We start from the raw sequence: 72,089 nt of genomic DNA, 5'->3' as shown, positions 1-72,089 counted from the left end.
CTCCTTTTCTTCTCACTTATGAAATTTTCAATAAAAACGTGCACAATTGCTTGGTTGATTCTGGTGCTTCAACGAATATTTTACCCAGATCAATATGTGCCAAATTGAATGTTCAGCCTCAGAAATCCGCAGTGCGCATAGTTCAACTTGATCGATCTCAAGTCGAAGTGATTGGTGAACTTAACCAGGTGACCATAAGACTGTCGTCTAACTCGAAAGTATGTCAGGTTATCGACATTCTAGTAGCTGATATCCCTGAATTCTATGGTTTAATTCTTAGCAGGGATTGGTCCGAAAAACTCCACGGATATTTCTCAACCGACTGGTCGCACATGTGGTTACCCTACAACGGTAAACCCAATCAAATAAAGGTTGAACGAGAGTTGCACCAAAAGTACATAGTGACAGAATTGGAAGGAGAGAACGAAGCAATAGCATACAACAGCAGTATCATAGGCAATTACTCGGTAGATTCTTTCCTCAGCAATTTCAATGCTCAAACTTCACCTTACTTAGAAAATTCAGTTGTGTCCCAAGTTGAAAATTTTTCCCAAACTGATGATTCAAAGTGTTTTAAATTTTTAGATAACTCTGTAAATACATCTTTGTTTTGGAAATTATATTTTGATGGCTCTAAATCTAACGAGGGAGTAGGAGCAGGATGCGTTCTGAATAGCCCAGACGGAAACAAGACCATGCTCACATGCAGACTTGAGTTCGATTGCACAAACAATACAGCGGAGTACGAAGCCTTGGTGCAAGGCCTATACAAAGCAATCAGGATGAATGTTAAGTATCTTCAAGTCTTTGGAGATTCTGAAATTGTCGTCAAACAGGTACGTAACACCATACATTTCCTGCCAAGTCATTTAAAGCACTATCAATCTTTAGTACAAGATCTGACTTCACATTTCATAGCATTCAATATTTCGTCAATCCCAAGACTCCAAAATGCGAGCGCAGACCTGTTAGCTAACGTAGCCTCTAGACTCATTCCCTCCGAAGATTTTAGTCCCGATAGGTTCTCACTAGAATTAATTTTTAGACCATCCATCCCTGACAACATCACCAACTGGAGAGTATTCAACGAAGACCCTGACATTGTAAATTTCCTCACTTCTGAAGGATCCTACTCAAATCAAATAATTGACGAAGACCATCATGATCACCAAATTCAACAAAATAGCACTGATAATGCTATACCTAAATCGATGGTTAAGTTAGAATATCTATATGATTTGAAAAGTCGTTTGAAAAGGTCTGCCAATTCTAAACTCTACAGTTCAACTCTGAATTATGAATTAGTGAACCTAGGAACCGATCAGAAGCCGCAAAACGTTAATCTAGGCCACAGCCTAGCCCCTGAAGAAAAATCAGCATATATCCGTCTTCTGAGACAATACAAAAATGTTTTTGCATGGAATTACGATGAGCTGAAAACATACAACACTTCTATCATTCAACACACTATCCCTATGACTGACAATGAAAAACCTGTCCAGCAGAAGCTCAGAAAAATCCACCCCAACTTAGAAAATCAGATAAAGACTGAGCTAAATAAATTGTTGAGAGCCAGAATAATTTTCCCCGTCAGACACTCCAAATGGGTATCCAAAATGGTGCCCGTTAGAAAGAAAAACGGAGATATTCGAATCTGTATTGATTTCCGGAATCTCAACAAAGCCTGTCAGAAAGACAATTTTCCCCTCCCACCTATGGAGCAAATACTACAGGCAGTAGCGGGCTCAGAATTAATGTCTTTCCTGGATGGATTTTCAGGATACAATCAAGTGCTGGTACATCCCGATGATCAGTTAAAAACCACATTCCGAACCAAATGGGGCACATACGCATATCGGAAGATGCCATTTGGTCTGATCAATGCCGGCGCTACCTTTCAGAGAGCCATGGACATCGCGTTTAAAGGTTTAGTCAATAAATCTGTAGTGATTTACCTGGATGATATAACAGTGTACTCCAAGAAGCGAAGCGACCATCTCAAAGATTTGAAACAAATCTTTCAAAGATGCTTAAGGTATGGAATTTCACTTAACCCAAAGAAATCTTTTTTCGCATTAAGTGAAGGGAAATTACTCGGATTCATAGTGTCGAAATCTGGTATTCACATTGAACCTGGCAGAATCAAAGAAATTTCTGAAATATCCATACCCCATAACAAAAAGGCCATGCAATCTTTCCTTGGACAGATCAATTTTGTAAAAAGGTTTGTCCCGGATTTTTCACGTATTATTTCTCCTTTACAAAATATGATAAAAAAGAATTCAAATTTTAAATGGGGTCAAGATGAGCACGAAGCATTCAACTTGATCAAACAAGCTATCATCAATGCTCCATCTTTAGCTACCCCAAATTTTTCAGAATCTTTCATCTTATACACTTTTGCCTCAGAGAAATCTTATGCCGCGATTTTAACTCAAGTAAATCAAGAGAAGGCGGAAGCTCCAATCGCATTCTTTAGCTCAAACTTACAAGGTGTTGAACTCAATTATTCAGACGTGGAGAAACAGGCATACGCCATTTTCAAAGCGATCAAATATTTCAGACCTTTCTTACTTAAAGCCCATACCAAAGTCGTAGTACCGTTTCTAGCGGTAAGAAACCTTTTGGTACAGAAGGATGTGGGCGAAAAGAGAGCAAATTGGATTACCGCTTTACAAGAATACGATCTTGAGATCAAACCGGCAAACATCATAAGAGGTCAAGGCTTCTGCAAGATGTTAGCTGGAGCATCGCAAATTCCTGAGAACTCATCTGAAGAGGTACATACATATGAGGTAAGCCTAAACAACGCAGAATCATTATATGCAGACACCATTTATTATCTTAAGAACGGGTTTGCTCCATCACACCTGGATCACACCAAGAAAAGAGCTCTGAGATTGAAAGCTAAACAATACCAGCTCATAAATGATGTTCTGTTTAAAAGGAATTACGATTCTATACTTCTTAGGTGTCTTGAGAAAACTGAAGCCGAAAAGGTTTTGCAGGAACTCCACGATGGACCAGCAGGTGGACACTATGCTGGAGAGACTACTACGCATAAGATCTTACGTGCAGGATATTATTGGCCCACGCTGTTCAAAGACTCATACAATTACGTAAGGAAATGCCAAATCTGCCAGACTGCTGCAGGGAAACAAAAGAAATCGTCCATGCCACTACAGCCGGTTAACATCGAGCAACCATTCAGCCAATGGGGCTTGGACATAATAGGTGAGATCGTTCCTCACTCTTCTAAGCAGCATAGGTATATCCTCACGGCAACAGATTATTTTACTAAATGGGTAGAAGCAGTTCCTCTCAAGACAGTTAATTCTGAAAACATTATTAAGTTCATAGATCAATTTATCATCACTAGGTTTGGATTGCCAACGGCCTTAATGTTTGATAATGCATCATACTTTTCTGGAAATGCAATGACTGAGTTTTCACTTAAAAGAGGGTTCAAACTGAAGTATTCTGCCAACTACTATCCGCAAGGTAACGGGTTGGCTGAATCAACAAACAAAAACCTAATCAGGATTATTAAAAGAACAGTTGACCAAAACCAAAAGAATTGGCACAAAGTGCTGGTTAATGCTCTATGGGCAGACATAATTACGAAGAAAGCTTCGATCGGCACTTCTCCCTTTAATTTAGTTTATGGGAAAGAAGTGGTTCTTCCTACTCACTTAGTCATCCCCTCTTTGTCTTTAGTACAACACATCGATGAAGTATCTACTTCCTCTTTGCAATTGAGACAAATGGAGATAATCAAACTAGAAGAAAAACGAGAACAAGCTAAGAAAACCCATGCTCACCACCAAGCGCTAATAAAATCCTCTTTTGACTCAAGCATCATAACCAGAAAGAACTTTCAGATGGGAGATTTAGTTTTGAAATGGGATAAGGCTCATGAAGAAAAGGGCAAGCATACGAAATTTCAGAAGCTGTGGCTTGGTCCTTTTCAGATTGTAGAAGTCATAGGCCCATCGACGTTTGTGTTGCAGGATTTGGCAGGTAGAAGAGATTCTTTGCCTGTGAATGGACAGATTCTTAAAAAATATTTTCCATAGAAGATCATTCTTCTATTTTTGTAGGATAGTTTTAGTTTCTTTTATTTTAGTTTTTTTTCTTTCTTATAAATAAAACCGGTTGTAAATGATCATTGAAAAGGATTCATGAAAGAGCCATCCAACTCTCTATCAGATTTTGATTTCACTTGTACAAATAGCAAAACTTTTCGAAAAATCTGATTTTTATTATTGACAAATAGAGTTAACTTTAACCTGAATATGATATTAGTTTCAACCTCTCAAAAAACTTTGATGAAAGCAACCTTTGGTAAAAAATTGTTTTATGCCAGCACAATGAAAGGTATCATCAATAATAAAATAAATATTCTCTGTAAAGCTATTGTTTTCAAACTCTATTATTGTCGTCCAGAGCTTTCTTAAGGAAAAACAATGACTTCCTCCCTGCTAAAGGAAACCGCAACATTCAGAGAAACAATCAAAGAAAACACTATATCTCAAAGAATAAGAGGTCTCATCACGAGCCGGCTTATCATGATCACAGATATTATAACTTGCTGACTTTGCCAATACTGTCTATCAAAACAGGGCAACGATTCAAGATTGTTGCAATCAAAAGACAAGGGGTCTCATCATGAGCTAGCTTGTTCAGCAAAAGTGTAAATCAAGTGAATGACTGTGTCATAATTTGGCCACCAAACCAAGACATTGTTCTTTAGAGAGTAAAAAAGGAAAAAGTGTCAAAAAGGATTTTTCTCTGAAATGTTGTAAATAACCTCAAGCAGGAAAAAGGATCATTGTTGGATAACATGGTAACCCTGTCGAGGCTATGGACGCTTGCGGGCAGCAGAGGCTCTACCTACGACAAATGAGCATATTTTAAAGCCAGTACACGGAGAAGACCTTATTTTATCTTTAAAAAGGACCGAGTAATGTCTGGTATGAATGCAAGAACTAAGCCTAAGGAAGCAGACAATTGGAATAAAAGGAAGGTTGAGACAAAGTATCATTGACAGGATAAGGGGTAATCTACTCTATCTGTCCATAACAAAATTTAGACATATGAAAATTTTTCTGTTTCGGAAGTGGAAATGTCAATAGAAAAGCAGAGATAACTGGTTCTTCACAGTGAATCGCCATTGTTGTGGTCACCAACAACCCCCCTCTTTGTTTGGTATTAGCAATAACATCAAGCAAAGGGGGACCCTTAACAAAAATCCCAAAAATATTTTTATTAAGATTTTTGTATTTAAACTCCCTAAAAGCTACATCGCATCGCAAAGAGAGAGTGAAGCGTTTTCCTATGCGCGTAAGTAAGCTGCGATGAAGCGATGCGATATTCATCGCATCGCATATTTTGAAAGCGCCCTTAAAAGAAAAACCTAAGGAATCGCCGATGGCCGATATGCGATGTCGCATATCGCAACGTCGCATAAGCAGCACACAATGAGCAAATGAAAATTGCGATATTGCGATTTGTGATCTGCGATCTCACAAACTGCGATTTTGCGATTTGCGATCTGCGACGAATGAAACTATTAATTGCTGCGATACGAATCGCAGAAACCACTCATCGCAAAGTTTCTTCGGCATGATCTGTAAACCCAAAATCGAGCGCTCACCTTAAGGGAAATTAATGATTGCACGCCTGAGTATCCAAAGATGATCGTATTGTGTTTTTCGAAGAGTCAAGTCATTATGAGTGTCATTGATTATGCATTCATTAGAACTTAAAGCTTCCATGTCAATCTTTTCGTCATGTCTCTTTTCCTTTGCGTAAACTGCAAGGCAGCAACTAATATAAATCTATATGCAGGAAACATCTAAGGAAAAGGGAAAAGCGCCAATACTCCAAGGACAGAGAGGAGATGCCTTCGCAAGTGGTTGTCGCATGCAGCAGGGCCGCGGATTCCAGAGTATCACTCAACAGACACTGATGAAAATATACTATCCAAGACTCAGAGTCAAAGGCGCACAAAAGCAGCATGTTTGCAAAAGATCCTGAAGCTCAGATTGGATAAAGCAAAAAGAAAAACGCTGAAGAGGGAGGACGCTCCAGAAAAGCCTGGAACAAAGAACGGAAGCAATTTTCAAAATGGAAGATTGTCCAGGCAACGAAATCCCTAACTCATTGAGTCATTCGCACGACCGGAAACCGAAATAGCAACAGCACAATCAGTTTGAAAGAAATCTAGGTTATACTAAGTATACACACAGCAAATACACCCAGCCAGAGGAAGATTTTCAAAAATATCTTCTAGTTTGTCAGAAAAAGGTGCCAGCTTTTGTTATTTCTACTTTCATCGCTCGAGCAAAGGAAAAAGACAACCAGCCGACTCTTTCCAAGCAAACCTTGCATTGCTTATAGCACTAAGGAGCAGATACAGAAACGGTTAGAAATTAGATTCAATTTTTAGAAATAAATTTGTTTTAGTAAAAGAGCGGTCATTTGAAGCTGTTTCCTAAATTTGTGTAATTAAGATTAGTTAGTTAGTAGTATTTAACCCTTCTCATGGCATTTGGAGAAGGGTCCGGAAATTTGTCAAAAAACTTGTCCTCAGAACATGCACTTTTGCACCCTCAGAGGGGGTTTTTGATGAATGGATGGATCGAGATTTATTTATGTTTGCATTTTAATGTCTGCTACTGATGTTGCACTTCTGTACTCTTAGTAGATGTTAGAAGTAAGTAGAGATAAATCGTTATTGCTTGAAGTTTGTGAGTGAAATCAGTCATAAATGGTACTTTTATCTCTTGATTAATTTCTGCTCATATTCTTAGAGTGATATACAGCTGAGTTGTTTATGTGTTAATGTATGAATATGTGGGTTACCATTTGGCACTTTTGTATGGTGGAGTCATTTGTTTGTGCTTGACATATGAATAACTGATTATGCGATATGCTGTTCACAACTGTTTTGCCTAACTTCTTATGCAGAATGGTTTATCTTAATTGATTTATATTCTTATGATAGCTAAATGATCTTTATTACCGGTTGTTGTATGAAATCTTTTTAGATTGCATAATGAAAGAATTTTACCCCGGGTTAGTATAGATTAGATGTGCTGTTTTTTTTGTTAGATTACAGTAGCATAGAGTCAGTTTAGAGTCTAGAATTAAATTAGCTTAAAATTACCTTTAGATTAGCATCGTCAAAATCTACACACACACACACATCTTTTAGATTGGGAAGTTGGTCCCATTATCCCCAGTCGGACCCGCTACACCAAACGGGCAAGGAGCCGCCAACCAGGTTCCCGACCGGGTGGGTATCCCCCTTGTTGTTGACCCGATTTCGGGGCCCTCAACAGGATCTTCGTGGTGGCAACGATGGCATTGGGCTCTGCATCGATAATCTGCTTCCTTTTGTCATTCCCCTTCTCAGGTTCTGACTCAGAGTCGGAACATGGATATGATTCTGAAACCTTTAGCTCAACCACCAGTGACCGCTTTGCCCGACACTCGGTTGTGTTGTGAGTGGAGCTCTTATAGAACTCACACCACTTTCATATGTCCTTTTTTGGCTTCGCGGTACTATTCTTTGCTTGCAGCTTTGGAGAGTTGTCTTGGGCCACCCTGCCTTGCCTTTGTCCTTTGTTTTGCGGTTTTAGATTCGCATATCCAAAGTATCGCTTCTTCTATTTAAACTTTTGTTTGACCTTAATTGAATATCGGTATGATGTTCCGAGCGAGGAGATGTTCAGGAATTCTATTTCTTCCTGGATGTACTTGTGTAAGCAGCCATGGTATTTGAGTATCAAATGCTGCTCTGAATCTTTGATACCCAGCTTTGTGCGAAGGGTATGGAAAATATTGGTAAACTCCAGCATGTCTTGGTCCCTTCCCTACCGTAACGTGGTCCACTTTATGTATTGATCCTCATAGCTTCTGATAGGGTAGTACTGCTCCTTGATGGCATCTCGAAATGAATTCCAAGTGGGTGTGGCTGAAAACAGTGACCATGTACTTTTATCCTTCCGCTCATAGTAGGTTTCCCACTAGTCCTTGACGTGGGGGGCCGCTTTGAGAAGAGCGAAAATAATCCTTTCCTGACTGGAAAAATCATGAACAGAAAAATAACCCTCCAGCATATTTAACCATTTATCGACGGCATCTGTGTCTATCTGACCTTCGAATATGGGGATTTCAAAATTAACTTGTACCTTAAATGGTGTGGTGTTTCCAGAGTAGTTGTTGGAAGCTGATGAGTCACCCCTCAGTAGCCGTTGAAGAATTTGGGCAAAGTTGTCCATCATCGTGTTCCTTTGTCACTCAAGGGCTTCTTCGAGAAAGATTTTTATAGGATCTCCTACCCCCTCGTCTTTCTTTTCATCCGCCATAAGAGGCCATTAGGATTTGTGAGGGTGGTCTTACAAACGTTCGACCAGTTCGAGCCCTAACTCCTTATATACCGACCTCGTTAAGGACATGCAAAGAAAACAGAGAAAAAGCAGATTGCTCTGATACCACTGATCCAGATTTAAACACGAACGCAACCGATTACTAAGATAATCATAAACACAAAGATCCAGTGGAAATAATACTTTATTTCATTAATGTAAAACACTGAAATATGCTTACAAACAAAAAAGGAAATAAACCAGCTAGGGCAATGGCAGCGTATCTCTGAGAAGAGATGTGGCAACTACATGCCTCTGAATTGTGTTACAATGAGGCTCGAAGGCCTATTTATTGTTGAGAAACAATGGAAAGCCATAAACATCCAAAAACCTAACCCTAGAAGATGAAACGCCAAACTATGGGCCTTATTTGGGTAAATTGGTACATCAACTTCCTGGGATCGTAACTTTGGCATACGATCTCTGTTTGACACGCACAATATCTTGTTAGAAAGATCTATCCAAGAACTAAAACTTTGGGAAGAGAAACATCTGTCCATGGACCCATGTTTCTCCCAGTTTTTCCAAAAAAACGTCGTTTAGGGCCTCAAAACGGCTCCGGAAGCTTAGGACCCGAACAAATGCTAAAAATAGTAAATTGTGCTACAAGTAAGGAAAATGAAAAGATGAAAGAAACAATGGTGGGGGTCCAAGTGGACTTGGCAGGTGGCCACAAATATCCACCTAGATCATAGTCAGATTTGCAAATGTTTTTAAACTTTAAGATAATTTTCCATCCTTAAAATGTTCCCTGATTTTCAAGAACAAGTAGTAAGGACAACTTGCTCTCTTATAAACCAATCTCCTACTAGAGCCTGCGATGGTGACATATATAAAGACATTTAGAATGGTAATGATCTGAACTTAAACAAGAACACAACAAATTACATATATAACCATAAATACAGAGATGCAATAGAAATAATACTTCATTTAATTAATATCAGAATACTGAAATATGCTTACAAACATAATGGAAATAAACTCAATTAAGCAATGATAGATTATCTCTGAGAAGATATGTGGAGGCTACATGACTCTAAACTATCTTACAATGAGGCTCAAGGGCCTATTTATTATTGAAAAATAAGAGAAAACTCTAAACAACCAAAACCCTAACCCGAGCAGATGTAACGCCAAGAGTTTGTGGGCCCCGTTGGGGTTACTTGGTCACCCAAATTCATGAGGCCGTAACTTGGTCATATGATCTCCATTTGACACGTACGATACCTTTTTGGAAAGGTCTCCCTGAGTAATACAAGATTTGAGGTGCAACAGACCTTGAAAAGTGTTGTTTAGGGTGTCAAAACTACTCTGAAAGTTCAAGCCAGAAAAACAGCTAAAAATAGGAAATGATGAAATAAACAAGGAAATAGATGAAATTGATAGGAGGTCTACATGGAATTGTGTAGAGATGTTCACAAAAGAAGTCTTGTTGGAGAAGCTAAAATGGTGCCTAGCTTCTCTTGGCTTACAAGGAAGGTGACGAATATTTTGGGCATGATTTATCAAGTAAATTTTTATCAAGGTGGAGACTGTTAAAGTTTACAACTATTTCCATATATTCTTGGCATAATAGCTAAAATCGGTTCCTTTTTTTGGGTTGTTTTTTCTAATCTAAGCTTTTGGAAAAACATATAAAAGGAACATTTTTGTTTTATGTGAACAGTTTCTTATGTAATTGCTTTACAAGCTATGGACGGATTTAGGAAAGATCTAACAAGTTTCTCTTTTTCCATGTAAGCCTATAGAGGCAATAAGAAAACATAAAACGAGTGGAGAATGGGTTGAATGGTTGGATATGTATGCCTTTGATTTGGATGATGTAAATATCCTTTGAACAATAAGAATACCAGATATCATTGCCCCGTAGATGTTGGTTTTACCACGTCAAATTGTGTCAATTTATGTGTTTGATTGTTTTTCTATTTTTTTTATTTGTCGTTATTTTCTGCAATTTCAAATTATTTGCAAGTTATGCTTTCACTGCTCAACTCAACAGTACCTCTTCGATCGAGTAAATAGAAGACCAAATGATCAGACCAATGCAAACATTCCATTTCTAAAGAACACCATGATCTTGCACTATGACTCTTTAGTCCACCAAATAGAAGGCCAAATGATAGGACCAATGCAAACATTTCATTTCTAAAGAGCGAAAGACTGACTAATTTTTCAAGAGTTGCATTGTTCTTATTTGAAGCCCAAAATTCATCCACAACACTGTGTGTTGGCTCAACGAGCTTATGATAATTAGGTTAAAGTTCCAAGTACACAATTACAATGGTGAGGAACTAGCTCCAATAGAGTAACGTTAATTCATTACTTGCTCCTCCAAGGAATGATTTTCTCTCTTATGTCAAGCTAAGGCTAGATCTAAAAAGGAGCCAACACTTCATCCACAGCAGGTAGCTTTCTAATTTAACAAAAAATTATAATGTTCCACAAGAATAGTTGCTCTTCCACGACCGAACCAAAAATATTTACAAACTAAGCATAGAACAATGAAGACACACATGGTTGAAGTCTAGTTTGGATAAGAGAAATCATACAACCATTATCTGCATCATTTTGTGTTCGTAATCTCGACGGCCTTTGCCCCACTACTTGTTGATTTTTTATATGATAGGCAGTTGCAAATACCAACACGTATTCAACCAGTCCTCTCCAAAAAACCAATCTCGCGAGGAAGAGGCTCACAACTTGTGATCAATAGCCTTTATGGAGCTATGGTTTATCGTTGTACCTAATAATAAATGACAATATCGGTCTACAATCTGATGGGAGAAGTTTTTTCAATTGCCTAACACAAAAATTAATGTCCCATGACAACACAGGTGGCATGAGAGGGATTTATTCTCACAGGGAATGCCTTAAGGAATAAATATATATTATACTTCAAAAAAAGCCCCAAGGGTTAGCTCAGTTGGTCAAAATCAATGCCTCACCATCAGGAAGTCACAGGGTCCATTCTCCCCGAAGCCCTTGGGGTTAGGCCTAGCTAGTGGGCTGCAGGGCTAGATTCCCTTTGGGGGCGATCACCCCAGATTTTTCCGTGGACGTAGCGCCACCCGTTGACCAGGGTGTTCATAAGCCACAGGCCATATATATATATATATATATATATATATATATATATATATATATATATATTATACTTCAAAAAAGAAAAGATATGAATAATAACAATATGTTCTCTACAATTCTAGAAATTCATGTAATGAAACTAATAGAAACATATGTATTATATTTTGAATGAAAAATAACATACGAGTGTTAGGAAAAATCACCTTACAAAATCCCTAATGGAAAATGGCTACTCAATTTTGCAAATCAACAAATCTTATCGTGGGGCTATGCTTTGTAAAACTAAATCCCCATATCCTCTTCTAAACAAGTTGTCATTTAGCTTCCTTCCATTCAAGGCACCATTGACCTTATTTCCATAATCAATAGAAATATTAAGTATCTATTTAAACCTTATAAAAACTTCAAATAATTATTCCATGGATTAAGAATTTCTCAAATTCCTTACATAATGGCATAGCCAAATTGGTGAGTCTTTTGGGATTCAAAGAAACATAGTGGACATGAACTATAATAACATTTCCATATCTTCTATTTATGGACACTTATTTAAATCTCAATATCTATTTTTATTCCACCAAACTAGAATCCTTCACAATACCCATTTACTCTACAAGCCTCATTCAAGTTCTTCAAATGGAATATGACTATATACATTGGAAGTTGGTCTTTCATCACCTTCATCACCATATTAGACATTCCTAATATTTGTCTCTTTGCCTCTTTTTCTCTCTATTACATTCCTAATCCTTGTCTCTTTGCCTAAGAGACTTCTTCTCTTCATTTATTTCCTTTAGTGTTCTCCACAATTCCCTTCCCCCTCTACCTTTTCTCTTCCTCTTGTTCCTCTTCATTTATTTCCTTCAGTGTTCTCTACATTTCCCTTCCCCCCTCTTCCCTTTCTCTTCCTCTTGTTCTCAGACACGCCTTACCCTATTGGTTTGGGTGGGAAAGGTTCCATTAGTTCCTTCTAACCTCCCTCTATAAGCTAATTGACACAATCATATATATATATATATGGAAAATATCATTATATTCTAAATAAGGAAAATATGCGTTCTCTCCTTAACAAAGTATTCATTTCAACAAGAATATAACCATTACATCAAAATTCATCCTACCACTTATATGAATTGAATGGATGAGGAAAATCACAATCATTTCTCCCAACCACTACAAATATACTCAATTAACAAACACAATATAATGATATTATTATTTATTTTCATTATATTATACCATTATTAATTTATTTTAAAATTTTGTTTCTTCTAATTTAAATCAGGTTACCTTTTCTGTTCTTATTTAAATCGTCTTACTTTTTCTGGGTAATAATTTTTCCTGGGTAATAATTTTTTCTTTGGGTCTATTTCTTTCGGAAATAGTGAACTTTTTATAAATAAAAACCAATTCATTTCTCTGCATTTCACTTTGTTATTGGTGATATAAATTTATTATAACCACCCTTGAGATCACAACGGAAACGATTGCATTTCAGGCACACTGAGATAATTTTTTATAAATAAAAACCAATTCATTTCTCTGCGTTTCATTTTGTTACTGGTGGTATAAATTTATTATAACCACACTTGAAATCAACCAGCGTGATTCCATTTCACTCATACTAAGATAATTTTTTATAAATAAAAACCAACTCATTTATGAGCATTTCATTTTGTTACTGGTGAGACAAATTTATTATAACCACACTTGAAATCAACCAGCGTAATTCCATTTCACACACTGACATAATTTTTTATAAATAAAAATTTCATTTTGTTACTGGTGTATAAATTTATTATAACCACACTTGAAATCACAACTGAAACGAGCCTCATTCCATTTCACGCATACTGAGATAATTTTTATAAATAAAAAGCAATTCATTTCTCTGCATTTCATTTTGTAACGGGTGGTATAAATTTATTATAACCACCCTTGAAATCACAACTAGCCTGATTCCATTTCACGCATATTGAGATAATTTTCATAAATAAAAACCAATTCATTTCTCTGCATTTCATTTTGTTATTGGTGGTATAAATTTATTGTAACCACACTTGAAAACACAACTGAAACCAGCGTGATTCCATTTCACGAATACTGAAATAATTTTTTATAGATAAAAATCAATTCATTTCTTTGCATTTCATTTTGTTACTCGTGATATAAATTTATTATAACCACACTTGAAATCAAAACTGAATCCAAGGTGATTCCATTTCACGTATATTTAGACCGGCCCACCAATCACAATTACCTATTACTGGCAAATTTATTAGTTATTATTAAATTGAACCAACCACTGTCAAGTCATCGTGACGAAGGACGGATGGCTCGCCGACACACGCACACATTTTACATACATTACCACCACTATTAATGTGTGCAAAATGGCAAAGGCACTCCTCGGTCATCGATTGTCATTTTAATTATGCTCGCAGTTTCAGTGGGCTAGTCAGAATTCGGCACAGAAAGAAAGCAACCATTAGTTGAATCTTTGCGAGTCTAGAAATGGAAGGACAACGACAAGAAAGAGAAGGAGGGGACATAGTAAGGCAATATATATAGAATTAAGAGCTCAAATAGTGGAGATTATAAGAGAAATGGCGGAGCTTGAGGAACGATGGCAGCCGCAGGGTCTTAATCTTCAACCTGAAGACAAAAGAGCACAAAGTGAGGCAGTAAATGTGAGAATATTTCGATTTAGGGCACGACTAGTTAATTTTTACAGTTTTCCCTCAGAGGAAATGCAGAAATGCAGGTGGAGTTAGAGCGAAGAATACCCTCCGAGGAAATGCAGGTGGAGTTAGAGCGAAGAATAACAGAATTGGGCGAACGATGTGAACGTTTTCCTGAGCAACTTCCATCATTCACGTGGTTACAGGAGATGGTCGTCCCTCTGTTCCAGCTACCTCGCATAACCTTTACATAGGAGAATACCAATAATGATTTTTGCCCAATTTGTAATGGAAATTTTCTGTTTGGAGATGTAACACGTGACCTTCTATGAGAGCTTTAGAACCTACAAGAACCCTAAATTTTGATGATGCCATCAGCATTTTAATGAATGAGGAGTTTTAACGCAGGTTAATTGCAGAAAACCAAGGAGGAGAAGCTCTAATTCTAGCTTATCATGGTAGGGGAATTGATCAAGGCCAACAAGGGAATTCAAGATCGAAAGGTTAATTAAAAGCAAGGAGGGGCAAGCTCATTTGCTTTCATTATATTAAATCTGGCCACATGAAGAAGCAATGTCGAGTCTGGAAGAAAGGACAAAGGGTTCAAAAACCGACCTATAATAAATAACTACTAAAAAAAATTGAAAACAACTTGCAATTTACTGCAACATTGCTATGAAAGAACTTATAAATTGAAGAATGGTTAAAGAAGGGCAACAAAGAAACTCTTCCACTTTAGTAGTTGCCTTTGTAGGTATCCAAAAGCATTGGTTAGCCATATCTCTTCTCCGCAAACACCAATAAAAATTGGTTGGGAAAATAGATAGAGTAAAAATGAAGAAACTAATATCAATCACAAATGGGTAAAACTGGAGAATTGTAATTTTTAAAGAACACTATGCACCCATTTAAATATGCTCATGAGAGAATAATACCATGGGAAAAACCATGGGTTATGAATATTTTGGGAAAACCATGGATTGTCAAAATAATAATAATTATTATCCTTAGGATTTGGTCCTAATGATGTGGTTATTCAAAGAAGTTCTCATTTACAAAATGGATCACAAAAGCCTAAGATCAAATAACATAACATCATATAACATAACATAACAACATCTCTTCCATATTGGGCTAGAGTGCCCCTCTCTCGCATAATTATGTATTCAAACATTCAACAGTAGAAACCAAACATAGAAAAGGACAAAGGGACATACATCCATGCAAATGCCAAGTGCAAACATGGATTCAATGCATTGTTTTCTACGGTTAATTCTCTATCTAAATATAACATCAAACAAAGATGGATATAGATTAGTTTAATTTCCCCTTGAAATATGCTATATTCCAAATGAGTACCATGAATCATTTGTATTTTTTTGTTATTAATTTTTATATGGTTATTTCTAATATATTTTCACCAAGTTTAAATCCATTTGTTCCTTTTATCTTATATAGATATGTGTTATGTTAATGAGCTCTGTAATCTTCAACAGACACAAATATTCTCTAAGATTGAAACTAACAAGATATTTTGTTCCAATTTAACAAAAAAGTATAATGTTCAACAACATTGTGTTCATTGCAATTAGCCTAGATGATACATGAATGGAAGTGTGTTGGCTCAACGTGGTTATGATAATTAGGTGAAAGTTCATGTTAGCTCTGCCATACAGTGCTGACTTTCTATTGTCAGAGGAAAGCTTGGTCTGTGTGATATTTTGTCACGTGCAGCATCTCGTCTTCATTTTCAGCTAATTCAAGCTTCTTTTGCTATTAATTGCTCACTGTCCATTTTCTTCTTATTCTAAGCTTGTGCCTAATATGTTGTATTCTTGAGCTCATGGTCTTTAGTGCTAGATAACTATCATCTTATCTCTGTGTTAAAGCCTTGATTGCATCATTGAATAGGTTTCCCAGTCTTCTTCTATTAAATGCAAGAGAGTTGTCATCCTATCTTTGCATTAATAGATTAGATTTACAGGTTTCTTTACTGGTTGCAGCTGGCCATCACATGGTCTTGTGCATCTATTGGTGTGGTCAGTATTCTCCATATTCACCTAACATCTAAAACTGTGAGCTTTGGTAGTCTAAAGCCTTGTAGCCTGAGGGTGTTCACGCATGTCTAGAGTGAAACAAAGTAGAAGTGGTAATCTGCCTTGAACTCAAACATCATTCCTTCCACTAAACCTCCAAGGAATGATTTTCTCTCTTATGTCAAGCTAGAGGAGCCAAGGCTAGCTTTAAAAAGTCCAAGCCCCAAAAATACATTTTCTTGAGTCATAAGGGTGTATTTATAATAATAGAAATGACCGTTCACTTCATTAATATAAGAATATTGAAATATGCTTACAAATAGAATGGATATAGACTAGCTTGGGTGAGATAGCAACAAAAACTAAAATGGTGCTAGTAAAATGTAGTATGCATGTAAAAGACAAAAAGCATTCAAAGAAATCAAGCAAACAACACCCACACAAGAGAAAACACAAAAAGTGAGAGAAATGTTGAAAAAGACAAGTTGAGGTCCCTCTTACCCATGAATAGCTGAGCCGGATGTGTCGAAGAGTCCTGGATGTGCTGTGGAATGTCAGAGCTCCAAGATATATATGAAAGAATGAGCTTTGATGTGTTGAATAAATAAGTTTGAGCTCATGAAGTGCATGCCACAAATCTAGGAAAAAGTGACACTTGGAGGAAAGGTTCTAAAACAATTTTGCATGTAACCTCCAGCTACTAAAAACTTCATGAGCTCAAGGATTTTGAGTGGAATTTGGTACTCGAGTACCACGACTATCTACACAAGTATACAAAGGATGATATGGAGTTTCTGGAAATGTCCTCACTCAGCATAACATACCGATATGTTGTCAAGATCGAGAAAAATTTTAAACAAAGAATGGAGACTTTGGATCTATGAATCCAAAGAAAGAAATAAGTGCCCGCAAACCATAGAGAAAATTCCAAATCTAAGGCGAGGTGACCAAGGACAACCCACTAAACTTGAAAGTAAAGAAAAACACCACGAAGCCAAAGAAGGAGATGGTAAAATGGTGTGAGTTCCATAAGAGCTCCACTCACAACATAAGTCAGTGTCGGGCCAAGCAGTCATTGGTATTAGAGCTAAAGGCTTTTGAATCAGACATAGGTTCTAACTCTTAGTCTTAACTTGAGAAGGAGGATGAAAAATGGAATCAAATCATAGACACGGATCTCAATGCTACCGTGGCCACCACTGAGATCTAGAAGAATGAGCCTGAATATCTAAAGGAGGGTGAATGCATCTTCCACTCATAGATGTGGGTGAAGGGTTCTTCGATGAAGTTCATTATCGACAACGGGAGCCAAAAGAACCTCATTCTAGTAGAGGTCATGAAGTGGGTGGGCATATTGTCAATAGCACATCTACAGTTGTACACCATCAAGTGGCTTTACCAAGGATGAGATCTCCACATCAACTAGCAGTGTCACCTTCCCTATAACATCAATCCCTTCATGGATGAGGTACTGCGTGATGTTTCTCCTCTTGAAGTTTGTGATGTATTATTAGGAAACCATACTTATGGAAGCGACATGTTGTATATGAGTCTAGATCTCGCTCTGTGATTAGTACTTTGGAAGGTAATTTGTATAGGATACCAATGTTATCCCCACCTACCAACATCTCTTTGATCACTACAAAGAAATGATGTAACATCATTTCCCAGACCAGGAAATTTGTTTTCCTTATATTACGCCCTCAGGAAAAGAAGAAGGTTGTGGCCACAACTTCCAAACAAGGCTCCACCCAATAGAAGAAATAGATGGACAAGGTTGTGGAGGCGTATAGGGACATTTTCACCTCACCTACAGGGGTACCTCTACATTGTCAGGGTAAACACTCCATCGATTTCACCCCAGGTGTGCCACTATGTAATGGACTAATCTATGATGTTATGTTTTGGACAATGATGACATTAAGAGGTGGATTGAGGAGATGTTTCATAAAGGGAACATTAGTAAAAGCTCATCACCTTATGGGAGCCTGATTGTATTGCTACAAAAGAATGATTGGACCCAGAGACTCTGTACTGACTATCAGGCATTGAACAAGATCATTGTTGAGAATAAATACCCAATTCCATTGATTGATGACCTTTCATAATAGCTCAAGGGGGCCAAATATTTCACCAAGATTGAATTGAAGTGCGGATATCACTCGGTGCCTATCGATCCCTCTGATGTTTGGAAGAATACCTTCAACTCTAAGAAGGGCATTTTCAAATGGTTGGTAATGCCTTTCGATTTGACGAATGCCCCTTCAACCTTCATCAAATTGATGGGTGACAAATTGTGATCCTTCGACATTCATTTTAATGTATTTATATGATATCTTTATCTTCAGCCAGAGTTTGGAAGAGCACCTCCATCATATTTAACATGTCCTTCAAAACCTGCGACAATACAAGTTGTGTGCGAATTTGGAGAAATACACTTTTGGCATGACCGAGGTTCAATAACTAGGGTACATCATTGATGAGCATGGTGTGCATGCGGACCCATCCAAGATACAAGTCATTCAGGACTTGCCAATTACAGCCACTATAATAGAGCTCTGCAACATTTTGGGTCTTGCCAATTTCTACTACAGGTTCATGTTTGTGTTCTCTCATATCACTTGGCCTCTAAGTCAAGTAACCAAGGGCAGAGCGAAAGAAAAGTTTTTTTGGTCTCAAACCCAACAAAAGGTGTTTACTGAGTTGAAGCATCACGTCTAATCTACACTAGGTCTCACATTACTAGACCTACAACAACCATTTGAGATTGATACAGATGCCTCTGACTATTCTATTAGTGCAATTCTTACTCAGCAGGGGCATCCAATGTCTTACCACAGTGAGACACATTCAGACACAGTCCGAAAGTATCTCAATTATGACAAAGAAATGTATTCTATTGTGCAAGCCTCCCATCAATGGAAGAATTACATTATGGGCATGGAAATGGTCATCCACACAGACCAACGACCCTTATAGTTCATACAGATACAAGGGAAGTTGCAGAATGATCACCATCATAAATGGCCCACCTACCTGTAATAGTTCCATTTGGACATTAAGTAGAAGAACGGAAGCACCAATAATGTTGTAGATTTTTCAGTAAACCACCAGTCACGGTGCTAATCATTGTGCTTGACTCCTATGGTCACGAGACTTTGGGGTGGCGACATATGTACTAAATAAATCTGGAATTTGGAAGCACATAGCACACACTCGTGGAAGGGAAGAAAGTTCTAAAATTTCACCTTCAATATGCATTGTTGTGCCACGTTAGACACATCTACGTTCCATTAAGAGAGCATGCTAAGAAGATTTGGAAGGTGCACTACAGTTGGGTTGATGGACATTTTCGAGTAGAGAAAATGATGGCAGTATTGAAGAAGTATTTTTATTGGCCAAAACTTCATTGGGATGTTAGGATGTACATTAGATCCTGTATCGCTTGCGTCATTACCAAACCAACCATCAAGAAGAAAGGCCTATATACTCCTCTAACTATTCCTAGTAGACCTTGGGAATCTATCTCCATGGATTACATGTCGGGCCTTCCTTCAACTAAGCACGTCAATTACTACATTTTTGTGGTCATCGACAGATTCTCTGAGATAGCCCATGGTGGCCTACAAGAAGAGTGTCACATCAAAGGCCACTTATAAGCTCTTCTTTGAGCCAGTGTGGGTACACTTTGGGATCACATGGTCCATTGTCTCAGATTAGGACAATAGATTCTTGAGTGCATTTTGGTAATATTTGGTCGACGTTGGATACAAAACTTAATAGGTCCATGGCTTTCCATCCCCAAACTAATGGTAAAACATAGGTTATCAACAGGATGATCGTACACATTCTGCGGATGTACAACTGAAAGAATCCACGTACGTGTGATGAAAGTCTGCCCTATATCCAACACAGCTACGAAAGAGATCTCCACAACTCAACAGACCACAACCCCTTTTAGGTAGGGTTGGGATTTCAGCCATTATGTCCCATTAATGTGGTCATACAATTTCCAGCCACTCACATAGATTCAGGTTAGGTCGAGTCTGAATTTGATAGGGATGAAAACCTCATTGAGTGCATTAAACACATTCACTAGTAGGTCCATGATATACTAAATAGATCCAATGATAAGTACAATCATGGCCATGATCAACATCGAGTGTCACACAAGTTCGAGGTGGGCAACAAAGTTTGGCTACATTTGAAGAAGGAGCGCCTCGTTGGACCCCACTGAAAGATTCACCCTCTCCGATATGTGATATACACCATCACCAAGGTTGTCAATGACAATGCATTCGAACTCAACATCCCACTATTCCTTGGCTTTCACCTAGCGTTCAATGTTGACCACCTTCAACCATACTTTCCAACATTGTTGGACACATACAACATTCCAGAACAACTAATATGGATAGAGCACAACCTGGACTACATGGAACAAGCCACAATTGATCATCTCATCAACAGATAGATCAAGAACACTCTCCAACAAAGGATCTAGCTATATCAAGTTGTCAAAGAAGGCCAACTCCTTCACCAAGGCAAGTGGTTCACTAGGGACCAGGCTCAACAGAAATTTCCTCGCCTCATGGAGGCTCTCCACATAATGGGGACCATTTATTCCTAAGGGGGGAGGACTGATCCAGATGGATATTGTTGGCCACTCGCTTATTCCACCTAGACCTCCAGTTTGTTTCATATATTTACTTGTTTATTTTAGCATTTGTTGTTTTTAGTAGTTTCTCGGGCCTTGAACTTCTGGAGCAGTTTCGACACCCTAAACAACAAATTTTCGAGGTTTGTTGCACCTCAAATCTAGGAGTACTTGGTGAGACCTTTCCAAAAAGGTATAGTATGCCTCAAATGGAGATAATATGACCAAGTTACGACCCCGTGAAGTTGGATGCCTAAGTAACCCCAACGGGGCCCACAAACTCGGTGTTACATCGGTTGGGGCTAGTGTTTTGGTTGTTTAGGGTTTTCTCTTGTTGTTTAATAATAAATAGGCATGTGAGCTTCATTTTAACATATTTTAGAGGCATGTATCCTCCACATATCTTCTCAGAGATAAGCTACCATCACACAAGCTAGTTTATTTCCATTTTGTCTGTAAGCATATTCCAGTATTCTGATATTAAAGAAATGAAGTATTATTTATGCTACATCTCTATGTTTATGGTTATATTTGTAATTTTTTTCATTCTTGTTTAAGTTTAGATCATTGCTAGTCTAAACTTCTTTAGAGATGTCAGCATCGCAAGCTCTAGTATGAGATCGATTTATAAGATAGAAAGTTGTCCTTACCGCTTCTTCCCAAAAATGCTTCTCCAAACCAAAATTTGACAACATACTCCTCACTTTCTCAATAATGGTGTGGTTCATCCTTTCTACAACACCATTCTATTGAGGATTACCAGGCATAGTCTTCTCATGCTTTATGGCAACTGTATTACAATATTTCTTGAATGCATTTGAGCAATATTCTCAACCATTATATGTTCTTATACAATTGAGAAGTTTGTTAGTCTCTTTCAATAACATGGAAACTTTGAAATATTTCAATCACTTCACTTTTAATTTTTATACGGTGGGCCCAAACCTTCTTTGATGCATCATTTATAAATGTTAAAAAATATGATGCTCCTCCTAATGGATTAATGTTTGATAAAATCTGATAGTGAAAACTATCTTACCATCTATTAGTAAAATATGATATTACATATATACAGGAGTATTGTCTCAAGGTAGGAAAAATATCTTGGACACACAATCTGTTAGTTGAGAGAATATATCAACCACACACAAATCTAGGAAACAAAATAGGAACACACTCCTCTAGATAGAAATAATCACAAATGAGACAAGTAGGAATTACTTACTCCAACACACCCCCTAATGAGTACTTGTATCGATATTAGTCTGCAAAGTCTAGTTGTGGTAAAACATAACAAAAGAATATGTTGATTTCCATATAGAGGAGCAACCATCCACCGAAATGCATGGGTGTTAAGTTTTGCAACCGTCAGCCTTTTAGGATGTCCCTCACATACATGGTTTTGTGAGCCATTATAACTACATACGTGTATCTGTTCCCATAACTCCCCCTCCAATATCATCATCAAGGGTTTATCGAATTACTCGTAACCATGCTCTGGGTTTTATCGAATCACCCTCAACCATGCCACCAAGTGCTCTTAGCCACCACGGCTCAACTAATCCACAAAGGCTCAACATATCTGCTCTGGGTCACAAATATGCCACTAAGGCACTGCAGCCACTCTCTACAACAAACGTGCGACAAGGACACTCCAACCACTCTAGGATACAAACTTGTCATTAGCGCACTCCAGTCACTCTTGGCTACAAACCTGCCGCTAGGGAACTCCAGCCACTCTGAGATACAAACTTGCTGCTAGGGCACTCCAGCCACTAAGGCTCACCAAAGACCCAACTCAACCAGGCTGAGGGTTTTCTCGGCTAACCCTAAACCATGCCAACATGAATCTCTATCCCACTTCACTCTTACATGTGGTTTCTAGCTTACCAAAAATCGAAAATGCAAATACAAAGTGGTTTTTACATTACCACGAACTGTATTAGGGTACACATGCCTTCCAAGGCTTACAACACAACTCCAACTTTTGGAGTTACTAGGTACATACATTAAAAAGACCACTCCAAAACATCCTAGACTTACTTACAAGTAATATGTGTGACTCATAGTAGATCATGCTAGTGAGTCTATTCCACAAACTCACACACAAAGTTTACAATTAAATCATGAAAAGAAAGAGGATGCAAAGACACTCTTCTTTCACTATGGCAAACCTAGCCACATGAAGAAACAATGTCAAGTCTGGAAGAAAGGACAAAAGGATCAGAAACTGGCCTGTACAAATCAAAATTCATCCAACACAAATAAATTTGAGTCTATTTCTATAGTCATAGATGGTGATGTATTATTTATTGTTTCAGTAGAATATACATGTTTATATACATGTAGCGAAATCTTTGAGCGAGAAGTGCAAAAGTAATCTTTGGGTGACATGAGTGAGAAGGGCTAAAAATTCCTTGTTGTGAAAAGTTTACTTCTAGGTTTGATATCCTATAATATCGATCTTTGTGAGAATTTTATATATGGTAGACAAAGAAGGCTTTCATTCCATAGAGGTGGCCATGACAAAGAAATATTTGTTAAAATTGATACACTCAAATGTGTTTGGGTCTATTAACATTAAGGCATTAGGAGGAGCATCATATTTTTTTAACATTTATAGCTGAGGCATCCAAGAAGGTTTGAGCCTACCCTATAAAAATTTAAAGTGACGTGATTGAAATATTTCAAAAATTCCATGTTGTTGAAAGAGACTAACAAACTTCTTAATTATATAAGAACATATTATGGTGGAGAATATTGCTCAAATGCATTCAAGAAATATTGTAATACGTTTTCCATAAAGCATGAGAAGTTTGTGCTTGGTAATCCTCAATAGAATGGTGTTGTAGAAAGGATGAACCACACCATTATTGAGAAAGTGAGGAGTATGTTGTTAAATTTTGGTTTGGAGAAGTGTTTTTGGCATAGAAAACTTTAGGGGATAATATTCACCGGTTGGCTAATTTTCAATGATTTTTCCAAAAAATGACGTGTCAATTCCCATTTTTTATAAAAATGATTATCCCAATTTTTACAATATAAATTTGTTTTACCCTAAAAGTTTCCAACATTATATAGAGAGTATATATAAAATCATTATAAATTTGAATAATTTTACAATTACATCAATAAACATTTTATAGTTTGTATATTACGGACTAGTATGATCCAGATTTAAATAGGAATGCAACCGATTACAGAGATAACCATAAACACAAAGATGCAGTGGAAATAATACTTCATTTCATTAATGTAAAATACTAAAATATGCTTACAAACAGAAATGGAAATAAACTAGCTAGGGCGATGGTAGCTTATCTATGAGAAGAGATGTGGCAGCTACATGCCTCTGAACTGTGTTACAATGAGGCTTGAAGGCCTATTTATTGTTGAGAAGCAAAGGAAAGCCATAAACATCAAAAAACCTAACCCTAGAAGATGAAACACCAAACTGTGGGCCCCATTTGGATAAATTGGCACATCAACTTCCCGGGGTCGTAACTTTGCTAGACGATCTATGTTTGACATGCACAATATCTCGTTAGAAAGATCTATCTGAGAAGTACAAATTTTGGAAGAGAAACATCAATCCATGGATACATGTTTCTGTCAGTTTTCCAAAAGACTGAATTTAGGGCCTCAAAACAGCTCTAGAAGTTCAGGACCTAAAAAACTGCTAAAAGTAGTAAATTGTGCTACAAGTAAGGAAATTGAAAAGCTAAATGAAACAATGGTGGGGTGATCTGAATGTCACCCTATGAGCGACCTCAGTTGAAGATTTGTTAAACAAAAGGTATTACAGACTCATGTGTTGGTGTGTGTTCTGTGTTATTTAAGCAATGGATCGATCAGATTGCCAATACATAGACATTAAAATGGAAAGACAACAGAGAAATATAGTGAGCAATATAAAGACACAAGAATTTTTAATAAGAAGTTCACCCTATTCTCTAGGGCTACGTCTTCGGTCCATCTTTCAGTGGTGGCCTTGTTTTATTGTGTCTTATAATAGAGAAATTACAATTACAGGGACTCAATGTGAGTTCTCCTGATAGCATATTTTTCTTGGCAGGGTGGTTCTTGGATTCCCCAAGCCACTCAGAGTACACATAATCTTGTTCTTCCTACCAGCTCTGTGACCCTTGGTCTACAGTGGAAAGAGCCAACTGTGATGCTCAATTCGGACAGATTCCTCTATGGGAAGGATTGAATCTCCAAGCTCTCTGGTGCTCGATGCTGCCTGTCGTCAGCTCCGTCCTCTATCCCCTCTGCTTGGCTTCATTGCTCTCTGTGTGTAGTCCACCTCTCAGGGTTCATTGTTCACTATCTCTCTTCATCCTTCTGACTCTTCTCAGTTTGGGTTTTCCTTACGTTCTTTCTCTGTTTCGACTATCTCTATTTATGGATTTAGCCATTCGGTCCCTGTGCCTATTCGGTTCATCTCCCACCTACGTCGATCCACCTTCTACAGTTGTGCTTGGAGTTCTCTGTTCGGTGTCAGCATGAACATTTGGGAAGTGGCCACGTGTCTCCATCTAATTGGTACTAGCATGCTTCGTCGGTTTGTTTCTTCCGTTACACCGTTGATGCGTTATTTCTCCATCGTGGCAGTCAACGGAATCCAAATCCTTCCAAATCGTGGTTTAATTCCCTGTCGATTCTGCTTCTTTCTATCGAGCACATCTCAGCCGTCTGATCTGAGCTCCTCCAGATCCAACATCGTATGAACGTCGAGCGCGGTTAACTTGCTCGACTGATAGCACGTGATTGTGGTGGTTTTTCTCTCACCTCCACTGCCATGCATCGATCATTGAGTGGGATCGCTCCGCTCTCCTCCAAAACCTCTGACCATTCAAGGACGTCTCGGGGAAACCGCCAGTTTTCTAGAGTGCGAATCCCGCCTTTTGTCATTTAGCGCTTTTTCTTTTCCGCCCACAGTTCTCTGGTTCCTCCATGCGACTGGGTGCTTGAGGCTTTCCACTTTGGCACTGTTTGCCTAGCGATGCACGATTAAGCACTAATCGTGCATCAAAAACTGCCTCCTTTTCCCGATCCGGGGCTCCCAGGGGTTGTTTTGGCCTCCTGCGCAGTCTCCATGGGCCTCGGTCAGCGCGCTTTGACCGAGGTCCTCGTCATTCTACGTCGGCTGCCATAGCCACTCGTTCAAGGTGTTTTCGATTGTTGTTTTGGATATTATTAGAGATTTGTTCAACCTGATTCAGTCATGGTTCTTTGATAGTCGTTCATGGATCCGATTCGGATCACGACCTCCCTACTGAAAAAGCTTTTGGACCACCAAAAGTTGGTTTTCTTCAAGCATCAACTAAGTGAGGAAACTGTTGTCTCACTTTTCCAATCTCAATCCACTTCACACTACTCGGCTTCAAACCCTTAAGCCCAATCCTGAGGTATTCCACCTATCCACTGCGCGTTGTCCTTACCTTCCTTTCTAGCACGGTATCTTCCTGCAACTCATTAAGATATTCCGATAGCAGGTCATCAACAGAAGGTAATTGAATCTGCTCTTTAGGATCCTCAATCATTGAAGGTTCAAACAACCTCAAGCAATCTACGTTCACGACTGACTAGATGTGCATGTAAGTTGGTAGATCAAGGCGAAAAGAATTTTCACCAATCTTCTCAAGTATCCTAAAGGGTCTATACCTGATAGGTTTTAGATTTTTACCTTCACCTTGCATCCTGTCCTTGCTGATATACAGCCAGACTTGGTCTCCAACTTGAAAACTATGCTCCATCCGATGCTTATCATGCCTAGCCTTGTACTTGGCGTGGCTCTTTTCCAACTGTTCCTGTACTGCTTAGTGGATCTCCTGGATCTGTTCAATGAACCTAGTTTCCTTGTCCACATCACTGTGTCTATCAACCATGATATCTTTACCAAAGACAAAATCCAAATAAGACCTTGGTATGAAACCAAAACAGGTCTCAAAAGGAGATCTCTGTGTAGAAGAGTCTTTGGCTCTATTGTAAGCATGCTGCACATTACAAAAGTGTTCATCCCAAAGCTTAGGATGTTTGCTGCAATATCCTCTCAGTAGCTGGATCACTGTCCAGTTAACTACTTTTGTCTGTCCATCTGTTTGTGGATGAAAAGTTGTGCTTTTCTTTAACTTGGTGTCCATTAGTTCCCACAGACTTGACCAAAATATCCCCACAAATCGGGTGTCTCGATCAAATACTATAGAAGTGGGTTATCCAAAATGAACCCATACATGTTCAAAGAATAATTTTGTAGTTTGTTCAGTTGTAATTTGTTTACTACAGGGTATCAAAATACACATTTTACTGAACCTATCCACAACAACATACAGATAATCATGACTTTTCCTAGATTTAGGTAGTCCTCCAACAAAATCCATGGAAATGCTTTCCCAAGGGTGAGAAGGAATTGGTAATGGAGTGTATAAGCCTAGTTTTCTGTTACTAGGCTTACTTTTAGCACACATAGCACATCCCTTCACATATCTAGAAACTGTCTCATTCATTTTCGGCCAATAGCAAAACCTTTGCAGCTGTGCAACTGTTTTACTTACCCCAAAGTGACATGATATCAGAGAAGTGTGTGCTTCCCTAATTATCTTTGCTCTCTCAGTTTGTGGAATCTAGAGTTTACCACAATGATATAAGAGTCAGTCCTTAACATGATAGTCCAATTCTTCTACTCTTTTGCCTTGACCCAAAGTTGCATATACATCTTTAAAGTCCATGTCCTGAGCATACTATTCTATGCAACTTTCATGCAGCACAGAATTATGCTTAAGTATGGTAGATGCATTTATAATGGGTCTAGATAACATATCTGCAACCTTGTTATGTATGCCCTTTTTATATCTCATGACTAAATGAAACTGTTGTAGAAAACCAATCCATCTGTAATGTATTGATTGTTGCAACTTAGTTTGGGAGTGTAGATATTGAAGTGGTTGATGATCAGTATGTATTACTATTTCTTTACCCATTAAGTAATGTTTCCACTTTTCCACACTCTAAACTAATGCATACAATTCTTTATCATAGGTAGGATAGTTAACTACTACAGGATTAAAAGTCTTAGAATGATAACATATGGGTTTACCGTGTTGTGTCAACACTGCTCCCATGACATAGCCACTGGCATCAGTTTGGATCTCAAATGGTCTTTGTAGATCTGCCAGTGCTAGTACAGGTGCTATACTAATTTTTTCTTTCAAGGTGTTGAAGGCTTTCTGCTATTTGCCCCCCCACTGAAACACGTTGTTCAATCCTGTCAAATCATGTAAGGGAGCTGCAGTTGAGGAAAAATTTGAAATTAACTTCCTCCAATATTGTGCTGCTCCTAAGAAGCTTCTCACTTCTGTAGCAGACTTGGGTTTAGGCCAGTTTATAATGACTGCCACTTTAGAGGGATCTATTTTCAATTCACCTCCCCCTACTATACGAACCAAATAATTTAGAGAGGTTTTGCCAAATTCACATTTGGAGAGTTTAACATAATGTTTTTCTCTTCTCAAAACATCTAATGTCTGCTTAACATGCTTTAAATGTTCTTCCCACATTTTACTAAAAATCAGAATGTCATCCAGATACACAATAACAAAATCATCAAGAAAAGGTCTGAGTAAATCATTCATTAATCTCATGAAAGTAGCAGGAGCATTAGTTAGGCCAAAAGGCATAACCAGCCATTCATACAATCCCTGCTTTGTTTTGAAACCAGTCTTCCATGCATCTTGCTCTGCAACTCTGACCTAATGGTATCCATTGTGCAAATCCAGCTTGGTAAAGTAAATAGCTTCCTTCAATTGATCTAAAAGATCATCTATGCGAGGAATGGGATAACAATTTTTGATTGTAATTTTATTCAGTGCTTGGTAGTCAATGCACATTCTCCATGAGCCATCTTTCTTTCTCACCAAGATAATGGGTGATCCACATGGTGATGTGCTAGGCCTGATGAACCCTTTCTTGAGCAACTCCTACACCCACTTCTTGATTTCAGCATTCTCTAAAGTAGATAACCTATACATCCCAATGTTAGGCAAAGGAACATCTTGCTGCAAAATAATATCATGTACTATTCCATTTTTGGGTGGCAGACCTTTAGGTTCTTGAAATAAGACATCATACTCTGAAACAATCTGTTCTATATCAGTTGGCTGATCAGCATTACAGGCCTCAAATACATTGGTTTTATCAGATTTCTTTTCCTTTACAACCATCAGTAAGAACTGTTTGCATGAATTTATCATTATTTTCATCTGTCCTGAGTTGATGAGAGTATAATTATTCTTGAGCTTATGAGCTCTTACAAAGTATTCAATTCCATCTTTAACAAGTAAATACTTGTTCTAAGCTCTATAGAAAATAGCTTTTCTATTATACAAGTAGGGACTTCCTAAAAAAATTCCACATATATCTAAAGGAATTATATCTAACTCAACCTCATCTACAAATGCTGACCTAAAAGAAAACTTGAGTTTGCACTGTCCATTCACTTGTAGTTGTGCTTTATCATTCAACCATCCTAATGGGTATGGCTTCTTATGAGGTGTAGTTTCTAATCCCAATTTCTTTACAATTTCTTCAGAAATCAGATTTACTTGTGAGCCACTATAAAACAAAGTATCAATCTTTTGATTTTTGGAAATAACTTGAATATGGAAAAGCTCATGCCTTTTTCTCTCATGTTCTTCATCAATAACAGATTGAACAAAATTACTAGTAGATGCTTCAGAATTCTTACCTTTTATACCTGTGGCTACTATGATTGTTTCATCTCCTGAGTCTGACCCCAAATCTTTTTGAATAGTTGTAGCAGTATTCTTCTTCTTGCCCTTGGACTTCTTAGGTCTCAGCTCTGGATGCAGAATCCAACAGCGCTCATCATCATGCCCCTCCTTTTTACAGTGAGTGCATGAGGCTTTGCCTTTTTTTGCAGTGTTAGCCTTCCTTGCTTTCCACTTCTGCTTCTTTTTCTCCTTGCTCTTGCTTACAGTGGGTTGGGATGGTCCCCCAACTTTTGGATTTCCATTATTTCCTCTAGCCTCTAGATGAGTAGCTTGTACAGAGACCTCATCTATACTAGTGGGATTAAACATGAGGATGGTATGCCTCATGTAGCTGTGTAGACCACCAATGTACTTCAAAAGAGTCTCTGGTGAGTCTAATGAGATACCCAACATCAATGCTCTCTTTCTAAACTCTTGAGTATACCCTTGTACACTTTTCCCTTTCAACTGTCGAAGAGTTTGCCAACTCATCATGGCTTGTTGCATGTAGGCCAATGGATAGAACTGCTTTTTTATTGCAGAAACAAATTCACTCTAGACAGAGATGGTCTTACCATGTCTTTCATATCATCTTGGGTTCCACCTTCCCACCAAACCAAGGCAATGCTTCCTAGGCATAGGCTTGCTAGCTGAATCTTACTCTTATCTGAGTCTACGTTCTGGACCTGCAATACACATCAATTTGTCTAATCCAATTGTCCAACTTTTCAGCATTTAGCTCTCCATCACATATAGGAAAATCAAATTTAACATCTAACTTAATCAAATATGCTTTCTTATTATGCACAAGGCTATTAGGAGGTGTGAGAAATATTTCCTCTTTCCCCTTTCCTTAGGAGTGGTCATGGGAATGAGACTCATCTTCTTCTTTTTCTTGTTTAGAACCTGATGACTCTTCATCCTTATGCTTTCTAAAGTGCTTGTACATTTCTTCTACCATAGAATTTATAGCTTGGAAACTTTCTATGAATTGAGGGTCTGGTCCTATGGAACCTTCTTCTGATATTGTCTTCCAAGAATAGACTCTCCTAATTTTAGGATTAGTTTCCACCAACTCTCCTTCTCCTATTTTGAGCTTTGATCTAGTGAGCATCCATAGCTAAACCAGCACAAGCTTGTCTAACCTTGTTGCCTAAAGCTCTGATACCACCTGATCTAAATGTCACCCTGTGAGTGACCTCAGTTGAAGATTTTTTAAACAAAACATATTACAAACTCATGTGCTGGTGTGTGTTTTGTGTTATTTAAGCAATGGATCGATCAGATTGCCAATACACAGACATTAAAATGGAAAGATAGCAGAGAAATACAGTAAGCAATATAAAGACACAAGAATTTTTAATAAGGAGTTCACCCTATTCTCCAGGGCTACGTCTCTGGTCCAGATTTCACTGGTGGCCTTGTTTTATTGTGTCTTATAGTAGAAAATTACAATTACAGGGACTCAATGTGAGTTCTCCTAATAGAAGATTTTGCTTGGCAGGGTGGTTCTTGGATTCCCCAAGCCACTCAGAGTACATAGACTCTTGTTCTTCCTACCAACTTTGTGACCCTTGGTCTACAATGGAAAGAGCCAACTGTGATGCTCAATCTGGATAGATTCCTCTATGGGAAGGCTTGAATCTCCAAGCTCTCTGGTGCTCGATGCTTCCTGTGGTCGGCTCCGCCCTCTGTCGCCTCTGCTTTGCTTTACTGCTCTCTGTGTGCAGTCCTCCTCTCAGGGTTCACTGTTCACTGTCTCTCTTCGTCCTTCTGACTCTTCTCGGTTCGGGTTTTCCTTACCTTCTTTCTCTGTTTCGACTGTCTCTATTTATGGATTCAGCCATTCAGTCCATGTGCATGTTTGGTTCCTCTCCCGCCTACATCGATCCACCTTCTGCAGCTGCGCTTGGTGTTCCCTATTCGGCGTCAGCATGAACGCTTGGGAAGTGGCCACGTGTCTCCATCTAATTGGCACCAGCATGCTTCGTCGGTTCGTTTCTTCCATTACACCGTGGATGTGTTCTTTCTCCATTGTGGCAGTCAACGGATTCCAAATCCTTCCAAATCATAGTTTAATTCCCTATCGATTCCGCTTCTTTCTATCGGGTGCATCTCAGCCGTCTGATCTGGGCTCCTCCACATCCAACGTCGTACGCACGTCGAGCGCGGTTAACATGCTCAATTGATAGCATGTGATCGTGGCGGTTTTTCTCTCACCTCCGCTACCACGCATCGATCGCTCTGCTCTCCTCCAAAACCTCTTACCGTTCAAGGGCGTCCCGAGGAAACCACCAGTTTTCCAGAGTGCGGGTCCTGCCTTTTGTCCTTTAGCACTTTTGCTTTTTCGCTCATGGTTCTCTAGTTCCTTCATGCGACTGGGTGCTTGAGGCTTTCCACTTTGGCCCTGTTTGCCTAGTGATGCGCGATTAGTGCATAAAAAACTGCCTCCTTTTCCCAATCCGAGGCTCCCAGGGGTTGTTTTGGCCTCCTATGCAGTCTCCATGGGCCTCGGTCAGCGCACTTTGATCAAGGTCCTCGTCGTTCTACATCGGCTGCCATGGCCACTGGTTCAAGGCGTTTTCGATCACTGTTTTGGATTTCATTAGAGATTTGTTCAACCTGATTCAGCAATGGTTCTTTGATAGTCGTTCATGGATCCGATTCGGATCATGGGGGTCCAAGTGGACTTGGCGGGTTGCCACCAATATCCATCTAGATCATTCCTCCCCCCTTAGGAAGCAATGGTCCCCATTGCATTGAGTTCCTCCATGAGATGAGGAAACTTCTACTGAACTTGGTCCTTGGTGAGCCACTTGCCCTGGTGAAGGAGTTGGCCTACTTTGACAACTCGATACAGTTGGATATTTTGTCGGCGAGTGTGCTTGATCTGTTTGTCCATGATCCGATCAATTGCAACTTGTTCCATGCAATATAGGTTTAACTCTGTGGCTGTGAACCATTCTACAATGTTGGATGTGTCTGGTAATGGTGGAAAGTATGGCTGAAGGCGGTCCACAATGAACACTAGGTGTAGGCCAAGGGATGGGGGAATGCTGAGCTCAAATGCATTGTCTCCCATAGCCTTGGTAATGGTGTAAGGGCCATATCAGAGTGGTATGAGATTCTGATAGGCTCCGGTAAGGCGTTCCTTTTGCAAATGCAACCATACTTTATCACCCCATGAAACTTGTGTTGCACCTGATGTTGATCATGTCATTGCTTGTACTTAGCATTTGATTTATCCAGAATGTCATGGACCTGCTCGTGAATATGTTAGATGTGCTCAATGAAGATGTTTGCCTTATTTGTTTGGGACCAGACATGAGCTGAATCTGCGTGAGTAGCTGCAAATGGCATGGCCACATCAATGGGGCATAATGGCTAGAATCCCAAGCCCACCTGAAAAGGGTTGTGGCTAGTCGAGCTGTGGAGAGCTTGGTTGTAACTGTTTTGAACATAGGGGAGGCTCTTGTCCCATGTGCATGGATGCTTTGAGTTGTACATGCGAAGAATGTGTATGATCATCTTGTTGACAACCTCTATCTTGCCATCAGTTTGAGGATGGAAGGCTTTGGACTTAGTGAGTTTGGTGTCTAGCATCAACTAGATACTAGACCAAAATCTACTGAGGAACCTACTATCCTGATCTGAGATGATAGACTGTAGGATCCCAAAGTGTACCCACACTCATTCAAAGAAGAGTTTAGCAATGGATTCTGCTGTGATATTCTTCTTGCAAACCACCATAATGGCCATCTTTGAGAACCTATCGACAACCACAAAAACACAGTCATTTCCATGCTTAGTGGAAGGAAGGCCTAACATGTAATCACTGGAGACTCAGGGTAGGCAGCAGAGTATAGAGGCCTTGCTTCTTGATGGTCGGTTTAGCAATGATGCAGGAAGTGCATGATCTGATGTACTTCCTGACATGCTGTCGAAGATTCGGCCAATAGAAATACTTCTGTAGTACTACCGACATTTTCTCGACCCCGAAATGCCTAATAGCCTGATTGTAGTGTGCTTCCCAAATCATCTTGGCACACTCGCTTGAAGGAACACAAAGGTGACCCAGGTGGCATAACAGGGCATCCTGGAGGTGAAAATATGGAACATGCTGACCTTCCAAGAGTGTCTGGTATGTTTGGCCGAATTTTGGGTCACTTTTATAGAGAAGTGGCCAATCAGAAGTCTCGTGCCCACAAGAGTTGAGCACGGTGGTTAATGCCATGATTGGTGGTCGACTGAGGCAATCTGCAACATTATTGGTGCTGCCCTTCTCATATTTGATATTAAAATTGAACTATGGTAGGTATGCGGACCACTTATGATGGCAATCATTTTAGAATTTACCTGAGGTCTGTATGAGTTGCAAGGGTCGGTGGTCTGTGTGGATGACCGTTTCCTTCCCAAAAATGCAATGCTTCCATTGTTGGTAGGCCTGCACAATGGAATACATATCTTTGTCATAAGTGGGATACTTTCGTACTATGTCTAAAAGTGTCTCACTATGATATGCCATTGGATGCCCATGTTGAGTAAGGATTGTCCAAATAGCATAGTCAGAGGCATTTATCTCGACCTCAAATGGTTGTTGCAAGTATAGTAATGCGAGCATTGTTGTCGAGAAAAGGCGGTCTTTCAACTCTTTGAATGCCTTCTGTTGAGATTCAGACCAAAATAACTTTTCTTTCGCTCCTCCCTTGGTGATTTGACTCAAGGGCCAAGTGATATGAGAAAAATCCCAACATGAACATGTAGTAGAAGTTGGCAGGACCTAGAAAGCTGTGGAGATCTGTCAGAGTGGTTAGAGATGGCCAATCCCGAATGACTTGGATCTTGGCTGGATCCACATGCACCCACTGTTAATCAATAATGTATCCTAGATACTAAACCTGGGTCATGCCAAAAGTGCATTTCTCCAAATTTTCACATAACTTGTGTTGCCGCAGTGTTTAGAGAACCTATCGGATGTGGTGAAGGTGCTCTTCCCAAGTCTGGTTGAAGATCAAGATGTCATACAAGTATACCACTACAAATGAGTTAGTGAATGGCCACATCATGTCATCCATTAGCCTCATGAAGGTTTCAGGAGCAATTATCAATCCGAAAGGCATAACCAACCATTCGAAGAGGCCCTCCTTGGCTTTGAAGGTAGTCTTACACACATCGGAGGGTTCGATTGGTACCTAGTGATATCCTGAATTCATATCAATCTTGCTGAAATATTTTTCCCCCTTCAGTTGGTCCAGGAGGTCATCAATCCATGAGATCGGGTATCTATTACAGACAGTGATCTTGTTCAACATCCGATAGTCAATATAAAGTCTCCAAGTCCCATTTCTTATGTACCAACATGATCGAGCTCCCACAGGGCAATGAACAAGGATGGATGCGACCTTTCTGCAGCAACTCCTGAATCTACCTCTTTATTTCATCATTCTCCAAAATGGAGCGCCGATAGATTGGCCCATTGGGCATCAGTGCACCTGGGGTCAAATCGATGGATTGCTTGACCTGACAGTGTAGAGGAACCCCTATGGGGGAGGTGAAGATGTCCTCATATTCCTTCACAACCTTGTATGTCCATAGTTTTCGTGCGGAGGGGCCCTGTCTGGAGGTTGTGACCACTGTCTTCTTCTTTCCTTGTGGGCTTATCATTAGGAAAAAAAAATTCCCTGTTTGAAAATGAGCTTACTGCATTGTTTTGCAGTAACCAGAGAGATGGCAGTAGGTAGTGCTACCTCCGGTATCTTGTACAACTTATTTCCCAAAGCAACAATAATAGCATGGAGCTTTGATTCATACATAGCATGTCGCTTCCACAAGTATGGTTGCCCTAATGGTCCTTGGAAGAAAGAGAAGGTTGTCGCCTTCTATAGGTCAGCACCTACGTACTAGTACATCAGCTAGTACAAGAGCTAAGGGGGTTGTAGCTCCCTTCCGGGAGAAGTTGGAGAACGAGAGAAGGTAGTAGCCTTCTCTAGGTAGAAGCGTGCATACTGGTATAAGACTGCACCAGTACAAAAATATTGTAAAAAGGAGTTTCTTATTAAAGGAAGATAGAGACAAATTGTAGCAGGTGGTTTTCACCCACATTGGGTTTCCACCTTATATCTTATGTCCATGTGTGTGATGATCTGTTTTGTTTTACTGCACTGGTTTACTGTTCTTATGGTTAATGAAGTTCTGATGCACTGATTAAAGATCAAAATTTAATGAATCATAAGTTTACTGATATATGCTTGTTGCTTTAGACATAGTAGCATATATACGTAGTTTCCCATAACTGAAGTAGTGTATACAAATCTGATTGTGAAAGGAAAAATAATTGATTTGATAATACTGATTCACCCACCCCCTCTTTGTATTATTTCCAACACCTTAGAATATGGGGATTTCAAAATTAACTTGTACCTTAAATGGTGTGGCGTTTACAGAGTAGCTGTTGGAAGTTGATGCGTCACCCCTCCATAACCGCTGAAGAATCTGGGCAAAGTTGTCCATCATCGTATTCCTTTGTCGCTCGAGGGCTTCTTTGAGCAAGATTTTGATAGGATCTCTTACCCTCTCATCTTTCTTTTCATCCGCCATAAGAGGTTGTCAGGAGTTGCGAGGCGGACCTTACAGAGGTTCGACGAGTTCAAGCCCTAACTCCTTATATCCCGACCTCATTGGGGACATGCAAAGAAAAACAGAGAGAAAGCAAACTGCTCTGATACCACTGATCTGGATTTAAACACGAATGCAACTGATTACAGAGATAACCATAAACACGCAGATGTAGCGGAAATAATACTTCATTTCATTAATGTAAAATACTGAAATATGCTTACAAATAGAAATGGAAATAAAACAGCTAGGGCGATGGTAGCTTATCTCTGAGAAGAGATGTGGTGACTACATGCCTCTGAGCTGTGTTACAATGAGGCTCGAAGGCCTACTTATTGTTGAGAAAAAATGGAAAGCCCTAAACATCCAAAAACGTAACCCTAAAAGATGAAACGCCAAACAGTGGGCCCCGTTTGGGTAAATTGATACATCAACTTTCGAGGGTTGTAACTTTGGCATCCGATCTTCATTTGACACACACAATATCTCGTTAGAAAGATCTATCCGAGAAATACAATTTTGGGAAGAGCAAGATTGATCCATGGAGCCATGTTGCTCCTAGTTTTTTCAAAAAAACATCATTTAGGGCCTCAAAACGGCTCTGGAAGTTCAGGACTTGAAAAACTACTAAAAATAGTAAATTGTGCTACAAGTAAGGAAACTAAAAAGTTGAAAGAAACAATGGTGGGGGTGCAAGTGGACTTGGCGGGTGGCCACAAATATCCACTTGGGTCATAGTAAGATTCACCAATGTTTTTAAACTTTAAGGTAATTTTCCATCCTTAAATGTTCCCTGATTTTTAGGAACAGGTAGTAAGAACAACTTGCTATCTTATAAATCGATCTCCTACTAGAGCTTGTGATGGTGACACATCTAAAGAAGTTTAGAATGGGAATGATTTGAACTTAAACAAGAACTCAACAAATTACATATATAACCATAAATACAGAGATGCAGCAAAAATAATATTTCATTTCATTAATATTAGAATACTGAAATATGCTTACAAACATAATGGAAATCAACTCATTTGAGCGATGATAGATTATCTCTGAGAAGATATTTGGAGGCTACATGATTGTAAACTATGTTACAATGAGGCTCAAGGGCCTATTTATTATTGCAAAATAAGAGAAAACTCTAAACAACCAAAACCCTAACCCGAGTGGATGTAACACCAAGAGTTTGTGGGCCCCGTTGCGGTTACTTGGGCACCCAACTTCACGAGGTCGTAACTTGGTCATATGATCTCCATTTGACACGTACAATAACTTTTTGGAAAGGTCGCCCTGATTAATACGAGATTTGAGGTGCAACAGACCTTGAAAAAAGTTGTTTAGGGTGTCAAAACTACTCCGAAAGTTCAGGCCAGGAAAAAAAAACTAAAAATAGGAAATGATGAAATAAACAAGGAAATAGATGAAATTGATAGGAGGTCTACATGGAATTGTACAGAGATGTTCACAAAAGAAGTCTTGTAGGAGAAGCTAAAGTGGTGCCTAGCTTCTCTTGGCTTACAAGGAAGGTGATGAATATTTTGGGCATGATATATCAAGTAAATTTTTATCAAGGTGGAGATTGTTAGAAGTTTACAACTATTTCCTTATATTCTTGGCATAATAGCTAAAATCGGTTCCTTTGTTTGGGTTGTTTTCTCTAATCTAAGCTTTTGGAAAAACATATAAAAGGAACATTTTTGTTTTATATGAACATTTTCTTATGTAATTGCTTTATAAGCTGTAGACGGATTTAGGAAAGATCTAATAGGTTTCTCTTTTTCCATGTAAGCCTATAGAGGCAATAAGAAAACATAAACGAGTGGAGAATGGGTTGAATGGTTGGATGTGTATGCCTTTGATTTGGATGATGTAAATATCCCTGAATAATAAGAATACCAGATATCGTTGCCACGTGGATGTAGGTTTTACCACGTAAAATTGTGTCAATTTATGTGTTTGATTGTTTTTCTATCTTTTTTATTTGCCATTATTTTCTGCAATTTCAAATTATTTGCAAGTTATGCTTTCACTGCTCAACTCAATAGTACCTCTTCGATCGAGTAAATAGAAGACCAAATGATCGGACCAATGCAAACATACCATTTCTAAAGAACACCATGATCTTGCACTATGACTCTTTAGTCCACCAAATAGAAGACCAAATGATAGGGCCAATGCAAACATTTCATTTCTAAAGAGCGAAAGACTAACTAATTTTTCAAGAGTTGCATTGTTCTTCTTTGAAGCCCAAAATTCATCCACAGCACCGTGTGTTGGCTCAATGAGCTTATGATAATTAGGTTAAAGTTCCAAGTACACAATTAGAATGGTGAGGCACTAGCTCCAATAGTGTAACGTTAATTCATTACTTGCTCCTCCAAGGAATGATTTTCTCTCTTATGTCAAGCTAGAGGAGCCAAGGCTAGATCTAAAAAGGAGCCAACACTTCATCCACAGATGGTAGCTTTCCAATTTAAAAAAAAATTATAATGTTTCACAAGAATAGCTTCTCTTCCACAACCGAACCAAAAATATTTACGAACTAAGCATATAACAATGAAGACACACATGGTTGAAGTCTTGTTTGGATTAGAGAAATCATACAACCATTATCCACATCATTTCGTGTTTGTAATCTCAACTGCCTTTGCCCAAATTCTTGTTGATTTTTTATATGATAGGCAGTTGTGAATCCCAAAACGTATTCAACTAGTCCTCTCCAAAAAACCGATCTCGCGAGGAAGAGGCTCACAACTTGTGATCAATAGCCTCTATGGAGCTATGGCTTATCGTTGTACCTAATTGTAAATGACAATATTGGTCTACAATCTGATGACAAAAGTTATTTCAATTGCCTAATGCAAAAATTAATGTCCCGCCACAACACATGTGGCATGAGAGGGACTTATTCTCACAGGGAATGCCTTAAGACATAAATATATATTATATTTCAAAAAAAGAAAAGATATGAATAATAACAATATGTTCTCCACAATTCTAGAAATCCATGTAATGAAACTAATATAAACATATGTATTATATTTTGAATAAAAAATAACATGCGAGTGTTAGGAAAAATCACCTTACAAAATCCCTAATGGAAAATGACTACTCAATTTTGCAAATCAACAAACCTTATCATGGGGCTATGCTTTGTAAAACTAAATCACCATTTCCTCTTCTGAACAAGTTGTCGTTTAGCTTCCTTACATTCAAAGCATCATTGACCTTATTTGCAAATTCTTAGTCAATAGAAATATTAAGTATTTATTTAAACCTTATAAAAACTAATTCCATTAGTTCCTCCTAACCTCCCTCTATAAGCTAATTGACACAATCATATATATATATATATATATATATATGGAAAATATCATTATATTCTAAATAAGGAATTTATGTGTTTCTCTCCTCAACAAAGTATTCATTTCAACAAGAATATAACCATTACAACAAAATTCATCCTATCACTTATATGAATTGAATGGATGAGGAAAATCACAATCATTTCTCCTAACCACCACAAATATACTCAATTAACAAACACAAGATAATGATATTATTATTTATTTTTATTATATTATACCATTATTAATTTATTTTAAAAATTAACCATATATTTATTATTTCTTCTAATTTAAATCATGTCACCTTTTCTGTTTCTTCTTATTTAAATCATGTTATTTTTTGGGTATTAATTTTTTCTTTGGGTCTATTTCTTTCCGAAATAGTGAACCTTTTATAAATAAAAACCAATTCATTTCTCCGCATTTCATTTTGTTACTGGTGGCATAAATTTATTATAACCACCCTTGAGATCACAACTGCCCTGATTGCATTTCAGGCACACTGAGATAATTTTTTATAAATAAAAACCAATTTATTTCTCTGCATTGTGGTATAAATTTATTATAACCACACTTGAAATCAACCTGCCTGATTCCATTTCAGGCATACTGAGATAATTTTTTATAAATAAAAACCAATTCATTTTTGAGCATTTCATTTTGTTACTGGGGATATAAATTTATTATAGCCACCCTTGAAACCACAACTGAAACCAGCCTAATTCCATTTCATGCAGGTTGAGATAATTTTTTATAAATAAAAACCAATTCATTTTTGAGCATTTCATTTTGTTACTGGAGATATAAATTTATTATAACCACACTTGAAATCACAACTGAAACCAGGTTGATTCTATTTCACGCATAAACCAGTTCATTTCTCTGCATTTCATTTTGTTATAACCATCGTTGAAATCACAACTGAAACCAGCCTAATTCCATTTCACGCATACTGACATAATTTTTTATAAATAAAAACCAATTCATTTCTCTGAATTTCATTTTGTTACCAGTGTTATAAATTTATTATAACCACACTTGAAATCACAACTGAAACCAACGTGATTCCATTTCAGGCATACTGAGATTATTTTTTATAAATAAAAACCAATTCATTTCTCTGCATTTCATTTACTGACATAATTTTTTATAAATAAAAACCAAATCATTTCTCTGCATTTCATTTTGTTACTGGTGATATAAATTTATTATAACCACCCTTGAAATCACAACCAGCCTGATTCCATTTCAGGCCTACTCAAATAATTTTTATCAATAAAAACCAATTCATTTCTCTGAGTTTCATTTTGTTATTGGTGGTATAAATTTATCACCCAGCATGATTCCATTTCACGAATACTGAGATAATCTTTTATAAATAAAAATCAATTCATTTCTTTGCATTTCATTTTGTTAGTCGTGATATAAATTTATTATAACCACACTTGAAATCAAAACTGAATCCAAGGTGAATCCATTTCACGTATATTGAGACCGGCTCACCAATAACAATGGAGTTGTCTATAATGCGACTTTTTGGAGATTCCGGTGACGGAATCCTGCGGAAGAAATTGAGGTTAAATCTTGATTTGTTGCAGTTAAAATGGTTTTTTAACTGCATATTTGGATTCAGCACGCTCGAAAACCCCTGAGACGCTTTCATTGTGCAGAAACTAACTATCAAACTTGCGATTCCAATAAATTCCTGCCGGATTTCGATTGGAAAAACCCGCAGAAAAGACTTTCAAAAAGTCGCGTTATAGACAACTGCAATAACAATTACCTATTACTTGCAAATTTATTAGTTATTATTAAATTGAACCGACCACTGTCAAGTCATCGTGACGAAGGACGGATGGCTCGCCGACACACGCACACATTTTACATACATTACCACCACTATTAATGTGTGCAAAATGGCAAAGGTACTCCTCGGTCATCGATTGTCATTTTAATTATGCTCGCAGTTTCAGTGGGCTAGTCAGAATTCGGCACAGAAAGAAAGCAACCATTAGTTGAATCTTTGCGAGTCTAGAAATGGAAGGACAACGACAAGAAAGAGGAGTGGACAAACTAAGGCAATATATAGAATTAAGAGCTCGAATAGTGGAGATTATAAGAGAAATGGCGGAGCTTATTTATTATCTATAAATATATAATTAAAATAAAAAAATTCAATATACAATTAAAATAAGAAATATAATACATAAAAATAATAAAATAATTTTATTTTTTCTATTAATTAATTAATGAATTGCAGATTTTTTGTTTTAATTGATTGCTTCTTTTATTTTCTTTTTTTTTTATTGCTTTCCCACATTTTATTTAACAATAATTGCGTTTATTGCCACCGTGAATTTGTTATAATTTTATTTTTTCTATTAATTAATTAATGAAGTGTAGATTTTTTGTTTTAATTGATTGCTTCTTTTATTTTCTTATTTTTTATTGCTTTCCCACATTTTATTTAACAATAATTGCGTTTATTGCCACCGTGAATTTGTTATATATTTTAGAATTAAATATTTTATATGTTTTATAATTATTGAAACATATATAATTATATATTTTTATAATTATGTTATGTTCAGTTTTGTTAGGTTTGGAAATATTAAAATGAAAAAAAAAAAGGGAGAGGTCGTTTTTGTTAGATAATTTTTTTTAAAAGAGATTATTTTTTTAGCTTTTGATTTAAAAATTGGTAAGGAAAAATTATTAAATTCTTATTTTGTAAGTTTTTTTTAGGATGTGAATTTTAATATGGACACAGCTACATTAACTTACATGGAAAATTTGAGTGGGTCTAATCTTTCCCTATGGAAATCACAAATGTAGGGTACACTAATTTTAAAAGATCAGTATGAAACTGAACTGTCATCGATGATGATGAAGAATTACATAATGTGGATAGAAAGATGATTGCAATAATCCGCCAATATCTAGCAAATAATGTTTATTTCAATGTGTGTGAAGAAAATACGAAACTGATATTATGGAAAAATCTCCATGAGCTATGTGAGAAGAGCATGGCATCAAAGAAAGTGGTCTTAAAGAAGAAGCTTTATAATCTCAAGATTAAGGAGGGTGCTACAGTTGCTCAACACTTGAATGAATTCAATATTATTACTCGTTAGTTTGCCTCTGTTAAAATCCTTCTAGATGATGAAATTAGAGCTATTTTGTTAATGTGTTATGGGCCAGACATATCGGAAAATTTAATTGCATCTACGAGAGCTTCAGAACCTACAAGAACCCTAAATTTTGATGATGCCATCAGCATTTTAATGAATGAGGAGTTTTAACTCAAGTTAATTGCAGAAAACCAAGTAGGAGAAGCTCTAACTCTAGCTTATCATGGTAGGAGAATTGATTGAGGCCAACAAGGGAATTCAAGATCGAGAGGTTAATCAAAATCAAGGAGGGGCAAGCTCATTTGCTTTCATTCTGTTAAACCTAGCCACATGAAGAAGTAATGTCTAGTCTAGAAGAAAGGACAAAGGGTTCAGAAACTGACCTTTAATAAATAACTACTAAAAAAATTGAAAACAACTTGCAATTTACTGCAACATCACTATGAAAGAACTTATAAATTAAAAAATGGTTAAAGAAGGACAACAAAGAAACTCTTCCACTTCAGTAGTTGTTTTTGTAGGTATCCAAAAGCATTGGTTAGCCACATCTCTTCTCCTCGGACACCAAAAAAAAATTGGTTGGGAAAATAGATACAGTAAAAGTGAAGAAACTAATATCAATCACAAATGGGTAAAACTGGAGAATTGTAATTTTTAAAAAACACTATGCACCCATTTAAATATGCTCATGAGAGAACAATACCATGGGAAAAACCATGGGTTATGAATATTTTGGGAAAACCATGGATTGTCAAAATAATAATTATTATTATCATTAGGATTTGGTCCTAATGATGTGGTTATTCAAAGAAGTTATCATTTACAATATGGATCACAAAAGCCTAAGATCAAATAACATAACATCATACAACATAACATAACAACATCTCTTCCATATTGGGCTAGAGAGCCCCTCTCTCGCATAATTATGTATTCAAACATTCAACAATGGAAACGGAACATAGAAAAGGAAAAAGGGACATACATCCATACAAATGCCAAGTGCAAACATGAATTCAATGCATCGTTTTCTACGGTTAATTCTGTATCTAAATATAACATTAAACAAATATGGATTAGATTAGTTCAATTTCTCCCTGAAATATGCTATATTCCACATGAGTACCATGAATCATTTGTATTTTTTATTATTAATTTTTATATGGTTATTTTTAATATATTTTCACCAAGTTTAAATCCATTTCTTCCTTTTGTCTTATATAGATATGTGTTTATGTTAATGAGCTCTGGAATCTTCAACAAACACAAAATTTTTCTAATATTGAAACTAACAAGATATTTTGTTCCAATTTAACAAAAAAGTATAATGTTCGACAACATCGTGTTCATTGCAATTAGCCTAGATGGTACATGAATGGAAGTGTGTTGGCTCAACGTGGTTATGATAATTAGGTGAAAGTTCCAAGTACACAATTACAATCGTGAGGCACTAGCTCTAGTAGTGTAGCATTAAGTCATTACTTTCTCCTCCAAGGAATGATTTTCTCTCTTATGTCAAGCTAGAGGAGCCAAGGCTAGCTTTAAAAAGTCCAAGCCTCAAAAATACATTTTCTTGAGTCATAAGAGTGTATTTATAACAATAGAAATGACCTTTCATATCCCCATGAGTCTTGAGCTTCCCTCATGACTCTTGGACTTCCAAGTGACCCTAGAATTTATACAAGACCCCTTAGAAATTGATCTTGTTGTCTTATAAATCGATCTCCTACTAGAGCCTGCGATGGTGACATTTATGAAGAAGTTCAGACTAGTAGTGATTTGAACTTAAATAACAACACAACAAATTAAATATATAACCATAAATATAAGAGATGCAAGAGAAATAATACTTCACTTCATTGATATAAGAATTTTGAAATATGCTTACAAATAGAATGGATATAGACTAGCTTGGGTGATGGTGGCTTATCTCTGAGAAGATACGTGGAGGCTACATGCCTCTAAAATATGTTACAATGAGGGACAAGGGTCTATTTATTATTGAACAACAAGAGAAAACCATAAACAACCAAAACCATAACCCCAGTAGATGTAACACCAAGAGTTTGTGGGCCATGTTGGGTTTACTTGGGCAACCAACTTCATGGGGTCGTAACTTGGTCATATTATCTCTATTTGACGCGTACGATACCTTGTTAGAAAGGTCTCCATTTAGGGGGTCATAACTTCTCTCGAAGTTTAGGGCTTGAAAGACTGCTAAAAATAGTAAACGTTGAAATAAACAAGGAAACAAGTGAAACTAACTGGAGGTCTAGGTGGAATAGGTGGGTGGCCACAAATATCTACCTGGATCAAGTAAGAAGTTGAATTATTCTAATTTGAAATCTTTGGATGTGAAGAATTTGTACATATTTCCAAAGAAAATAGAACTAAGCTAGATGATAAATCTATGAAACTCAATTTTCAGGGATATGCAAAAGAACAATTTGGTTATTGTTTATGGGATCCAGTCAAACATAAAGTTATTCGAAGCAGGGATGTTATATTTAATGAGTCATAAATGTTTAGTAGGTTTGTAGGTGAGTAGGAGTTCAAGTAAGTTATTGAAAGGTTTAAAGAGCAACATGAAAACATCCCACCAATGCAAGAAAATGGACAACATATTCAAGAGAAGGAAGGACAACAAGTGGAAAGTTATGAACACCAAGAAGAAGGAATATTATCGGAACCTCTACTAGAGAATCAACCTAAAAACTCACCATTAAGATTGGTTCATGGATTTTCTAGGCCTCACAAGCCTTCCCAAAGGTATCCTCCTTCAAAATATATTTTATTAACTAATGAAGGTGAGACTAATTTTTTTCAAGAGGCTTGTAAAGTTGAGAAAAATAAACAATGGAAGAAAGCAATGGAGGAAGAAATTAAATCTTTGTTGGAAAATAAAACTTGGCAGTTTTAAAAGCGCCCAGAACGTAGAAATCCATTACAAAAAATATGGGTATACAAGACTAAGCATGAAGGTGACAAAAAGAAGGGGAGGTATAAAGCAAGGCTAGTGATGGAAGGATTTTCCCAAAAGGAAGGTGTTGACGTCATTGAGATTTTCTTACCTATTGTCAAAATGTCATCCGTTAGATTCATTATTGTTGTTGTTGGTTCTTTAGACTGTAGGTTTTAACCTCATACAGAAATTACCTGCATACGAATTCTAAAACACAAAAAATAAACAATGCGAGAGCATAACACATAAATCACATATACATATTTTATAATTATTATGAAACATATATAATTATATGTTTTTATAATTATGTTCAGTTTTGTTAAGTTTCGAAACATTAAAATGGCAAAAAAAAAGGAGAGGTCGTTTTTGTTAGATAATTTTTTTTAAAGGAGATAATTTTTTTGGCTTTTGATTTAAAAATTGGTAATGAAAAAATATTAAATTCTTATTTTGTAAGTTTTTTTTAGGATGTGAATTTTAATATGGAGACAACTACATTAACTTATATGGAAAATTTGAGTGGGTCTAATCTTTCGCTATGGAAATCACAAATGTAGGGTACATTGATTTTAAAAGATCAGTATATGCCGATTGAAAACGAACTGTCATCGATGATGATGAAGAATTACATAATGTGGATAGAAAGATGATTGCAATAATCCGCCAATATCTAGCAAATAATGTTTATTTCAATTTGTGTGAAGAAAATACGAAACTGATATTATGGAAAAATCTCCATGAGCTATGTGAGAAGAGCATGGCATCAAAGAAAGTGGTCTTAAAGAAGAAGCTTTATAATCTCAAGATTAAGGAGGGTGCTACAGTTGCTCAACACTTGAATGAATTCAATATTATTACTCGTTAGTTTGCCTCTGTTAAAATCCTTCTAGATGATGAAATTAGAGCTATTTTGTTAATGTGTTATGTGCCAGACATATCGGAAAATTTAATTGCATCTACGAGAGCTTCAGAACCTACAAGAACCCTAAATTTTGATGATGCCATCAGCATTTTAATGAATGAGGAGTTTTAACTCAAGTTAATTGCAGAAAACCAAGTAGGAGAAGCTCTAACTCTAGCTTATCGTGGTAGGAGAATTGATTGAGGCCAACAAGGGAATTCAAGATCGAGAGGTTAATCAAAATCAAGGAGGGGCAAGCTCATTTGCTTTCATTCTGTTAAACCTAGCCACATGAAGAAGTAATGTCTAGTCTGGAAGAAAGGACAAAGGGTTCAGAAACTGACCTTTAATAAATAACTACTAAAAAAATTGAAAACAACTTGCAATTTACTGCAACATCACTATGAAAGAACTTATAAATTAAAAAATGGTTAAAGAAGGACAACAAAGAAACTCTTCCACTTCAGTAGTTGTTTTTGTAGGTATCCAAAAGCATTGGTTAGCCACATCTCTTCTCCTCGGACACCAAAAAAAAATTGGTTGGGAAAATAGATAGAGTAAAAGTGAAGAAACTAATATCAATCACAAATGGGTAAAACTGGAGAATTGTAATTTTTAAAAAACACTATGCACCCATTTAAATATGCTCATGAGAGAACAATACCATGGGAAAAACCATGGGTTATGAATATTTTGGGAAAACCATGGATTGTCAAAATAATAATTATTATTATCATTAGGATTTGGTCCTAATGATGTGGTTATTCAAAGAAGTTATCATTTACAATATGGATCACAAAAGCCTAAGATCAAATAACATAACATCATACAACATAACATAACAACATCTCTTCCATATTGGGCTAGAGAGCCCCTCTCTCGCATAATTATGTATTCAAACATTCAACAATGGAAACGGAACATAGAAAAGGAAAAAGGGACATACATCCATACAAATGCCAAGTGCAAACATGAATTCAATGCATCGTTTTCTACGGTTAATTCTGTATCTAAATATAACATTAAACAAATATGGATTAGATTAGTTCAATTTCTCCCTGAAATATGCTATATTCCACATGAGTACCATGAATCATTTGTATTTTTTATTATTAATTTTTATATGGTTATTTTTAATATATTTTCACCAAGTTTAAATCCATTTCTTCCTTTTGTCTTATATAGATATGTGTTTATGTTAATGAGCTCTGGAATCTTCAACAAACACAAAATTTTTCTAATATTGAAACTAACAAGATATTTTGTTCCAATTTAACAAAAAAGTATAATGTTCGACAACATCGTGTTCATTGCAATTAGCCTAGATGGTACATGAATGGAAGTGTGTTGGCTCAACGTGGTTATGATAATTAGGTGAAAGTTCCAAGTACACAATTACAATCGTGAGGCACTAGCTCTAGTAGTGTAGCATTAAGTCATTACTTTCTCCTCCAAGGAATGATTTTCTCTCTTATGTCAAGCTAGAGGAGCCAAGGCTAGCTTTAAAAAGTCCAAGCCTCAAAAATACATTTTCTTGAGTCATAAGAGTGTATTTATAACAATAGAAATGACCTTTCATATCCCCATGAGTCTTGAGCTTCCCTCATGACTCTTGGACTTCCAAGTGACCCTAGAATTTATACAAGACCCCTTAGAAATTGATCTTGCTGTCTTATAAATCGATCTCCTACTAGAGCCTGCGATGGTGACATTTATGAAGAAGTTCAGACTAGTAGTGATTTGAACTTAAATAACAACACAACAAATTAAATATATAACCATAAATATAAGAGATGCAAGAGAAATAATACTTCACTTCATTGATATAAGAATTTTGAAATATGCTTACAAATAGAATGGATATAAACTAGCTTGGGTGATGGTGGCTTATCTCTGAGAAGATACGTGGAGGCTACATGCCTCTAAAATATGTTACAATGAGGGACAAGGGTCTATTTATTATTGAACAACAAGAAAAAACCATAAACAACCAAAACCATAACCCCAGTAGATGTAACACCAAGAGTTTGTGGGCCATGTTGGGTTTACTTGGGCAACCAACTTCATGGGGTCGTAACTTGGTCATATTATCTCTGTTTGACGCGTACGATACCTTGTTAGAAAGGTCTCCATTTAGGGGGTCATAACTTCTCTCGAAGTTTAGGGCTTGAAAGACTGCTAAAAATAGTAAACGTTGAAATAAACAAGGAAACAAGTGAAACTAACTGGAGGTCTAGGTGGAATAGGTGGGTGGCCACAAATATCTACCTGGATCAAGTAAGAAGTTGAATTATTCTAATTTGAAATCTTTGGATGTGAAGAATTTGTACATATTTCCAAAGAAAATAGAACTAAGCTAGATGATAAATCTATGAAACTCAATTTTCAGGGATATGCAAAAGAACAATTTGGTTATTGTTTATGGGATCCAGTCAAACATAAAGTTATTCGAAGCAGGGATGTTATATTTAATGAGTCATAAATGTTTAGTAGGTTTGTAGGTGAGTAGGAGTTCAAGTAAGTTATTGAAAGGTATAAAGAGCAACATGAAAACATCCCACCAATGCAAGAAAATGGACAACATATTCAAGAGAAGGAAGGACAACAAGTGGAAAGTTATGAACACCAAGAAGAAGGAATATTATCGCAACCTCTACTAGAGATTCAACCTAAAAACTCACCATTAAGATTGGTTCATGGATTTTCTAGGCCTCACAAGCCTTCCCAAAGGTATCCTCCTTCAAAATATATTTTATTAACTAATGAAGGTGAGACTAAATTTTTTCAAGAGGCTTGTAAAGTTGAGAAAAATAAACAATGGAAGAAAGCAATGGAGGAAGAAATTAAATCTTTGTTGGAAAATAAAACTTGGCAGTGTTAAAAGCACCCAGAACGTAGAAATCCATTACAAAAAATATGGGTATACAAGACTAAGCATGAAGGTGACAAAAAGAAGGGGAGGTATAAAGCAAGGCTAGTGATGGAAGGATTTTCCCAAAAGGAAGGTGTTGACGTCATTGAGATTTTCTTACCTATTGTCAAAACGTCATCCGTTAGATTCATTATTGTTGTTGTTGGTTCTTTAGACTGTAGGTTTTAACCTCATACAGAAATTACCTGCATACGAATTCTAAAACACAAAAAATAAACAATGCGAGAGCATAACACATAAATCACATATACATATTTTATAATTATTATGAAACATATATAATTATATGTTTTTATAATTATGTTCAGTTTTGTTAAGTTTGGAAACATTAAAATGGCAAAAAAAAAGGAGAGGTCGTTTTTGTTAGATAATTTTTTTTAAAGGAGATAATTTTTTTGGCTTTTGATTTAAAAATTGGTAATGAAAAAATATTAAATTCTTATTTTGTAAGTTTTTTTTAGGATGTGAATTTTAATATGGAGACAACTACATTAACTTATATGGAAAATTTGAGTGGGTCTAATCTTTCGCTATGGAAATCACAAATGTAGGGTACATTGATTTTAAAAGATCAGTGTATGCCGATTGAAAACGAACTGTCATCGATGATGATGAAGAATTACATAATGTGGATAGAAAGATGATTGCAATAATCCGCCAATATCTAGCAAATAATGTTTATTTCAATGTGTGTGAAGAAAATACGAAACTGATATTATGGAAAAATCTCCATGAGCTATGTGAGAAGAGCATGGCATCAAAGAAAGTGGTCTTAAAGAAGAAGCTTTATAATCTCAAGATTAAGGAGGGTGCTACAGTTGCTCAACACTTGAATGAATTCAATATTATTACTCGTTAGTTTGCCTCTGTTAAAATCCTTCTAGATGATGAAATTAGAGCTATTTTGTTAATGTGTTATGTGCCAGACATATCGGAAAATTTAATTGCATCTACGAGAGCTTCAGAACCTACAAGAACCCTAAATTTTGATGATGCCATCAGCATTTTAATGAATGAGGAGTTTTAACTCAAGTTAATTGCAGAAAACCAAGTAGGAGAAGCTCTAACTCTAGCTTATCGTGGTAGGAGAATTGATTGAGGCCAACAAGGGAATTCAAGATCGAGAGGTTAATCAAAATCAAGGAGGGGCAAGCTCATTTGCTTTCATTCTGTTAAACCTAGCCACATGAAGAAGTAATGTCTAGTCTAGAAGAAAGGACAAAGGGTTCAGAAACTGACCTTTAATAAATAACTACTAAAAAAATTGAAAACAACTTGCAATTTACTGCAACATCACTATGAAAGAACTTATAAATTAAAAAATGGTTAAAGAAGGACAACAAAGAAACTCTTCCACTTCAGTAGTTGTTTTTGTAGGTATCCAAAAGCATTGGTTAGCCACATCTCTTCTCCTCGGACACCAAAAAAAAATTGGTTGGGAAAATAGATAGAGTAAAAGTGAAGAAACTAATATCAATCACAAATGGGTAAAACTGGAGAATTGTAATTTTTAAAAAACACTATGCACCCATTTAAATATGCTCATGAGAGAACAATACCATGGGAAAAACCATGGGTTATGAATATTTTGGGAAAACCATGGATTGTCAAAATAATAATTATTATTATCATTAGGATTTGGTCCTAATGATGTGGTTATTCAAAGAAGTTATCATTTACAATATGGATCACAAAAGCCTAAGATCAAATAACATAACATCATACAACATAACATAACAACATCTCTTCCATATTGGGCTAGAGAGCCCCTCTCTCGCATAATTATGTATTCAAACATTCAACAATGGAAACGGAACATAGAAAAGGAAAAAGGGACATACATCCATACAAATGCCAAGTGCAAACATGAATTCAATGCATCGTTTTCTACGGTTAATTCTGTATCTAAATATAACATTAAACAAATATGGATTAGATTAGTTCAATTTCTCCCTGAAATATGCTATATTCCACATGAGTACCATGAATCATTTGTATTTTTTATTATTAATTTTTATATGGTTATTTTTAATATATTTTCACCAAGTTTAAATCCATTTCTTCCTTTTGTCTTATATAGATATGTGTTTATGTTAATGAGCTCTGGAATCTTCAACAAACACAAAATTTTTCTAATATTGAAACTAACAAGATATTTTGTTCCAATTTAACAAAAAAGTATAATGTTCGACAACATCGTGTTCATTGCAATTAGCCTAGATGGTACATGAATGGAAGTGTGTTGGCTCAACGTGGTTATGATAATTAGGTGAAAGTTCCAAGTACACAATTACAATCGTGAGGCACTAGCTCTAGTAGTGTAGCATTAAGTCATTACTTTCTCCTCCAAGGAATGATTTTCTCTCTTATGTCAAGCTAGAGGAGCCAAGGCTAGCTTTAAAAAGTCCAAGCCTCAAAAATACATTTTCTTGAGTCATAAGAGTGTATTTATAACAATAGAAATGACCTTTCATATCCCCATGAGTCTTGAGCTTCCCTCATGACTCTTGGACTTCCAAGTGACCCTAGAATTTATACAAGACCCCTTAGAAATTGATCTTGCTGTCTTATAAATCGATCTCCTACTAGAGCCTGCGATGGTGACATTTATGAAGAAGTTCAGACTAGTAGTGATTTGAACTTAAATAACAACACAACAAATTAAATATATAACCATAAATATAAGAGATGCAAGAGAAATAATACTTCACTTCATTGATATAAGAATTTTGAAATATGCTTACAAATAGAATGGATATAAACTAGCTTGGGTGATGGTGGCTTATCTCTGAGAAGATACGTGGAGGCTACATGCCTCTAAAATATGTTACAATGAGGGACAAGGGTCTATTTATTATTGAACAACAAGAAAAAACCATAAACAACCAAAACCATAACCCCAGTAGATGTAACACCAAGAGTTTGTGGGCCATGTTGGGTTTACTTGGGCAACCAACTTCATGGGGTCGTAACTTGGTCATATTATCTCTGTTTGACGCGTACGATACCTTGTTAGAAAGGTCTCCATTTAGGGGGTCATAACTTCTCTCGAAGTTTAGGGCTTGAAAGACTGCTAAAAATAGTAAACGTTGAAATAAACAAGGAAACAAGTGAAACTAACTGGAGGTCTAGGTGGAATAGGTGGGTGGCCACAAATATCTACCTGGATCAAGTAAGAAGTTGAATTATTCTAATTTGAAATCTTTGGATGTGAAGAATTTGTACATATTTCCAAAGAAAATAGAACTAAGCTAGATGATAAATCTATGAAACTCAATTTTCAGGGATATGCAAAAGAACAATTTGGTTATTGTTTATGGGATCCAGTCAAACATAAAGTTATTCGAAGCAGGGATGTTATATTTAATGAGTCATAAATGTTTAGTAGGTTTGTAGGTGAGTAGGAGTTCAAGTAAGTTATTGAAAGGTTTAAAGAGCAACATGAAAACATCCCACCAATGCAAGAAAATGGACAACATATTCAAGAGAAGGAAGGACAACAAGTGGAAAGTTATGAACACCAAGAAGAAGGAATATTATCGGAACCTCTACTAGAGATTCAACCTAAAAACTCACCATTAAGATTGGTTCATGGATTTTCTAGGCCTCACAAGCCTTCCCAAAGGTATCCTCCTTCAAAATATATTTTATTAACTAATGAAGGTGAGACTAATTTTTTTCAAGAGGCTTGTAAAGTTGAGAAAAATAAACAATGGAAGAAAGCAATGGAGGAAGAAATTAAATCTTTGTTGGAAAATAAAACTTGGCAGTTTTAAAAGCGCCCAGAACGTAGAAATCCATTACAAAAAATATGGGTATACAAGACTAAGCATGAAGGTGACAAAAAGAAGGGGAGGTATAAAGCAAGGCTAGTGATGGAAGGATTTTCCCAAAAGGAAGGTGTTGACGTCATTGAGATTTTCTTACCTATTGTCAAAACGTCATCCGTTAGATTCATTATTGTTGTTGTTGGTTCTTTAGACTGTAGGTTTTAACCTCATACAGAAATTACCTGCATACGAATTCTAAAACACAAAAAATAAACAATGCGAGAGCATAACACATAAATCACATATACATATTTTATAATTATTATGAAACATATATAATTATATGTTTTTATAATTATGTTCAGTTTTGTTAAGTTTGGAAACATTAAAATGGAAAAAAAAAAGGAGAGGTCGTTTTTGTTAGATAATTTTTTTTAAAGGAGATAATTTTTTTGGCTTTTGATTTAAAAATTGGTAATGAAAAAATATTAAATTCTTATTTTGTAAGTTTTTTTTAGGATGTGAATTTTAATATGGAGACAACTACATTAACTTATATGGAAAATTTGAGTGGGTCTAATCTTTCGCTATGGAAATCACAAATGTAGGGTACATTGATTTTAAAAGATCAGTGTATGCCGATTGAAAACGAACTGTCATCGATGATGATGAAGAATTACATAATGTGGATAGAAAGATGATTGCAATAATCCGCCAATATCTAGCAAATAATGTTTATTTCAATGTGTGTGAAGAAAATACGAAACTGATATTATGGAAAAATCTCCATGAGCTATGTGAGAAGAGCATGGCATCAAAGAAAGTGGTCTTAAAGAAGAAGCTTTATAATCTCAAGATTAAGGAGGGTGCTACAGTTGCTCAACACTTGAATGAATTCAATATTATTACTCGTTAGATTGCCTCTGTTAAAATCCTTCTAGATGATGAAATTAGAGCTATTTTGTTAATGTGTTATGTGCCAGACATATCGGAAAATTTAATTGCATCTACGAGAGCTTCAGAACCTACAAGAACCCTAAATTTTGATGATGCCATAAGCATTTTAATGAATGAGGAGTTTTAACTCAAGTTAATTGCAGAAAACCAAGTAGGAGAAGCTCTAACTCTAGCTTATCGTGGTAGGAGAATTGATTGAGGCCAACAAGGGAATTCAAGATCGAGAGGTTAATCAAAATCAAGGAGGGGCAAGCTCATTTGCTTTCATTCTGTTAAACCTAGCCACATGAAGAAGTAATGTCTAGTCTGGAAGAAAGGACAAAGGGTTCAGAAACTGACCTTTAATAAATAACTACTAAAAAAATTGAAAACAACTTGCAATTTACTGCAACATCACTATGAAAGAACTTATAAATTAAAAAATGGTTAAAGAAGGACAACAAAGAAACTCTTCCACTTCAGTAGTTGTTTTTGTAGGTATCCAAAAGCATTGGTTAGCCACATCTCTTCTCCTCGGACACCAAAAAAAAATTGGTTGGGAAAATAGATAGAGTAAAAGTGAAGAAACTAATATCAATCACAAATGGGTAAAACTGGAGAATTGTAATTTTTAAAAAACACTATGCACCCATTTAAATATGCTCATGAGAGAACAATACCATGGGAAAAACCATGGGTTATGAATATTTTGGGAAAACCATGGATTGTCAAAATAATAATTATTATTATCATTAGGATTTGGTCCTAATGATGTGGTTATTCAAAGAAGTTATCATTTACAATATGGATCACAAAAGCCTAAGATCAAATAACATAACATCATACAACATAACATAACAACATCTCTTCCATATTGGGCTAGAGAGCCCCTCTCTCGCATAATTATGTATTCAAACATTCAACAATGGAAACGGAACATAGAAAAGGAAAAAGGGACATACATCCATACAAATGCCAAGTGCAAACATGAATTCAATGCATCGTTTTCTACGGTTAATTCTGTATCTAAATATAACATTAAACAAATATGGATTAGATTAGTTCAATTTCTCCCTGAAATATGCTATATTCCACATGAGTACCATGAATCATTTGTATTTTTTATTATTAATTTTTATATGGTTATTTTTAATATATTTTCACCAAGTTTAAATCCATTTCTTCCTTTTGTCTTATATAGATATGTGTTTATGTTAATGAGCTCTGGAATCTTCAACAAACACAAAATTTTTCTAATATTGAAACTAACAAGATATTTTGTTCCAATTTAACAAAAAAGTATAATGTTCGACAACATCGTGTTCATTGCAATTAGCCTAGATGGTACATGAATGGAAGTGTGTTGGCTCAACGTGGTTATGATAATTAGGTGAAAGTTCCAAGTACACAATTACAATCGTGAGGCACTAGCTCTAGTAGTGTAGCATTAAGTCATTACTTTCTCCTCCAAGGAATGATTTTCTCTCTTATGTCAAGCTAGAGGAGCCAAGGCTAGCTTTAAAAAGTCCAAGCCTCAAAAATACATTTTCTTGAGTCATAAGAGTGTATTTATAACAATAGAAATGACCTTTCATATCCCCATGAGTCTTGAGCTTCCCTCATGACTCTTGGACTTCCAAGTGACCCTAGAATTTATACAAGACCCCTTAGAAATTGATCTTGCTGTCTTATAAATCGATCTCCTACTAGAGCCTGCGATGGTGACATTTATGAAGAAGTTCAGACTAGTAGTGATTTGAACTTAAATAACAACACAACAAATTAAATATATAACCATAAATATAAGAGATGCAAGAGAAATAATACTTCACTTCATTGATATAAGAATTTTGAAATATGCTTACAAATAGAATGGATATAAACTAGCTTGGGTGATGGTGGCTTATCTCTGAGAAGATACGTGGAGGCTACATGCCTCTAAAATATGTTACAATGAGGGACAAGGGTCTATTTATTATTGAACAACAAGAAAAAACCATAAACAACCAAAACCATAACCCCAGTAGATGTAACACCAAGAGTTTGTGGGCCATGTTGGGTTTACTTGGGCAACCAACTTCATGGGGTCGTAACTTGGTCATATTATCTCTGTTTGACGCGTATGATACCTTGTTAGAAAGGTCTCCATTTAGGGGGTCATAACTTCTCTCGAAGTTTAGGGCTTGAAAGACTGCTAAAAATAGTAAACGTTGAAATAAACAAGGAAACAAGTGAAACTAACTGGAGGTCTAGGTGGAATAGGTGGGTGGCCACAAATATCTACCTGGATCAAGTAAGAAGTTGAATTATTCTAATTTGAAATCTTTGGATGTGAAGAATTTGTACATATTTCCAAAGAAAATAGAACTAAGCTAGATGATAAATCTATGAAACTCAATTTTCAGGGATATGCAAAAGAACAATTTGGTTATTGTTTATGGGATCCAGTCAAACATAAAGTTATTCGAAGCAGGGATGTTATATTTAATGAGTCATAAATGTTTAGTAGGTTTGTAGGTGAGTAGGAGTTCAAGTAAGTTATTGAAAGGTTTAAAGAGCAACATGAAAACATCCCACCAATGCAAGAAAATGGACAACATATTCAAGAGAAGGAAGGACAACAAGTGGAAAGTTATGAACACCAAGAAGAAGGAATATTATCGGAACCTCTACTAGAGATTCAACCTAAAAACTCACCATTAAGATTGGTTCATGGATTTTCTAGGCCTCACAAGCCTTCCCAAAGGTATCCTCCTTCAAAATATATTTTATTAACTAATGAAGGTGAGACTAATTTTTTTCAAGAGGCTTGTAAAGTTGAGAAAAATAAACAATGGAAGAAAGCAATGGAGGAAGAAATTAAATCTTTGTTGGAAAATAAAACTTGGCAGTTTTAAAAGCGCCCAGAACATAGAAATCCATTACAAAAAATATGGGTATACAAGACTAAGCATGAAGGTGACAAAAAGAAGGGGAGGTATAAAGCAAGGCTAGTGATGGAAGGATTTTCCCAAAAGGAAGGTGTTGACGTCATTGAGATTTTCTTACCTATTGTCAAAATGTCATCCGTTAGATTCATTATTGTTGTTGTTGGTTCTTTAGACTGTAGGTTTTAACCTCATACAGAAATTACCTGCATACGAATTCTAAAACACAAAAAATAAACAATGCGAGAGCATAACACATAAATCACATATACATAGAGATTTTCCCCTAGATCTCAAAACCAGGACTACCATGGACTGAAAACCGTCGCGTCCATAAACATGTGCGAAAATCATGCGCAAAACCATAGGTGGGTCCACCCATCCTAACATAGGGTTCAAAACCAAAATTTTCCAAGGCGTTGCCCCAAACCCCAAAAAGTGGGGTTACGGGTATGCCTCAGACCCCCTATGACCCGCTCGCTACACAATCAGCGCAATGAAGGGGGGATCTGCCCCCCCTCTAACCCCCCGGGTAACTACGTGGGCCAGTCATGGAAAGAATATAACACAACCCAACATTCTCCCACTTATTGTTTTCTTTCCATAGGGGGCCACAAGAGAGCTTAGTCATTTTTCCAACCCTGAAACACCCATTGTCTCTCTACACCAAAAGAACTTCTCAAAGCTCACATATTTTGTCAATGCATCTGCAGCGTTCTTCAAAGTGTCCACCTGAACTAGCAACACCTTTTTGTCTTCTATCATATCCCTCACAAAGTGATACTAAACATCGATGTGCTTTGTCTTTGAATGATATGCGGGGTTATTTGCCAAGAAAATTGCACTTTCACTATAACAGTCTATCCTTATAGCTCCCTGTACTAACCCCATACTTGAACACAATCTTTGCAGCCAAACTGCTTCCTTTCTTACATGAGTGGTTGCCATGTATTCTACCTCTGTAGTTGATAGTGCCACTACAGATTGTTTCTTACTCATCCAACTGACTGCACCTCCAAATAGGTTAAACACATACCCACTTGTAGATCTTCTCTGATCTAGATCTCAAGCCGAGTCTGCATCAACAAAGCCATGAATATCCAACACTTTGTCCAATCCTGGTCTTCCTTCATAGCACAAACCATAATCACTAGTGCCACGCAAATACCTGAAAACTCGCTTCAATGATGTCCAGTGCTCCTTTCCTGGTTTTAACATAAACCTGCTCAATACTCCCATTGCATGTGCAATGTCCGATCTAGTACAGACCATTGCATACATCAGGCTACCAACTACACTTGCATATGGAACACGGGACATGTCCTCTTCCTCTTCTTGTGTCTTGGGACACTGTTCAAAAAATAACCTCACACCTACAGGAATAGGAACCTTCATCGGTTTACTATCCTGCATATTAAACCTCTATAGTATTGTCTCGACATACTTCCTCTGGCCTAACCAGGGCTTCCTCTTTGCTTAATCTCTTTTAATTTCCATGCCCAAAATATAGTTTGCAGCACCAAGATATTTCATGTCAAATTTGGAGGACAATTGGGTCTTCAAATCTTGGATAACTTCTTTGTCATTTTCAACCAGCAACATATCATCCATATACAAGACTAGATAAATAACACAGTCACCAATCAATTTAAAATACACATATTGATCTGCTTTTCTTCTGGTGAAGCCAAGTCCCCATATAAATGTATCAAATTTCTGATACCACATCCTTGGTGACTGTTTTAACCCATACAGAGACTTCTTTAACTTGCATACTAGTTCTTTCTTACCCTTCAGCGCAAAGCCTTCTGTTTGCTTCATGTATATTTCCTCTTCCAGATCCCTGTGAAGAAATGCTATCTTCACATCCCTCTGTTCCACCTCAAAATCAAAAGCAACAACAGATAAAAGTAATCTAATAGAAGTTACCTTGGAAACAGGAGAAAAAATATCACCAAAATCAATTCCCAGCACATGGGATAACCTTTTGCTACCAATCGTGCTTTGTATTTCTCCACCTTTCCTTCTGCATTTGTCTTCTTATTGAATACCCATTTGGTGCCAATGTGTTTCCTTCCAACCGAAAACTCCACCAGATCCCAGCCTCATTTTTGTGCAAAGATGCCATTTCATCAACCATGGCCTCTTTCCAGAGTTTTCCATCCTCTGAATCTACTGCTTCCTTCACAGTTTTGGGATCATCGTCAGTAATAGATAAAGCAAAATTTGAACAGAAAGCAGATGGACTATACCTTTCTGGCTGCCTTCTTTCTCGAACTGATCTTCTCACACCCGGATTTTGTGGCTCTTCATCTTCTAATTCCTCCTCTGCTGTAGAGTCTGATTCTTCCTCCTTAAGCTCAAACTCTATCTTCTCAGGTTCCTTTGGTTGGAATTCATGTTTAATAACATCTTTTACCTCTCTGAACACCACATCTCAGCTGTACACAACCTTCCATGTGACCGAGTTCCAAAGCTTATAACCCTTTAAACCATCCTTATACCCAATAAAGATGCACTTTTCAAATTTACTATCCAACTTGGTCCGTTTCTCCTTTGGAACATGTACATATGCATCACATCCAAATATGCTCAGATGTGAAAGAGAGGATTTCTCACCAATCCATACCTCTTGTGGAGTCTTATCCTCCAACGCTGATGAAGGTGACCTGTTGACCAGGTAACATGCAGTATCCACTACCTTTGCCCAGAATCCCTATCCTAACCCAGCACCACTGAGCATGCTTCTTGCCCTTTCCATCAACGTCTTGTTCATACTTTCTGCAACTCCATTTTGCTGAGGTGTATATGGAGTAGTCTTCTGCCACATTATACCACACATCTTACATAATTCTTCAAATTCCTTACTGCAAAACTCTCCACCATTATCTGTCCTCAGCACCTTTATCTTCTTTTCTGTCTAATTTTCCATGAGAGCCTTAAATTCTTTAAACCTAGCAAAGGCTTCTGATTTCTTCTTAAGGAAATATATCCATGTATTCCTTGGGAAGTCATCTATAAATGACACATAGTACATAGAATTACCCAGTGATGGAACCTTAATAGGTCCAAACACATCATTGTGCACAAGTTCTAATATTTGTTTCGCCTTCTTACTAGCAGAGGGGAAACTCACCCGATTCTGCTTCCCATATACACAATTTTCACAGAAATCAAAATCTAGAGAGCTATTACTCATAGCTTATGCCATACATTTACCATGGAGTGTTTGAAGGCCATTCTCTCCAATATGTCCAAGCCTTTGATGCCAAAACATGGTCTTCTCTCCAGAGACCATTAGATTTTCTGCTCCACTTTCAGGAACCACAGAACTGTTGCACCCATCAATAACAATGCTACCTTGTAGCTTGTACATAGTTCCAATTCGAACTGCCCGCATCAATACTAGTGCTCCCCAAACCATTTTGTAGGTATCCTTCTCGAACACTATTTTTACACCTGAATCATCCATCTTGCTTACAGAAATCAAATTTCTAGCCAATGTAGGAATATGCAGAACACCCGGAAGTGTTCTAACCCTTCCACCTTGCAAATTCAACTTTACTTTTCCGTGACCAATGATTCTAGCCATCTTATCATCCCCTAAAAAGACATCACTGCCATCACATTTCTCATACTCGCAGAACCACTCTCTAAGGGGAGTGTTTTAAGAAATTTACTGCAGAACATAAATAATTACTGAGAGGAATAAATATAAAAATAACTAGCAACAACCATAAACACATAAACACAAATGTTTATCCAGGAAAACCCCAAATCCGGAGAAAACCCAACCTAATAAGATCTCATTAGCGTTGGCCAAAAACCTGGCCAATCCGACCAAGTGAGCCTTCACCGCTCACCTCCAGGTCTTGCATTACAATGAAGTCCTTCCAGCCTTTTATAAGCTCCATTACATATAATACCATGGGCAGAATACTATGGGTGCACAATACCATGTGCCCCAAAACCATCACTGTTTAACTTGGTCAACTTTGACTCTACCCTGTGTCAAGTTTACCTAACAATTCCCCCCTTAAACTTGACTTGGGGTTCCTTGACTAACTCCAGCCAAACCTGCTAAGTGAGACAATCCCGCTCACTCTAGCTCTTACCCCCCTCAGAGTTTTTACCCAGGGTATTGTTAACCCGACATCCACCCTATCACCTAGGTCTAACCCAGACTTTATCAGTGATCACTGAGGGTTACACATGCCTTACCAAGTCTTATAGTAGTATGCCCATTTACATGCAATAATTTTGGCTTCATTAATTTTTTTTTTGTTTATTGCTGCTACAATTCTGATCCATCCTCTCTCAATTTGATTTTCTCAAAAACTTCTATCAAACTGCTCGAACTGCAAGCCTAACGAGAACGTCCTATATTCCAACAACAGTGGCCTCACGTAGTAGAAAATGAACAATTTTCGAAGCCGCATGAACAATTTTCTTCTACTGACCTGCATGCAACCCATGCCTACTCCATCTTTCAACATGACATAGAACACACAATAAATATCCCTTATCGATTCCCTACAAAAAAAGCTCCGAATAAAATTAGTCTTGAATTTTAATATTACCAAAGGTATCTCTCAACCTTCTTTAAATAGCTGCATGAATCTGGAACAATTCGTCAGCATGTACCAAACCGGTAAATATCGCCAATGCACTGCAATCCCTGGTAGTTACGGCACTATCTTTTTCACATTCTCCTCAAGGTTCTTTGCGTACGATTGTTCCACCATTATCTTCTAGACCCAGATATGTAAAAAGGTTGCATTGATCTCATCAGGCACTATAAACCCCTTGCATCAAAGAATCCCTTTGAAGCCAATATACAACCTTTGCCTCTGATACGAGTTGTTAAGAAATTTACTGCATAACATAAATAATTACTGAGAGGAATAAATATAAAAATAACCAGCAACAACCATAAACACATAAACACAATTGTTTATCCGGGAAATCCCCAAATCCGGGGAAAAACCCAACCTAATAAGATCTCATTAGCATTGGCCAAAACCCTAGCCAATCCGACCAAGTGAGCCTTCACCGCTCACCTCCAGGTCTTGCAATACAATGAAGTCCTTCCAGCCTTTTATAAGCTCCATTACATATAATACCACGGGAATTATACTATGGGTGCACAATAACATGTGCCCCAAAACCATCACTGTTTAACCTGGTCAACTTTGACTCTACCCTAAGTCAAGTTTACCTAACAGAGTGAAGTGGAAGGATGCACTTGAGTCAATCAACCATGCCTCATGATCTACATGTGTACTTGAAGAAGCCAAGTACAAATCCCCACCGTCATTTGAGGTGGTTTTCGCCTCTGCAGAAAGAGCATCATCAGATCCCTTTCCTTTATTAGGAGCTTTAGATTTACAGTCCCTTTTGTAGTGCCCTTCCTTTCTGCATTTCCAGTACACCACCTTTACAGGTTTTGCTGGAGATTTAGATCTCCCACTCGATGACTTATTTTTGTTTCTGTTTTGGGACCGTCCTCGTACAGACAAGGCATCACCATTCTGGCTCTCCATATTTTTCCATCTCATGTCCTTCGTCAGCAAGGATGAGACTATTTCATCAAACTGCAAGGCAATTGCACTGCTACCTATTACAATTACCAAATTATTCCACAAATCTGGTAGAGAAAACAACAAATTGATGCACTTATCTTTGTCTAAAATTTTAATATCAATAGATGATAACTGACTTACCACAGTATTAAACACATTCAAATGCTTTGTCACCGAGTCTCCATCTTTCATCGTTAGGTTATACAGTTTTTCTCATAGGAACATTTTATTCACCAGAGACTTAGATTGGTAGAAAGTCCCTAACTTGTCCCACAAAGCCTTCACCGTAGCTTCCCCTGATACATTCAACAATACTGAATCTGAGACACACAATCGTATTGTGCTCATTTCCTTTTGATCCAACTTCTTTCATTCTTCATCAGACACTCCCATTGGTTTAGTACCCGGATCTACTGAGATCCACTGATCTTTATCCACCAACAGATCCTCCATCTTGAATTTCCACAACTCAAAACTTTGACCATTAAATTTCTCGATCTCTATCTTTCCACTACTTGCCATCTTCTTTCACCATTAGAATCGATCTTGCAGATCTCCCACTGAACAGGGTCTACCACAGGCTTGAGTGAAACTCCTCAGCAACAAAGGTGTCCCCTTGAAGCCAAAACAGCTTTGATACCAAATGTAGGTTTTAACCCCGTACAAAAATTACCTGCGTATGAATTCTAGATCTCGCTCTGTGCTTATTACTTTGGAAGGTAATTTGTATAGGATACCAGTGTTATCCCCACCTACCAACGTCCCTTTGATCACTACAAAGAAATGATGTAACATCATTTCCCAGACCAGGAAATTTGTTTTCGTTATAATACACCCTCAGGAAAAGAAGAAGGTTGTGGCCACAATTTCCAAACAGGGCTCCACCCAATAGAAGAAATAGATGGACAAGGTTGTGGACGCATACAGGGACATTTTCACCTCACCTACAGGGGTACCTCTACACTGTCAGGTCAAGCACTCCATCGATTTCACCCCAGGTGTGCCACTATGTAATGGACTGATCTATGATGTTATGTTCTGGAGAATGATGACATTAAGAGGTGGATTTAGGAGATGTTTCATAAAGGGCACATTAGTAAAAGCTCATCACCTTATGGGAGCCTGATTGTATTGCTATAGAAGAATGACTGGACCCAAGACTCTATACTGACTATCAAGCATTGAACAAGATCATTGTCGAGAATAGGTACCCAATTCCATTGATTGATGACCTTTTGGAATAGCTCAAGGAGGCCAAATATTTCACCAAGATTGAATTGAAGTGCGGATATCACTAGATGCCTATCGATCCCTCCGATGTTTGGAAGAATACCTTCAACTCCAAGAAGGGCCTTTTTGAATGGTTGGTAATGCCTTTCAATTTGACGAATGCCCCATCAACCTTCATCAAATTGATGGACAACATATTGTGATCCTTCAACATTCATTTTAGTGTATTTATATGATATCTTGATCTTCAACTAGAGTTAGGAAGAGCACCTCCATCATATTTAACATGTCCTTCAAATCCTGCGACAATACAGGTTGTGTGCGAATTTGGAGAAATACACTTTTGGCATGACCCAGGTTCAATAACTGGGGTACATCATTGATGAGCACGGTGTGCATGTGGACCCATCCAAGATACAAGTCATTCAGGACTTGCCAATTCCAGTCACTATAATAGAGCTCTGCAATATTTTGGGTCTTGACAATTTCTACTATAGGTTCGTGTTTGTGTTCTCTCATATCACTTGGCCTCTAAGTCAAGTAACCAAGGGAAGAGCGAAAGAAAAGTTTTTTTCGTCTCAAACCCAACAAAAGGTGTTTACTGAGTTGAAGCATCGTGTCTACTCTGCACTAGGTCTCACATTACCAGACCTACAACAACCATTTGAGATTGATATAGATGTCTTTGACTATTCTATTAGTGCAATTCTTACTCAGCAGGGGCATCCAATGTCTTACCACAGTGAGACACATTCAGACACAATCTAAAAGTATCTCAATTATGACAAAGAAATGTATTCCATTGTGTAGGCCTCCCATCAATGGAAGAATTACATTATGGGCAAGGAAATGGTCATCCACACATACCAACGACTCCTACAGTTCATACAAATACAAGGGAAGTTGCAGAATGATCACCATCATAAATGGCCCACCTACCTGCAATAGTTCCATTTGGACATTAAGTAGAAGAAGGGAAGCACCAATAATGTTGTATATTTTTTCAGTCAACCACCAGTCACAGTGCTAATCATTGTGCTTGACTCCTATGGTCATGAGACTTCGGGGTGGTGACATCTGTACTAAAGAAATCTAGAATTTGGAAGCACATAGCACACACTCGTGGAAGGGAAGAAAGTTCTAAATTTTCACCTTCAAGATGCATTGTTGTGCCACATTAGACACATCTACATTCCATTAAGAGAGCATGCTAAGATGATTTTGGAGGTGCACTACAGTTGGGTTAATGGACGTTTCGAGTAGAGAAAATGATGGCGGTATTGAAGAAGTATTTTTATTGGCCAAAACTTCATCGAGATGTTAGGATGTACATTAGATCCTGTATCGCTTGCGTCATTGCCAAACCAACCATCAAGAAGAAAGGCCTATATACTCCTCTAGCTAATCCTAGTAGACCTTGGGAATCTATCTCCATGGATTACATGTCGGGCCTTCCTTCAACTAAGCACGTCAATTACTACATTTTTGTGGTCATCGACAGATTCTTTGAGATAGCCCATGGTGGCCTGCAAGAAGAGTGTCACATCAAAGGCCACTTATAAGCTCTTCTTTGAGCCAGTGTGGGTACACTTTGGGATCACATAGTCCATTGTCTTAGATCAGGACAATAGATTCTTGAGTGCATTTTGGTCATATTTGGTCGATGTTGGATACAAAAATTAATAAGTCCTTGGCTTTCCATCCCCAAAATAATGGTCAAACATAGGTTATCAACAAGATGATCGTACACATTTTGTAGATGTACAACTGAAAGAATCCATGCACATGTGATGAAAGTCTCCCCTATATCCAACACAGCTACAAAAGAGCTCTCCACAACTCAACAGACCACAACCCCTTTCAGGTAGGGCTGGGATTTCAGCCATTATGTCCCATTGATGTGGTCATACAATTTTCAGTCACTCAGGTAGATTCAAGTCAGGTCGAGTCTGAATTTGATAGGGATGAAAACCTCATTGAGTGCATTAAACGCATCCACCAGTAGGTCCATGATATACTAAATAGATCCAATAATAAATACAATCATGGCCATGATACACATCGAGTGTCACACAAGTTCGAGGTGGGCAACAAAGTTTGGCTACATTTGCAGAAGGAGCGCCTCGTTGGACCCCACTGCAAGATTCACCCTCTTGTATATGTGATATACACCATCACCAAGGTTGTCAATGACAATGCATTTGAGCTCAACTTCCCACTATTCCTTGGTATCCACCTAGTGTTCAATGTTGACCACCTTCAACCATACTTTCCAACATTGTTGGACATATCCGACATTCCAGAACAACTAATATGGATAGAACACAACCTGGACTGCATGGAACAAGCCACAACTGATCATCTCATCAACACATAGATCAGGAACACTCTCCAACAGAGGATCTAGCTATATCAAGTTGTCAAAGAAGACCAACTCCTTCACCAAGGCAAGTGGTTCACTAGGGACCGGGCTCAACAGAAATTTCCTCGCCTCATGGAGGCTTTCCACATAATGGGGACCATTTCTTCCTAAGGGGGGAGGACTGATTCAGACGGATATTGTTGGCCACTCGCTTATTCCACCTAGACCTATAGTCTATTTCATATATTTCCTTGTTTATTTCAGCATTTGTTATTTTTAGTGGTTTCTCGAGCCTTGAACTTCTGGAGCAGTTTTGACACCCTAAACAATGAATTTTTGAGGTTTGTTGCACCTCAAATCTTGGAGTACTCGGTGAGACATTTCCAAAAAGGTATCGTATGCATCAAATGGAGATAATATGACCAAGTTATGACTCCATGATGTTGGATGCCTAAGTAACCCCAACGGGGCCCACAAACTCTTGTTTTACATCTGTTGGGGCTAGTGTTTTCGTTGTTTAGGGTTTTCTCTTGTTGTTTAATAATAAACAGGCACATGCACTTCATTTTAACATATTTTAGAGCCATGTATCCTCCACATATCTTCTCAGAGATAAGCTACCATCACACAAGCTAGTTTATTTCCATTTTGTTTGTAAGCATATTCCAGTATTCTGATATTAAAGAAATGAAGTATTATTTATGATACATCTCTGTGTTTATGGTTATATTTGTAATTTTTGGCATTCTTGTTTAAGTTTAGATCATTACAAGTCTAAATTTCTTTGGAGATGTCAGCATCGCAAGCTCTAGTACGAGATCGATTTATAAGATAACAAGTTGTCCTTACCGCTTCTTCCCAAAAATGCTTCTCCAAACCAAATTTGACAACATACTCCTCACTTTCTCAATAATGGTGTGGTTCATCCTTTCTACAACACCATTCTATTGAGGGTTACCAAGCACATTCTTCTCATGCTTTATGGCAAATGTTTTACAATATTTCTTGAATGCATTTGAGCAATATTCTCCACCATTATATGTTCTTATACAATTGAGAAGTTTGTTAGTCTCTTTCAATAACATGGAAATTTTGAAATATTTCAATCACTTCACTTTTAATTTTTATACGGTGGGCCAAACCCTTCTTCGATGCATCATCTATAAATGTTAAAAAATATGATGCTCCTCCTAATGGATTAATTTTTGATAAAATCTAATAGTGAAAACTATCTTACCATCTATTAATAAAATATGATATGACATATATACAGGAGTATTGTCTCAAGGTAGGAAAAATATCTTGGACACACAATCTATTGGTTGAGAGAATATATCAACCACACACAAATCTAGGAAACAAAATAGGAACAAACTCCTCTAGATAGAAATAATCACAAATGAGACAAGTAGTAATTACTTATTCCAACACACCCCCTTAATGAGTACTTGTATCGATATTAGTCTGTAAGTCTAGCTGTGGTAGAACATAACAAAAGAATATGTTGATGTCCATATAAAGGAGGAACCATCCATCGAAATGCATGGGTGCTAAGTTTTGCAACCGTCAGCCTTATAGGATGTCCTTCGCATACATGGTTTTGTGAACCATTATAACTACATACATGTATCTGTTCCCATAACTCCCCCTCCAATATCATCATCATGGGTTTATCGAATTACTCGTAACCATGCTTTGGGTTTTAGCGGATCACCCTCAACCATGCCACCAAGGGCTCTCAGCCACCACAGCTCAACTAAGCCACAAAGGCTCAACATAGCCGCTCTAGGTCACAAATCTACAACTAAGGCACTCCAGCCACTCTCGGCCACAAACCTGCCACAAGGGCACTCCAGCCACTCTAGGATACAAACTTGTCATTAGCGCACTCCAATCACTCTTGGCTACAAACCTGCCGCTAGGGCACTCCAGCCACTCTGAGATACAAACTTGCCGCTAGGGCACTCCAGCCACTAAGGCTCACCAAAGACCCAACTCAACCAAGCTGAGGGTTTTCTCGGCTAACCCTAAACCATGCCAACATGAATCTCTGTCCCACTTCACTCTTACATGTGGTTTCTAGCTTACCACAAACCGAAAATGCAAATACAAAGTGGTTTTTACATTACCACGAACTGTACTAGGGTACACATGCCTTCCAAGGCTTACAACACAACTCCAACTTTTGGAGTTACCAGGTACATACATTACAAAGACCACTACAAAACATCCTAGACTTGCTTACAAGTAATATGTGTGACTCATAGTAGATCATGCTAGTGAGTCTATTCCACAAACTCACACACAAAGTTTACAATTAAATCATGAAATGAAAGAGGATGCAAAGACACTCTTCTTTCACTATGGTAAACCGAGCCACATGAAGAAACAATGTCAAGTCTGGAAGAAAGGACAAAAGGATCAGAAACTGGCCTATACAAATCAAAATTCACCCACACAAATAAATGTGAGTCTATTTCTATAGTCATAGATGGTGATGTATTATTTATTATTTTAGTAGAATATACATGTTTATATACATGTAGCGGGATCTTTGAGTGAGAAGTGCAAAAGTAATCTTTGGGTGACATGAGTGAGAAGGGCTAAAAATTCCTTGTTGTGAAAAGTTTACTTCTAGGTTTGAAATCCTATAATATCGATCTTTGTGAGAATTTTATATACGGTAGACAAAGAAGGCTTTCATTCCATAGAGGTGGCCATGACAGAAAGAAATATTTGTTAAAATTGATACACTCAGATGTGTTTGGGTTTGTTAACATTAAGGCATTAGGAGGAGCATCATATTTTTTTGACATTTATAGCTGATGCATCCAAGAAGGTTTGAGCCTACCCTATAAAAGTTTAAAGTGACGTGATTGAAATATTTCAAAAATTCCATGTTGTTGAAAGAGACTAACAAACTTCTTAATTATATAAGAACAGATAATGGTGGAGAATATTGCTCAAATGCATTCAAGAAATATTGTAATACATTTGCCATAAAGCATGAGAAGGTTGTGCTTGGCAATCCTCAATAGAATGGTGTTGTAGAAAGGATGAACCACACCATTATTGAGAAAGTGAGGAGTATGTTGTTAAATTTTGGTTTGGAGAAGTGTTTTTGGCATAGAAAACTTTAGGGGCTAATATTCACCGGTTGGCTAATTTTCAATGATTTTTCCAAAAAATGATGTGTCAATTCCCATTTTTTATAAAAATGATTATCCCAATTTTTACAATATAAATTTGTTTTACCCTAAAAGTTTCCAACATTATATAGAGAGTATATATAAAATCATTATAAATTTGAATAATTTTACAATTACATCAATAAACATTTTATAGTTTGCATATTACGGACTAGTATGATCCGGATTTAAACAGGAATTCAACCGATTACAACGATAACCATAAACGCAAAGATGCAGTGGAAATAATTCTTCATTTCATTAATGTAAAATACTAAAATATGCTTACAAACAGAAATGGAAATAAACTAGCTAGGGCGATGGTAGCTTATCTTTGAGAAGAGATGTGGCAGCTACATGCCTCTGAACTGTGTTACAATGAGGCTTGAAGGCCTATTTATTGTTGAGAAATAATGGAAAGCCCTAAACATCCAGAAATCTAACCCTAGAAGATGAAACACCAAACTGTGGGCCCTGTTTGGATAAATTGGTACATCAACTTCTCGGGATCGTAACTTTGCCAGACGATCTCTGTTTGACATGCACAATATCTCGTTAGAAAGATCTATCTGAGAAGTACAAATTTTGGAAGAGAAACATCAGTCCATGGATGCATGTTGCTCTTAGTTTTGCCAAAAACATTGTTTAGGGCCTCAAAATAGCTCTGGAAGTTCAGGACCCGAAAAATTGCTAAAAGTAGTAAATTGTGCTACAAGTAAGGAAACTGAAAAGCTAAAAGAAACAATGGTGGGGTGATCTGAATGTCACCCTATGATTGACCTCAGTTGAAGATTTGTTAAACAAAAGGTATTATAGACTCATGTGCTGGTGTGTGTTCTGTGTTATTTAAGCAATGCATCGATCAGATTGCCAATACACAGACATTAAAATGGAAAGATAGCAGAGAAATATAGTAAGAAATATAAAGACACAAGAATTTTTAATAAGGAGTTCACCCTATTCTCTAGGGCTATGTCTCCGGTCCAGCTTTCAGTGGTGGCCTTGTTTTATTGTGTCTTACAGCAGAGAAATTATGATTACAGGGACTCAATGTCAGTTCTCCTGATAGCAGATTTTGCTTGGCAGGGTGGTTCTTGGATTCCCCAAGCCACTCAGAGTACACAGACTCTTGTTCTTCCTACCAACTCTGTGACCCTTGGTCTACAGTGGAAAGAGCCAACTGTGATGCTCAATGCGGAGAGATTCCTCTATGGGAAGGCTTGTATCTCCAAGCTCTCTGGTGCTCGATGCTGCCTGTGGTCAGCTCGGCCCTCTGTCCCCTCTGCTTGGCTTTACTCCTCTCTGTGTGCAGTCCTCTTCTTAGGGTTCACTGTTCGCTGTCTCTCTTCATCCTTCTAACTCTTCTCGGTTCGGGTTTTCCTTACCTTCTTTCTCTATTTCGACTATCTCTATTTATGGCTTCAGCCATTCGGTCCTTGTGCCTGTTCGGTTCCTCTCCCACCTACATCGATCCACCTTCTGTAGCTGCACTTGGAGTTCCCTGTTCGGCGTCAGCATGAATGCTTGGGAAGTGGCCACATGTCTCCATCTAATTGGCGCCAGCATGGTTTGTCAGTTCGTTTCTTTCGTTACACCATGGATGCGTTCTTTCTCCATCATGGCGGTCAACGGATTCCAAATCCTTCCAAATCGTGGTTTAATTCCCTGTCGATTCTGCTTCTTTCTATCGGGCACATCTCAACTGTCCGATCTAGGCTCCTCTAGATCCAACGTCGTACGCACATCAAGCGCGGTTAACTTTGTTGCACAAAAATTGTCACCATGACATTCTGTCGTCTGTGTGAGTCCATCACCACTCATACATACCTCCTTTGCAAGTCATAAGCCTCAGCTCTTCATGTCAAGCCTTGAAAATGAGAGAAAGACCTTAAAAATATCTTAAACTCTAGTTCCACACTTTCTCCTAGCATTACTTGTGGTACCGCACCCAATGGTCATGTCCCCTGCGAACTTGACCGCTCTGTCTCTATGTAATGGGTGTGGACCCCTGTAAAAGTAAAAAAGGTGTGAGTACATTCTTACAAACTCACCTTGGGTCACTTCTGGATGCTTCTAGAAGGAATCTTACGATGGCAGGTTCGCTCCTCCTTGGTTCATCCATTCCATAACTAAAGCAGCTAACCCCATGATATGAGGTGCTTATCCCTTTGAAGGAGGACTTATCCCTTCAATGGTGGACCTGCAACTTCCTTCCTTTGCACTATAAATTAAGGCATTGGGCTGGTTGTAGGAGGGGGTTGAAAGCTAAAGATTTTTGAGGGTATATGCTACTGGAACTTAGTCTTCCTTTTTGAGCTTTTGAGAGGAGAGATCACATACCTTTTATCTTATTTGGGAAGTGAGTGAGGCTTGTCAAAGTAGAGGAGATTCCTGCTTGGACCTGGAAAGAGATTTTACAACATCAAGGCACCAAGGTTGTAAAGTTTTTTTATTCTTGAAGTTAATACAATCAAGTTTATTTTTTTCAATAAGCTGTCTTTAATGGTTTATTTTATGAGCTCCTTGATCTTCATAA

The sequence above is a fragment of the Pinus tabuliformis genome, chromosome 4_2 (assembly GCF_031772625.1).
Source record: "Pinus tabuliformis cultivar Carrire ecotype Pingquan chromosome 4_2, CPIR1, whole genome shotgun sequence".
Lineage (NCBI taxonomy): Eukaryota > Viridiplantae > Streptophyta > Pinopsida > Pinales > Pinaceae > Pinus > Pinus tabuliformis.
Note: the sequence above shows the minus strand (reverse complement) of the source record.